A 72089-nucleotide genomic window follows, 5' to 3' on the forward strand; every position below is an offset into this window, starting at 1 on the left:
GGGCTAGATATTTCCTTTTCCTTATGTGTTTCAGTTATAACTATAGGGGATGGGTCAGGCAAAGTTGTCCCAAATCTAAGGTGAATATCACTTATAGAAAGAGAATAAGTTGGGTATTGATTAGGATCAGCTAAATAAACTTGATGTTGTTGTTGAGGCTTTCTATTTGGATTTGGCATGGGTTGAGTGGATAGCTAAGTCAGTTTAGGTGGAATGACCTTAGTAGTAGGAGGGGGCATTATAGCAGGTTGTTGAGACTATTGAGGCCGCTACTGACGTTGTTGATAACCAGAAGACTGATTCATCCATTGTTGACCTCCTCTCCATTGAGGAGTAGGTTGTCAATTCCCTTGGAATGGTTGTCATGGTCCCTAAGATTGAGATCAATTTTCTTGTGGTTGTTGCCACTGTGGTGTTTGATTGGCAAAATTTTGCCCTTGGCTTTGACGATTATACCAATTTTGATAATTTTCAAAATTTTGAGCATATGGAGGTTGTCATTGATTATTTTGTGCATAGGAATTTCCACCATAACTAGAAAAAGAAAGTGGATCAGGAGGCATACCTTGTCTTGGAAAATTTTGCCTTCTTTGAGCAACATAGAAGATTTGTTCATCTTCTCCTTGTACTGTCTTAAAATTAGGAACTTCAAGATTTGCAACCATCTTACATCTAAAGTCTCTTTTCTTTTGTCTACAATGTGGACAGAATTCTGTGAGCATTATATCAGCTTCCTCATGCTTCTTCTTAGCTTGAAGTGTGTCTAACTGGGTAGCCATATTGTTTATGATATCCTCTTTAAAATCCTTCAAAAGGTGATTGATCTCCATTCGTGAAACTCCATTACTGGACGTTGATGAAGACATTCTCGGCTTGAAACACCTACTCTTCTTAGAAGAAGATCTGGAATACTTCTAAAAAATTTGACCAATGTCATTCCATGTTGCTTGACTTATATCACCACCTCCCATAAGGTCTAAAGTATCCATGCATTCCTCACTGATTCCCCTCAAAAATATCAACTTAAGAGAATCTTCATTTAAAGTACTATGCTTGGACTTCTTGACATTGAATAGAAACTTCTTCAAATAATTTTCTAGACTCCCATCCTGCTTTTGTGTCATTTTAAAGATATCATCCCCATGGTGGTCAGTCCCTCTACAATAATTTGTATATTTCACAAGAAACAACCATTTCATCTCATCCCATGTAGTGATTGTACTACTTCGTAGACTCATAAACCATCTCAAAGTTGATTCTTTTAAAGTGGTAAGAAATATTTTGAGTCTATGGGAATATGTAGTGTAATCATAACTCCTACAGAGGACATCAAATTCAAACAAGAAAGTATCAGGGTCCTCTGTCACTAGTCCATAAAATTTAGGAAGATAAGAAGCTAGAATGTTCTTGAGATTAGCAATATAATGCAAATTAGAAATAGGGAATTCAAATATTGGGTTCACAGGAGGAAGTGGGTTATTCCCACCGGGGGGTGGATTTCCTTGCATTGGTCTTTGAGGAGGAGTTACTGGACAAGGGTCCTCTTCAGGTGGTCCAAAGAGGAAATGAAGGTTGTTGTCTAAAAATTCAAATTCAAGTGGGTTGAAATTATCTGGGGCTTAGTAAAGTGAAACAAAAGGGTTTACATTTGGTGCTTCATATGGATTGAGTTTTGTATGATGAGGACAGTTAGGAAGGAATCTACCTTGAGAATCTCTTTTTTATCTATGCATGCAGATTCATGAGAATTAATTAAAACAAAATGAGCTATTAAAACCAACTATATTGAAAACTTAAAAATTCATAACTGTGACAAGTTCACAGTTTGACACCATCCCTGACAACGGTGCCAAAAATGTTTGCCTAGCCAACAGGAACAATAACTAGAGCTAAAGTCTTAACCCAAAGATTGATCATCCATTTTGAGTAGCTATCATCTCCATGACTGAAGTTCATTTACTTGTCAACCCAGGGACATATTACTTGAAATGGGTTTGCATTGTATATGCACTAAGTTCCTGTGATAGTCATTATGCACTACTACAGCAACTAAGTCTATCTAAAATAAACAAGAAAAAAAATGACAATTGAATGGCTACAGTAAATCTTAACATTAACAGAAGATTATAACTAAATAATTGTTAACTAAGTTCAGAGCTAACAAACTTGAATTACTCTGTCTGCTTTGGCTACAGGAACAGTTACAGGATCTGGTTCCAGTGGCTACACGAACAATCAGTTGCCAGAACATCTACTGCAGCAAAAAGGAAACTTAATCTAACAAAAACATAGGAATACTCACCAAGTGGATGAGTGTATCCAGACTTCAAAGATGATTCTATATACTTAGAATAACATAGCTTTTATTCATTATTTCCAAAATTTGATACAATACATGACATAAGAGGAATGCTTCTAATTCTGGAAAACAGTGTCTAACCTCTGAGAAGAGGTACAGGTCTTTATTTATAAGGAAGTTATAACAAACTTCATACTACTTAGATCATGCCCATGAAATTAGGCAGAAACATTTATGACTGCAAGGAGAAGAAGTTAATCCATAAAAAATGTGGAATTTACCTAAACTGCAACCAAGAATATAGCATGGCAATGGTTACTAGATTGATGTTTGCTGGAGACAACCATAAATAAATCTGGTATCACCTCACTATTCCTTTTCCTATTCTCTTGCACACCATCTTCTCTATTATTTTAAATGTTCAACCACCCATAAATCTCTCCAACTATTTTCATGACGTGATTCTCCATCTGGCTTAAAACAACTGCTTTTGCAGCAACTTATTTACTCCTGCTTTAAAGGTTAGAACATACAAGCATACATATATATCTATTTCCATTAATCATCACATTTATACATCCACCCATGATATTACCTATAATAATCTGCATGGCTACAGGACTATTAAGTCAAAACAATACAGGGTTCAACAGTTTTAGCTATCATTCGGAATGCACATAGTCAAACTTTAATACATCACATGACTCAAACATTGTCCCAATATGAAACTTAAAACATAGGAAAAACTTATCAGTCATAGAAATAAAAGAGCTATTATTTTAGCTCATCAAAGCTGATGTGGATGATGAAGGTAATCTGATGCAATTTGAAGCACTATTGGCTAAAAGACTTCCTAGAGGCATTGGTAAGTACAAAGGTAAGTTGCCTCTCAAATGTTTCTCTTGTAATAATATAGGACATATTATTGCACACTGTCCTAATAATGATCAAAAGGAAAAGTTTAGAAAATATAAGGCAAAAGGAAAGAAACAGTGTTATGTTGCAGTTGATGAAGGTGCCACTGATGAGGAATCTGAGGATGAAGACAATGAGGAGATTGTTTTTGTTGTTGTTAAGGAATATTTGTCTGATAAGAAGGATTTAGTATCTCGCATTGACAATAGTGATGAATGGATTATTGACAGTGGTTGCTCACACCACATGACTGGTGATAAGAACAAGTTTATTTCTCTTAAAGAATTTGATGGCGGTGTAGTAATATTTGGAAACAATTCACCTTATATGGTTAAAGGTAAAGGTTCTATCTCTTTGAATGGTACAAGTAATGTTGATGATGTATTCTGGGTTGAAGGTTTAAAACATAACTTGTTGAGTGTTGGTCAATTTAATGACAAAGGTTATCATCTTGAGTTTAAGAGTGGAGTTTGCAGGATCCTAGGATGCAAAGGAGAATTTATTTCTACTGGTAAGCAAACCAAAGGCAACTTATTCCATCTGAATGCTAATGTGAATAGTTGTTTAGTTGCTAAGGTTGAAGATAGATAGTTATGGCATAGAAGGTTTTGGCATGTACTTTGATAATGTGATTAAGGGCAATAAATCTAGTATGGTGAGAGGTATGCCACCGCTTGTTAAACCAAACAATGTGTTGTGTAAAGAATGTCAGTTGGGTAAGATGACTACATCTTCTTTTAAGAGAAAATATTTTTCTTCTGAGCATATTCTAGATTTGGTGCACACTGACTTATGTGGTCCTATTAGGACTAGCAGTTTTATGGTGACAAGTATTTTATGATATTTACTGATGATTTTTCCAGAATGATGTGGGTTACTTTTCTGAAGGAAAAGTCAAATGCTTTCAGCAAGTTCAAGGCATTCAAGGCCTTAGTAGAAAAGGAAACTGGTAAGAATCTTAAGTGCCTGAGATCTTATCGAGGTGGAGAGTTTGCATTAGATGAGTTTGTGAGATATTGTGATGTAAATGGAATAAAGATGCAGTTATCTACTCCAAGGACACCACAGTAGAATGGAATTGCAGAAAGAAGAAACGGAACCAGTGTTGAAGAAGCAAGGACTATGTTGATATAGGGAGATGTACCAAAGATGTTTTGGAGAGAAGTAGTCAATATTGTTGTTTACACATTGAACCGAGTACTGGTGAAGAGAGGTAATGATAAAACACCCTATGAGTTATGGTACAGTAGAAATCCTAATGTTAGTTACTTCAAAGCTTTTGGCAGTAGATATTTTATTAAAAAGAGATGATTATACTAGTAAATTGGATGCTAAGAGTGATGAAGGAACATTTCTTGGCTACTCCACTAAGAGAAAAGCTTTCAAGTGTTACAACAAAAGGAGAAAGAAGATTGTGGAGAGTGTGAATGTAAAATTTGATGAGTACTCTAATGATACCAGCAAATCTGATCCAGAAGATGATGAACAAAAACTTGTGTTTATTGAACCGAATGTATGGAAAGATGTTGAGTAGAACAGTGTAGATGAAGAAGATGAAGAACAAGAAAAGTTTATTGCACCATAACAGGTTATTCTTAGGTATGTAAGGTTAAATCACTATGAAGACCAGATAATAGGTGACAAGAATGTTGGAGTGCAAACTAGAAGGAAAATCAGAGAAAGCTCTTGTCTAATTCCTATAGTTGAACCGAAGACAATTAAAGAAGCTCTTAAGGATGATGACTGGTTAAATGCAATGAATGAAGAACTTGATCAGATTGAGAAAAACAACACTTGGTCACTTTTCCTACACCTAATGATAAAATGTGATTGGTACAAAATGGGTATTTAGAAACAAGTTGAATGAAGATGGAGAAGTTGTTAGAAACAAGGCAAGACTAGTATGTAAAGGGTATGCACAAGAAGAAGGTGAAGAATATGGAGAGACCTTTGCACCGGTTTCTAGGCTTGAAGGAGTTAGAATGACACTTGCATTTGTAGCATTTAAAGGCTTTAAAGTCTATCAAATGGATTTAAAGAACATTTCTAAATGGTATTCTTGAAGAAGAGGTGTATATTGAACAACCAGATGGGTTTGTATTGTCAGAAGATAAGGATATGGTATGCAAACTGCATAAGACATTATATGGATTGAAGCAACCACCAAGGGCATGGTTTGAAACACTTCATGCACATCTGATAAAGATAGGATTTTAGAGAACCAGTGAGGACAACAATATTTCTTTGAAGACTGAAGAAGACAAGATGTTGATTACAGAAGTATTTGTTGATGACATCATATTTGGAGGAAATGATGATATGAGTATGACTTTTGTAGATGAGATGAAGAAAGAATTTGAGATGTCTCTTATAGGTGAGATAAAAAAATTCATTGGATTGCAAGTCCAACAACTGAAAGGTGGAATTTTTATCTGTCAATCCAAGTATGTGAAGGAAGTGTTAAATACCTTTGGAATGGAAGACTGTAAACCGGTTGGCACACCTATGGTTACCAGTTGCAGATTTTTAAAAGAATATGTTTCACCCTCTGTGGATGAGAAGGACTGCAGGTCTATGATTGGGAAATTGCATTATGTTGTTCATAGTAGACTGGATATTTCCCATGCAGTTGGTTTAGTACCAAGATTTGAGAAGAGCCCTAAGGAGACACATATGATAGCAATGAAGAGGATATTTAGATATCTTAGAGGGGCAGTTAACTATAGATTATGGTATCCATATAGAGGAATTTTTTCTTTCTAGGTATTCACTGATGCTAATTTGGCAAGAAACGCGGATGATCGGAAGAGCACAATCGGTGGTTCATTCTTTCTAGGTGGTAGATTGGTAGCTTGGACCAGTAAGAAACAGACTTGTATTTCTCAGTCTATAGCAGAAGCAGAGTATGTAGCTGCATCCATGAATTGTACACAAGATATATGGATGAGACATGTCTTGGAAGGATTCAAGCAAGATATGACAGAATCGGTGATCATACATTGTGATAACACTAGTGCTATAAACATATCCAAGAACTCGGTACTGCATGCAAGGACTAAACATATTGAATTCAAGTATCACTTTTTGAGAGAAAGAGTGCAGGGAAAGAAAGTGAGATTGGAGCATGTATCAAGTAAAGAGCAATTGGCAGATATATTCACTAAGCCATTTCCTAAGGCTACCTTTGAATATCTCAAAGGTAAGCTAGGGGTTATACCCCTACCCAAGATCAACTAGGATGCTGGTGAAGCATCAATCCAGTGAACTCATTGAATATCTTTCACTGTGGATTGACGAGAAGTGGGCTACTCCTCAAGGGGAGCAGTTGAGATGATGACAAAAGATGCCTTTGCACCTTTGGCATTGTTGTCAAAGGGGGAGAAGAAATATGATAGGGAGAGAAGAGAAATAAAGAGAAAAGGAGAAGAACTGATGACCAGACAATGATATATAACAGAAATAACAAGTTTCATGATGAGATTTTGGTGTTGCAATTTTTGGTGTTGCCATCAATGCCAAAGGGGGAGATTGTTGGCATGTTGCCATAACTGATGGAGATGATGATGTACCATTAAACGACTATTGGTGATGATATATTGATAGACTGTTGGTGATAATATAATTATGGTATGATTCTTGATGATCAGTTATTTCTGTTTTCATTGATGGCAACCATATTTGTCCATATTTGAGAAGGTTGAGTGTGTCAGTGATCAGAGAAGTGTGTGTGTGTGTGTGTGTGTGTGTGTGTTGAACTAGATTGAGATGTCTGCATGAGAGAACTAGATTGGGTCTGACAAGGATTTGTAATAGCAAGCTATGAAGTGTTGAGTCCAGATCACTTATATGGTTTTTCCTAACAGTTGCAGCAGCATTAAAATCCCTTAATCGGGTAGGTCCTAACAGGCCTAATCTTATAAATCCCTTCACTGGGTGGCTCATTAATTTGGTTTTAAATCCTCCAGCATGGTTACTCTTAATAGGGTAAAGCTCTTAATAGAGCTAAGTTGTAAAATACCTTGACTAGGTGACTCCTAACAGGGTCTTCTCTTAACCGGGCATTGTTGTAAAGCTCCTAATCGGGCTAGGCTCCTAACAGAGCGCATTTTGAAAGAGTGCATATTTTGTGGGTACTAATTCCCACCGTGGTTTTTCCCATTTGGGTTTCCATGTGAAAAAACCTTGTTTTCATGTTGTGGATGGATTGTTGAGTTATGCATTTGATGTATTTACTATATTTGCTTAATGATGAACAACTGAGTTGCTACCGGTAATATTTTGGTAAATCTGCATTAACTGATTGTTTGATCAGCTACTGATACTAGTTATGAATTGTTTTGTGAAGTATTTTGTAGATTGAGGAAAATTTTCTGTTTATTGTATATTATTGATTCACCCCCCCTCTCAGTAATAACTAGATCCTCACAATAATAGTTATAATATGTAGGAAAGAGTATTTAATGTCCTCATGGAAGATGTTCTTCATTCCTCCGATTCTTGATTTTCATGTTTTGTAGTTCTAGATACAATGTCTATGTTTTTTGGGTGATGCACTATCATGTTTTCAAGTTCTTAGTTTCTTAGATGATGTAGTTGGTAGTGGCGGTTTGTTGATAGTGAGGTTGTTTGTTAGGACTGGTCTAAAGAATTCTTTGCATTGTTTTTCTTTGCTAATTCAAGTGTTGCGGCTTGGTGTACATGTTCATATAGTTTTTGCAGTGTTCTAATTCATATTTGTAGTGTTGTTTTGATTGGAAAGTGAAGTTATGTTTTTGTGTGTTCAATGTTATTAGTTATGTTGGTCTCTAACTAACTTAGGTGGTTTATCTTATTTGGATCATATCTTTTTGGTCTAAATATGAATTTAAGGTTGAGTTATAATGTTGATATAGGTCTCTTTGTGGCGTGTGTATATCTATATTGAGTATTTTACATTGGGTGATGCTTTTGGGTTGACTAGTTAGCATTCTTCATTGTTTATCTACACGTTGTGTTTGATGCCAATTTTGAAGGATGTTATAGAATGTGTGGTTCATTTAAACTATCTTAGAAAGATGTGTTGTGATGTATATGGGTCCCCTTTATCTCTTAGGGTGGATTGCATTGAGTTCTTTTGGTCCAGGTGGCTAACGTTATGTAATTCATGTATACTTTGTCTATGACTGACCTAGTTAAGGGTTTCAATGTATAACCTTATATAAATGGAAGTGTGGATGTGTGATTTTGTGTGTGAATCATTTTTAATTGGCTTTGGATGATATGCAATTAGTATAAGTGCAAATTTGTATTTGTGATGAGCTTTGATATCATATCTTCAGTACAGTAATGTGTTGAGAAAGTGAACGAAATCAAAGATGTTTGTCATGATATTGTTTCCTTGACATAGTGGTTCAAGGATAGTTTCATGATCATGAGATCTTGTTCATTACAATTAATTTTCTCAATACCTACCAGAAGATAGTGAGTCCTTTGGTAGCTTGTGTAGTTCTCTATATATTGCCCTGAGATTGTGCATCTTAGTATTGCAAGTCTCTTATATCTTGCCCTAAGGTTGTGTGCCTTAGTTTTGCTAGTCCAATCAAGTGTAGTCATCTCCTTGACCTTAATCCTAAAACATTTTAATTAATTATTAATATTGTGAGTGTGATTCTTATCATGTTTTTTCTCTTCTTGGGTTTTCCACATAAATTTGATGTTATTGTGTTTGTTATGCTTTGTGGTTTCATGTTTCATAATTGAAAAGATAATTTAATTGTGGTTTGAAGTTTAAGGGATTGTAAGTAAGTTCCTTTATGATCCATGCTAATTCATCCCCCTTATCAGTCATGTGGTGTGTTCAACATATGCTTCCACAAGGTTTACATGGGGAATCCTTTCAAGAGAAAAAATGACCACCAAAATAATTTAATAGCTATATAATTCATAATAAGAAAATACTCAATGCATTAAGGTCTTTGAAACCTTATATACTATTGACGAATATCCTTTTGTCTTACACAATTAAATGATTAAACTCGACACATTCTTAAGAAAATATATATAGACATATTTGCTAGTATATCAATGTTTTAACCATTCAAACAACCCATAGAATACCAAGAGTCATGCAACAATATTCTAACCATGCATAATGTTAGCATATGATATAAAACATCAAGTGTGATGCCTCCACATGGATGGCCACCTAATGAGATCTATCATTACTGCACATAATGAATCAATAGTTGCAACCTTAATACCATCAATATATGTGTGTGTTGATGATGACAACTCTAACACTCTTAAAACACATGTTCTCTTACACCATATGAGGGTTACTCTGCCCAACATTCATGCATAGCATAACAAAGAGAATTAATCAAAAAATTGCAAGAAATAAGTTTCCTTCTATTTCTTAATGAAATGAAAATTCACACATGCTCTTCTCTTTAAATAAATTAAAATACACAATATTCAACTAAAAAATATTAGCCAATTAGACTTTACAACTTTTCAACATAGAGTTGCAAGTTATTCTTCTACACCCCTTACTACTCCTCTTTATGAAGAAAAGAACTCAACTCTGAATGCCTAAACCTCTATCCCAAGCCCCTATTTATAGTTCTCTTGTGCTTCTTTAAATCTTCACACCCCCTCTAAGGTATAAAAGAATGAAAATAAATAAATGGAACACATAGCAAATAGATGACCTTTCAACTTCCTTGGGATACCACCTAAAGAGACATCTTTTCAATTTTCTCAAGTGGGTGCCTTTTTCCTCTTTGTATATAACCATTCAATAAATATGAGTGCATGACTCTTCCCCATTTCTTGTCCCTATATAAAGAATTGTATTTTTATGATTTTAGCATTATAAATGATAGAAAAAGGGTTCCCTTAAAAATTAAAATTTCCATTGAACATATGCCACAAATATTTAATAGTTTTAACCTCCTATATTTTCTTAGACACAAGCTTAGGTATATGGAGACCCATATATGTTTACATTTATTTTTAGCCTCCTAACCATAATAAAAAATAAAATCAATAATATTTTTGAGAGATGTAGGATTTCCCTACACCCCTAGATGCTCTTGCACTAGACACCTAGGGTAGGAAAATTTTGTGAGCTTTCTCTCACAAAATAGACTTGGATGGTAGAGCCACTCTTTTAGGTTGACAACAATCTTTAGTTAACTCCATAAATATAGCAGGTACCTCCAACTAGTTCTTATTTCTCCTCTTTCAACACCTATTTGAAACAATCATCACTTTTCTCTCATAACTCTACTTACTATTCTTCTCTCCTTTCATGGGTTTTGTATCCACCATTTTCTATCCTCCACCAAATTTCACCTTCAAGTTCCTTTGTTGTGATTATCAAGTCACTACAATCTATCCTCCTTTACTTGGAATATCTTCATGCCCAGTACTCCACACACAAGTTGATATGAATGACCTTATTGAAATTACAAATTTCCCTATATTCTTCTTCACACTCTTCAACCTGTATCATATCAAATGAATCAAACTCAAAACTCTCAAGCTTTACATTATTTTCCTTCACTACTCCAACCTCCTTTCCTTTATTTTTTGTTGCACCATTCAATTCCTTAGGTTCATCTGTCCAATTTACTCTAACAATTTGTCGATGATCTTCATCTCTTCTTTCCACTAAAGTTTATTATCCTCTTCACCCACTTTCTTGTCAAATCTAGGGCCTTCTAACTCTATCATCTCAGGTTCTCTATTTGTTGCAACCTCTTCAACTATCACAATTTCATTCTTCCCTTCTTTTTTGGTCGTTGTTGCACTCATCTCCTCATCTTCATCCTTCTCTTCCATTCCTTCCAAAGACATGTCTCTACTAAAAACTCATTTTCTTCTACTTCTTTTTTGTTTCTTTCAATCACAACATTATTAGGAAAATAAAAATTTTCCAAGGAATCTATTCTAATTTCAATATTTTCTCAATTCTTAATGGAGCTTCATGTTCTCCACTTCTTCCTAATACTATTCCCAAAATGGGATTATCACAAGTCTCCTCATGATCCATCTCATCCTCCTTTTTGAAATCATTTTCACCTTTAGAGACTCTCATGTCCCTTTGTAAACAATTTTTTTTTCATAATCTCATTCAAAGCTTTTATGCCTCCTTCTCCACCCTATGTAGTCACAGGTCCAATCTACAACAAATTCCTCTAGGACTCTAGCTATTTGTAGTTACAAGTCTCCTCACTTGCAACAAAATCTTCTATAACTCAAATCCTATGTAGTTACAAAATCCTCTTCTACAACAAACTATTTCTAGAGTTTTCTTGGGACACCTTCAAGCTTCTTCTATCCACAAGTCTTGTTGTTCATCTCCACTCTAAGAATCTTGTGGCTCTAATAACAAATGATGATAGAGACTTCCCCTGATACTCTAAAAACACATGCTCTCTTTCACCATATGAGGCTTACTCAACCCAACATTCATACATAGCATAACAAAGAGAATAAATCAAAAAAAAAAAACTTTTCATTCATTTTTTAATGAAATTAAAATTTACACATGATCTTTTATTTCAATAAAATAAAATACGCATTATTTAACTACAAAATATTAGCCGCTTAGGCTTTACAACTTTCCAAGATGGAGCTACAAGCTATTCTTCTACACCCCTTACTACTCCTCTTTATCTATAAAAAGAAGAATTCAACTTTGAATGCCTAAAACTCTATCCCAAGACACTATTTATAGTTCTCTTATGCCTCTTGCATTTCTCACACCCCCTCTAATAGAGAAACACATGGAAATAAAGAAATGCAACACATATCCAATAGATGACCTTTCAACTTCCGTAGAAGGCTACCTAAAGAGGTGTCTTTTCAATTTTACCAAGTGGGTGCCTAAAAAGGTGTATTTTCTCATTTTTATGTAGCTGTAGACACCTAAAATTAATATTTAAATAATTTAAGCCTATCAACATAATTAATTGACTTAATTATGTTATCCTCATTCCTCACATAGTCAATTAAATCTAATATAATTAATCCTATCACTATTGTCCAATAATTAATCTATCAAATAAATTAATTATTCCCCTATTCTTCTAAAGTTCCCTCCAATAATTATTTCCTCTAAACCCACTCAGTTAATTAGTTCTAATTAATTAACCTAGTCATGTGATTCCTACAAATCACTTTTCCTAATCCCACTCAACCTAATTAATCCTTATAGAATCTCTCAAAATCATGCTTATCATTATCCCTCTATTTTTAATTCCCACTCATGTCACATCAACATTTAGCCTCTCAAAGAAATTCAAATTTCTTTGAATCCCTCAATGCATCCTTATTTTGGAATTTTTAACTCCTCATATTTGAAATTCAAATTTCTCCCCCCTTTTTCCCAAGGAATTTTATATTCTTGTTTATTTTCCCAAGGTATCCTTGATCCATGCCTTCTATCTGAAACCAATCTCAACCCTTCATGATCAAATCAATCTTGGGCCTCCATTGGCCTTCTCCAATCTATAAATTGGAGCTTATTCTACTCACAAATCATCCACTTCTCATGCATTGTCATGGTGCTCTTTTCTCCTCTCTCTTCTTCCTTCAATCTTTCAATTCAAATCCATCCAATAATCCTATCAAATCCAATCTATCTTGTTGAGCACTTGGAGAGCATTCCACATCACAATCAAGGAGCTAATCCAAACAAGGTAAGGAGGGGCGCATCCTTGGCTTCACCAATAGCTCAATCCGAAGAAGGTATAAGCTTCCAAGGTATAAACAATTTGTTTATGTTTTCATATTGTTTGTTGATGTTTCATGTTTTTGATGTGTTTGAATGCTTTGTTTGCATACCAACCGTTTGATCTCACCTTGCTAAATTGTATCCTCTTCAATAACCATTTAATAAATATGAGTGCATGAATCTTCCCCTTCCTTTTTCTCCCATCAAGAAGGGTATTTTTATGATTTATTATTATAAATGATGGAAAAAGGTATCCCTTCTTGAAAATTACAGTTACCATTGAGCATAGGCCACAAATATCAAATAATTTTAACCTCTTATCTTCTTTTGGACACTTTCCTAGGTGCATGGAGACCCATAGATGCTTACATTTATTTTTAACCACCTAAACATAATAGGAAATAAAAATGACAATATTTTTTGGGAGACGTAGGACTTCTCTAAACCCCTAGATGCTCTCCCATCAATGTTACTAGTAAAACCACCTCTACTAGATTGACACTTTTGGTAACTCATATCAACATAACATTTCTATTAACTATGTTGTTACTTATTGTCATTTTCCAAGACATTATATTGATCTTAGTTTGTGTTGCATAAATGCTAGTTATGTTGCATGTACTCTTGTATCACTATTCATTCTCTAGGAAATTCTAATTACGTATGTAATTATGAGTTCTTCAAATGTTTATGTTATTACTATATTACTAACACATGTGAAAAACTTATGTGATTTACTAAATAAATTGCAACATATAATTTACAAATGATTATTCTTGTTCTAATATAATATTTTTACCTTCATCACATATCAACACAATCAAGTATATATAAAAGTTAACCCTAAAAGGAATCTCTACAGTGAAGATTCTAAGCATTAAAATCATCAACTTGATATTTATTATAGGAGAGAGTGTGGTATTCAACCCAAGATATTAACATCATGCTCAAGAATGGGATAATCACATCTTATCCCTACACCACATGAACTTTATAGTACTAACAAGTTTTGTCAAAGAATTTATATTCTTTAGTTGAGTATCAATTTTCTCATCTATAATTTCATCATGCTTGAAAATGGGATAATCAAATCTTATCCCTACACCACATGAACTTCATAGTACTAACAAGTTTTGTCAAATAATTATAGTATGTAGTTGAGTATCAATTTTCTCATCTATTTATTTCTACTCTCAATCATCTTCCTCAAAAATTGATGCTACAAATATATATGCTTGGTTTTATTATGATAAATAGGATTCTTAGATAGAAAAATTATACCCTTTGAATCACACTTCACAACTAAATGATTCTCAAAATCAGTATAGCTTCTTAATCTCTTCAAGCACATGGTTTCCTTGCAAACATGTATTGAATCTATATATTTGGATTTAGTAGCTAATAAGGCAATGATTTGTTTCATCTTTTTCATCCAACTCATTACTTCAAATATAATAAACACATAAACACTTGTAGGCCTCTAATTATAAAAATATCCAACCCAATATGAATAAAAAAATCAATATACACTCAATGCTTTGTACACGTCATCAGTATAGTGATAAGTCAAGAAATAATTAAGGGTTTTTTTTAATTATTTGAATACCCTCTTCACATGTGTAAAATGTTCTTTACCTAGCTTCACCATAAATGAACTTATAATATTAGAGTGAAAAAGGTAATCATATAATAAATTTTTATTAGATCCCTATTTAAACTAGCATAATTAAGCTCACTTAGGTCATTTTTTGTCTAAAGTCTTAAGATTAAATCACATTTCATGATCTAATTATATCCTCACCTAGGATTTCATCAAGTGATTCACCTTTATCCTTATCAAGGATTTATACTTGTATATTGTAATACTAATTATTTTGCATCTAATAAATTTTAGGATTCATATCAAATCAATTATTTTTCTCGTGTGATAGGTTATTTTTTATTGCAAGAGACCCTTGAGGTTTTGTGGGAGTTCAATCATCAAATCTAACATAAAACTCTCACAATTTGGCAAATTTTTGGTCTAGTACACATCATAGCATAAATGAGAATTCATATGGTACTCTCTAAGAAACCTTCCTTGTTTCATCCAAATATTCTATAAATTTAGGATCGTGTTCCTTGTAAGGAAGCTAAGGTAGTAGAACAAATTCCTACAGTAATATTGAGAGGAAATTTATGCAAAAAAAACTTTGCAACAATTATGGAAATAAACACAAATTTCATTTATACTACAAAACAATGATTTATGTTGTGAAAACTATTTTGGGAGGAAAATGCCACACTCTAAAAGTTTCTCAATATACTATTCTAAAATAAACTAGATTACAATATACTTATAAAACAAGCTTCTCAAAGGAGTATCACCAACTAAAGATTTAAAGGTAACTCATTAGCTATTAAAAAATCACACAATACAAAACTGTATAGTTAAATACAATGTCCTGGTAAAATAAGGTTGCCCTCTAGGACAATAAAATCGAACATAATCTCTATTGTCAAATATGAGACCTAATGATGAACAATCTAGATTAATAATAAAAATATGTAAAATGTGGCTCTAAAGGGCACTCCCCCAAACCCCCACCAAGGCATGTGGTCCTTGGAACTTGCAAGAGATTAGAGTGTACCCTTCTTGAAACCCTCAAACTAAAATATATTCTTATTACAATTTCAAGGTTGAGAAACCATTTTCCTAACATTCCTTACCCAACCTTGTGCTAGCTAGTAGGAGTAAGCTTACGAATTTATTTTCTTGCATTCAAAACTTGTACAAAACTATCTCAAGATACTTGCTTTGATTTAGCCATAATTTTCCTTTTAGTCATATGTCCAATATTTGTATAAAAATAATTTGTATGGCACTCCTAATTATTTGATGTCAAACTTACTAGACATCTAAGTTTTAAGTTTCTAGGTCAATCCTTTACTGTCTCCAATGATAATCATAATATTAATTTCTTAAAAAAAAAATTAAGAACATGACCATTTTGTAATATGCACATGGTCAACATCACTTCTTTAAAATCCTAATTCTATCACATGTATTGAAAAAAATTGGTTCCACATCTAAGGGGTTGTCTTAACCTTTATAAAGACCTACAAATCTTATAAACTAGTTTCACCTTGTTTCCTTTCAAAATTTTCATGTAAATTTCCTCCTCTAATTCTTCATGCAAGAACATTTCCTTGACATTTGTCTACTCAATATCCAAATCAAGAGTTGTAATAATATATAACAGCATCCAAATGGAACTTAACAACCAAGTAAAATATTTCACAAAAATATGAATTCTCGGTCTAGGAATATGTTGTTGTTATCAACCATGCCTTATACTACTTAAGTCACCCATATTCTCTAAATTTATTCTTGAACATCCACTTGCATCTAATTATCCTCAAGAAAATTAACCAAATTTCAATTCTTAGATTACTTTAATTCCTTCATCTCCTCATCCATGGCATTCTTACATGAATTTATTTTTAAAAAAGTTAGCCTCTTCCACAAAACTTGGTTAACTATAAATACAAGTAAAAGAAAAAACACATTGAAAATTTGGCGGCGTATAGCTATCAAGTGATCTTTTCTACCTTGTATAACTTTAACAATGATTGATTAAGAACTCCCTACCACATGCTCACCTTGTTCTTCTTCAAAGTTACCACCATATGCATTTGCATATTATTTTCCTAGATTATTTTGTTTACTAATCTATTTAATTTTAGAATCACTTTGTTGCTTCAATTTTTTTTCACAAATTAACATTTTATTTTCAATTTTATTTGGATTTTATTCATCAATTGAGACTCTAAGTTTCATTAATCTATATCTCTTGAGTAGATAAATTTCAAGATTTCTAGATTCCAAAGCTTTTAAATTTTCACATTTTCACTATAGATAATGAAAATATATCATTTAGCCTTGAAATTCAACTTAGACCACCTCTCCTTAGGCACCTAAACAAATATTTCATAGCCAAAAACCCACAAATGTGTCACCGTTAGTTTTCTTCCTATCCAAATATCATATAGTGTCTTGTTTTATAAGGCAAAAGTAGGATACCTATTTTTCAAGTAGCATGTGATGTATATTGCCTCAACTGAGAAATCGTGTACTAGATATACACTACTTAAGATGCTCGTAGCTTGATCCAAGATTTTTATATTTATCCTCTCAATCATTACATTTTGACACAGTGTCTATGATGTGATCCTTTGCTTCATAATTCTGCCATTCTTAGAAAATACATCAAAATATTTAGAGCATAGTTGACCACCATTATAAATCCTTAGTTATTTGATATTCGTACCAATCTAATTCTCAATGAAATTTTTTAACTCCTTAAACTTAAGATATATTTCAAACTTCCTCCTAAGAAAATACACCCAATAATACCAAAAATAATCATTAGTGAATGATAAATAGTACAACTACGAGATGGGATAATTGCAAGACTAAACACATAATTGTGTATCACCTCCAAAATCTCCTTTGCTTCAATGCTTCCAAAATTGAACTACAATCTATTATGTTTTCAAAGGAAACAATGCCCACAAAAGTCAATACCAACAAAACAATCAATAATCCTTCTACCATATCTACATTCACTAAGGTTTTCAAACCTTTTTTTCATTCTATTTACCCAACCATAGATGTCACAATAACCCTAATTCAAATGTATTAACATTATCACAACTAGGTAAAGTGGATGCATCCAACCTCTATATAGCACCATGTTGGACCTCCTCTACAAGCATCATATTACATCTAAAACACATATATCAAATGTGACATGAATTATTAAGTTAATAAGTAAATATAAGAGTGACCTTACTCTACTATCTATGAAGGCAACCTTGACCTTTCCCTAATCAATTATACTCAAATAATTGTTATTGCTAAGGAATATGTTGGCATTATAACAGACAAGGGAGATTGTTGGCATTTCAATAAGGATATTGAGAAGGTTGTTATGTATATAACTGATTAAGGATGTTTACTGTCTTAATATTATTATTTTGTCATTGATGTCAACAAATTGATTTTCTAATTCAGTATGATGTTGCCATATCTTGAGAAGTATGAATTGGTGAGTATAAAGATGTTGGTAAAAGACACAGAAAGAATGTGATGAATAAGGGGAGGAATAAGTTATTCAAATGGGTAGCTATTACCGAGTTGGACAATGATGAGATCATGATGTTTAGATTGTTTTGATATCCTACATATGTTATTGATTGTAAGGTTAATACTATATTATATTACCGAGTAAAGAACCTAGTCGGTAAAACCTAAGGAACCTAGTCGGTAAACCCTAAGGTTATCGCTATCGGTTAATGAAGGCGGTATGTCTACCGAGTGAAGTTTAGTATTTACCGAGTTACAACTGAGTAATAACATAATGCATTGAATGAATAAAATCATTATTTAATGAAGGGAGTTGATGAGCTGGTTATGATTAAATGATTGGTATGTCATGCATGAATTTTATTAAAGAATCTATGGCAAAGGAAAATAGGCAAGAAGATCTACAACTCATATTGAACCACAATACCCTATCACAAGTTCCAAGAAATGTATGAAAGTTCCAAGGTGGGGTAAAACATTTTCAAATCAAAGGATACATTGAACCTGGTCAAGTTTGAAGATCCGATGGCTATGATTGATCATGGGATATGTGATCAAGGAGGTTAAGCGGTTGGCAAATTGTTTATAAATAAGGAACTGTTGATAAACAATGTATGCGAGCAACTGTATGCACAGGGATGCTACATAATGATTACCGAACATAGAAGCTTAAAGACCTATTTGAATAACAGAGTATAGAGCCCAGCAGATGGACAAGATTAGTTTTATGTCTAGATTGTATTGAGAAAATAAGAATCTACTTTAGCATTTTTAGATGTGAAGTTGCAAATAGATTTTTATTACTGTTATTTTGTAAAGTGACAGAAAATCTCTTAACCGAGTGGACTTAACAGTCTTATTTGTAAAACCCTCTAGCAAGGTGACATTCTAATTGAGTGTTTGAAATCCTTTAACAAGGTCACTTCTAACAAGGTGAAGATCCTAACAGATCTGAGGGAAATCCCTTAACCAGGTCACATCTAGCAATGTGTTTGTAATCTTTAATAGGATTTGCTTTTAACCAAGCATACTCTAAAAGAGTATACTTCTTAGTGGGTCTGAAATCCCATAGTGGTCTTTCCCTATTTGGGTTTCCATGTTAAATCTGGTGTTATGATTTTTATATGCTTATGAGTTTGCATGTTTAGTAGTTTTGGTTATATTGCTGAAGTATATGTTACCGAGGTTGAATTTGTTGTTGTTATGGAAGATTAAGTTTGTATGATTCACTCCCCCCCTCTCATCTTATTAGCTTGGCAATTGTACTTAACATTAAGTATTAGAACTATCAATTGGTATCAGAGCTTCTAGACTCCGGAAGAAAAGTTTAAAGGTACTTGAGGCAAAGATCCAAAGATGTATAAGAGAGATGCACCGAAGCTGAACAATTCAAATTTCTCTACATGGCAGAAAAGGATGAAGCTGCACCTATCAGGAGTTGGAGAATATGTTGTATATTATCTAGAGAATGATTTTATTACACCGAGCACCTATCCATTGACAATGGAAGGGATAAAGGCAAAGCAAGAACATATTCAAGCAATGATTGAAATAAAATCTGCATTGACCGACTCAGAGTTTAATGATCTAGAAGGCTGCAATGATGCAAAGGCAATGTGGGACAAGCTCATATCTTTGTATGGTGGAGATGAACATGTTCAAAGAGCAAAAGTGGATAGTCTAAAAGAACAACTTGAATCTATGAGGATGAATGAAGGTGAGAACATAACCCAGTACAGTACAAGACTAAAGGAGATTGTCAATCAAATCAAAGGAGCGGGTGGAACTATTGAAGAAAAGCATATAACAAGTAAGTTGTTAAGAACCCTTCTACCAGCTTACACAATTCGAGTCTCTGCAATCAATGAATTGAGGTCTGTATCCAATATGCCAATTTCTTTAGATGCTACTATTGGTAAGCTACATGCATTTGAGTTAAGTAATTTTGATAACAGTGGGTCATCGGTAAATAAAGTTGATTCTGCATTTAGTTCTTTTCATATTGGTGAATCTGATTATTACAATGATAAAATGAGTAAGTACACTAAAGGGGATCACAGTGGAGAAAGTGAAAGATTTCACAAGAACATGGAAGAAGTACACAAACTGTATGAGGAAATCAGAAAGCAAGAAGAGTTTGAAGCACTATTAGCCAGAAGGTTACCGAGAGGCAAAGGTAAGTATAAAGGAAAACTACCTTTGAAATGTTTTAATTGTGATAAGATATGACATATGGCTTCTAACTGTCCTAACAAAGATTCTACTGAAAAGAGAGATTACCGAGATGACAGACAGAAAGATAATCATTACAGAGGCCACTAAGACTTCAGAAGAAGAGATAGAAAGTCATGCCTAATAGCTGATGAGGAATCCAATGATGATAAATCAGATGAAACTGATACAGAGGAAGTACTTTATGTGGCTATAAAAGATGGATCAAATGAAGAAAGGTATGAACAAAAATCCCTAATATCTCACATAAATACTAATGATTCTTGGATCATAGATAGTGGATGCTCACATCACATGACAGGTGATAAACACAAATTTGTTACATTAGAAGATTATGATGGAGGCTATGTAAGATTTGGTAATGATGCACCATGTCGGGTAAAAGGTAAAGGATCTATAACACTTCTTGACAATGCAAGATGCAATGATGTTTATTGGGTTGAAGGTTTGAAATACAATTTGTTGACTGTAGCACAGCTAAACAATACAGGTTACCGAATAGAATTTCAGAAAGGAATTGTCAAAGTTCATGACAAGAATGGAAAGTTAGTTGTCACCGGGACACAAACAAAAGGTAACACATTTCACCTTGACTCAACTCGGAACAAGTGTCTGTATGCAAAGATAGATGATACCTGGTTATGGCATAAAAGGTTTTGTCATGTAAATTTTGATAATCTGATTAAAATAAGCAAGAAGCATTGAGTAAGAGGTCTACCGAGTCTTGAAAAACCTGAGAATGCTAGATGGGTAAAATGACAAGTTCAAGCTTTACAAGTAAGTCCTACACTTCTAAGGGAATTTTAGATCTTGTGCACACTGATCTTTTGGTCCTATGAAAGTTCAAAGCTATTATGGTGATAAATATTTCATATTATTTGTGGATGATTACTCAAGGATGATGTCAGTAATGTTTTTAAAAGAAAAATCATAAGCTTTTCAAATGTTTAAATGGTTCAAGGCAAGAGTTGAAAATGAAACAGGCAGACAACTGAAATGTCTTAGATGAGACAGAGGAGGAGAGTTCACATCTGACAAGTTCAACCTATTCTGCAATGATCATGGTATAAAAAGATAAGTCTCTTCACCGAGAACTCCACAGCAAAATGAGATAGCTGAGAGAAGAAATAGATCTATTGTGGATTATGTCAGAACCCTAATGATTGAAAAGAAAGTGCCACAAACATTTTGGAGAGAAGCAATAAGCATAGCAGTTTACACCCTGAACCGAGTACAACTAAAGAAAGGAACTTTGAAGACACCATATGAGATCTGGTATGACAAGAAACCTAATGTAAGTTACTTCAAAATCTTTGGAAGTAGATGCTATGTACACAAAGATGATAGAAATGGCAAGTTTAATCAGAAAAGTGAAGAAGGAACATTTTTTAGTTATTCTTCTAGAAGTAAAGCATTTAAATGTCTGATCAAATCATCTAACAAAATAGTAGAAAGTGCAAATGTGAAAATTGATGAATTTGCAGAAAGAAATGATGAAGGAAACTGCAAAGAACCAGAAGATTATGATGAATTTGTCTATGTTCAACTGACAGGTCCTACCGAAAAAACTGTAGAAGATAATGAAGAGAATATCTAGTTACCGACTGATGAAGAAGATCATACAGAGCCTACCGAGCCTGTATTAGCCAAGTATGTTAGAAGACATCATGCATCAAGTCAGATTATAGGAGATAAGGATGATCCAGTGATGACAAGGAACAAACTGAGATAGAACACATGTCTGATATCTAAATTTGAATAGAGGATAGTGAAAGAGGCATTTAACAGTGAAGATTGGATAAATGCTATGACAAAAGAGATTGATCAAATCAAGAAGAATGACACACAGACACTGGTCCCAAGACCGAAGGACAAAAATGTAATTGGTACAAAGTGGATTTTCATAAACAAGCTAAATGAAAAAGGTGAGGTCATTCAAAATAAAGCAAGACTAGTGTACAAAGATTATGCCCAAGAAGAAGGAATTGATTATGGTGAGACTTTTGCACCTGTGGCAAGACTTGAAGGAGTAAGAACATTGTTTCCATATGCTTCTTATAAGAATTTCAAGGTATATCAAATGGATGTCAAATCTGCATTTCTGAATGGTATATTAGAAGAAGAAGTTTTGATTGAACAACCTGAAGGATTTGTTGAAGACAAGAATAAAGATCAGGTATGTAAATTGAATAAAGTTTTATATGGTCTGAAACAAGCACCTAGAGCATGGTATGAAAGATTGCACTCTTATTTAATCAAGATTGGTTTTATAAGAACAAGTGTAGTAACATGTACATGAAGAATGATGAAAATGGAATACTGATCTCAGCCATATTTGTTGATGATATTATCTTTTGTGGAAATGACTCTCTATGCAAGAACTTCGGAAATGAAATGAGCAAAGAATTTGAGATGTCATTAATCGGTGAGATAAAGTATTTTATAGGTTAACAGCTACTACAAATGAAAGATGAGATTTTCATTACTCAATCCAAGTAGATTAAGGAAAACTTGAAGAAATTTGGAATGGAGGATTCAAAACCAGTAAGTACTCCTATGACTACCAACTATAAATTATCAAAGAATGATGAATCTGCATCTGTTGATGACACACTTTACTGATCCATGATTGGAAAGCTACAATATGTTGTTCACAGTAGGCCAGACATAGCACATGCAGGAGGTATAGTTGCAATATTTTCTACAGATCCTAAGGAAACACACATCACAGCAATCAAGAGAATTTTCAGATACTTGAAATGCACTGAGGATTATGGCTTAGTATATCAGAAAGGAAATATTTTTGATTTAAAAGTTTATACTGATGTTGATTGGGCAGGCAACATTGATGACAGAAAAAGCACAAGTGGAGGAGCTTTCTTTTTAGGAGAAAGACTAGTGAGTTGGCTTAGCAAGAAACAAGGATGTGTTTCACAGTCAATAGCAAAAGCTGAATATGTTGCTGCAGCATTGAATTGTACCAACATACCATGGATCAAACAACTGTTGGAAGGTATAAATGAGCAATTTACCAAGCCAGTAACTATATTCTGTGACAATACTAGTGCCATTAACATTTCAAAGAATCTTGTTATGCGCTCTAAGACAAAGTACATCTCTATCAAATATCATTATCTTAGAGAAGAAGCTCAAGAGAAGAAAGTGGTGTTGGAGTATTTTAGCACAAAGGAACAAATACCAGATATCTTCACCAAGCCACTACCAAGGGACACTTTTGAGTGTCTCAGAAGTAAGTTACGGGTCCTACCCCTATCTTCCATTCACTGACTGAGTTCGGTGAAAGCATCAATTCGATGACTCTACAAAATATCTTTTAAGAGTTGATGTTGATTTACACACTTTAGCATGTTTTCTAAAGGTGTGCAGGAAACAAATATAGGGAACAGGAATTGAAGACAAAAGGCTCTAACTGAGACTAAGTTGACACATAACAGCAGGAAATCACTTCATACAGGAAGAAATTATGTTTTAGTTCTTTACTTTTTGGCATTGTTGTCAAAGGGGGAGAAGATTAAAGAAAAGGGGAGAAGACTAATGTATGGGGGAGAAGACTGATGATAGGAGGAGAGCATTTCAGCATTTTAGAATCTCACAGCAATCTAAGTCAATTAGGTCATATCAATTGGTTTTGCCATCAATGCCAAAGGGGGAGATTGTTGGCATTATAACAAACAAGGGAGATTGTTGGCATTTCAATAAGGATATTGAGAAGGTTGTTATGGATATAACTGATTAAGGATGTTTACTTTCTTAATATTATTATTTTATCATTGATGTCAACAAATTGATTTTCTAATTCAGTATGATGTTGCCATATCTTGAGAAGTATGAATTGGTGAGTATAAAGATGTCGATAAAAGACACAGAAAGAATGTGATGAATAAGGGGAGGAATAAGTTATTCAAATGGGCAACTATTACCGAGCTGGACAATGATGAGATCATGATGTTTAGATTGTTTTGATATCCTACATATGTTATTGATTGTAAGGTTAATACTATACTATGTTACCGAGCAAAGAACCTAGTCGATAAACCCTAAGGAACCTAGTTGGTAAACCCTAAGGTTATTGCTATTGGTTAATGAAGGCGGTATGTCTACCGAGTGAAGTTCAGTATTTACCGAGTTGCAACCGAGTAATAACAGAAAGCATTGAATGAATAAAAGCATTATTTAATGAAGGGAGCTGATCAGCTGGTTATGATTAAATGATTGGTATGTCGTGCATGAAGTTTGTTAAAGAATCTATGGCAAAGGAAAATTGGTAGGAAGATCTACAACTCATATTGAACCGCAATACCCTAGCACAAGTTCCAAGAAATGTATGCAAGTTCCAAGGCGGGGTAAAACATTTTCAAATCAAAGTATACATTGAACCTGGTCAAGTTTGAAGATCTTATGGCTATGATTGATCATGGGATATGTGATCAAGGAGATTAAGCGGTTGGCAAATTGTTTATAAATAAGGAACTATTGATAAACAATGTATGTGGGCAAGTGTATGCATGGGGATGCTACATAATGATTACCAAGCATAGAAGCTTGAAGACCTGTTTGAATAACAGAGTATAGAGCCCAGTAGATGGACAAGATTAGTTCTATGTCTAGATTGTATTGAGAAAATAAGAATCTTCTTTAGCATTTTTAGATGTGAATTTGCAGATACATTTTTATTACTGTTATTTTGTAAAGTGACAGAAAATCTCTTAACTGAGTGAACTTAACAGTCTTATTTGTAAAACCCTCTAGCAAGGTGACATTCTGATTGAGTGTTTGAAATCCTTTAACAAGGTCACTTCTAACAAGGTGAAGATCCTAATAGATCTGAGGGAAATCCCTTAACCAGGTCACATCTAGCAATGTGTTTGTAATCTTTAATAGGATTTGCTTTTAACCGAGCATACTCTAGAAGAGTATATTTCTTAGTGGGTCTGAAATCCTACAGTGGTTTTTCCCTATTTGGGTTTCCACGTTAAATCTAGTGTTATGAGTGTTATGATGTTTATATGCTTATGAGTTTGCATGTTTAGCAGTTTTGGTTATATTGTTGAAGTATATGTTACCGAGGTTGAATCTGTTGTTTTTATGGAAGATTAAGTTCGTATGATTCACCCCCCCCCTCTCATCTTATTAGCTTGGCATCTATACTTAACATTAAGTATCAGAACTATCAGAATATGCTCCCTTCTTTATTCTTTATATACTCTAACTACCACACCATATGAGGTGTTCTGTAAAAATTATCTCTTGAGTTAATCAACCAAGAATCATAACCAATGACCTTAACAAAATAAATGCATCACTATTAAACTCACCATTATCAAAGGATTGATATAATTTATTTTCCTTCTTGGACCTACAATTCTTCTTATGTGACCCTTCTTACGACAATGTTAATATTTTCATTTAGACTTAGGAAGAGATTCAAACATGTCCTTACCTAAAGTATTCGCATCTCCAATATTTGTATCTCTCTCCTCCTTAGACCTTTAACCACTACGGAATTAGAAGAATTGCCATCCATGGACCTTTTCCTAATTCCCTCGCTTAACAAAATTTCAATAGCATTTTCTAATGTAAGTGATGTGTCATTACTTCTTATAGACACAATAAGTTTTTCCCATGAATCTGGTAGAGAAAAAGCACAATATAATTTTTTATTTTCATCCATTTTTCTTTCTATTGATGCAAGTTGACTTGAAACCATATTAAAGATATTCAAATTATCATTAGTTAATTTTTCTTCCCTTGTTTTTTAGGAGTATAATCTAAAAAAAACTTATCAACTAAACTCTTTTCTTGATATAATGTACCTATCTTGTTTCATATTATTTGCAGTATTTTCCTTGAACATATTCATCAACACAAAATTTGATAAACACAACCAAATCGCAACTCTAGTTTTCTTATCTCTTTTACCCAATCTTCATCGGACACACATGAGAGTTTGGTTAAAATAGTTACTACAACCCATTGATCTATTTCCACTATTTCAACTTTTACAGTTTATGTAGTGTCATAAATTGTAAACCCTTACAATTTCACTCCTTTTGTGCCCTTGCTTTAGTTTTCCCTTCCCTATGTCATTTCAAGCTTATTCGGGGTTCTATCCTATTTTAATTTTCAAGGCACTTAAATGTCATCAATCCAAATTTAAATTCAAAATGCCATATTAGGGCCTTATTACCTTGCTTATTACAAAAGTGGGGTCTATTTTATCGGTTCACTATTCAAAGGTGAACAGTGACTGACTCCTTTTTACCAAAATTTTGGGAGATTAACATATTTCCCTTAACATTGTAGAATCTAGTCTCAAAATTTGGATATGACCCTTGGAAGTTAGCTTAAATGTAAAAATACCTTGAAAAACCTATATAAAACATCATTCCTAATTCATTTTGATTATATATACATCTTTAATATCCACAAGTTTCATTCAAACACTCAATTCCTTCATTCAAGAGAAGATTAAAGTACAAGGAGAATCAAGCTACAAATTACCATCACGTGTGTTTTCATGATGGATTTTGTTATGATTTGCCATGTCATTGCATCAACACTTGGAGAACTTATCTAAAGAGCATTTAATCATCAATGAAAGGCATAATTAATTCATTTCAACACTTCAATTTAGTGTTCCTTTTAGATTTAGTCTCTAACCTACTAGGGGTAAGCTCTCTTTCTAATCATCATTTTTTTAGCAGAGGTTAACACCTACCTAGGGTTTGACTTAGACAAGCCCCTATACAACCCAAGACCACTTTTCTCTTCTTTTATGCATTTCTAGGCTCAAGAAGAAGTTCTAGACTTAGTTTGTGAGTATAGGAGCACAATGCACAAAGGCTACCAAACCAAATTCAATAGAAAAGGCATGGTCTAGGGTTCCTAATGCCCTAATCCACCTAGTATATGGTACCTAGCACTATAGTCTTGGTGATTTGACCTAAAAGTTGATAGGAATATAGTTTGGAGGTTCTTGAGATCAATTTTGATACTTGTTATCACTAGGACACCTATATAGAATTTGGTGCCTAGCTACAATGACAAACTATTTTGAGCCCTAATTTTAGACACGGGTTCCTCTTTGTATCTCAATTCAAATTATGTACATCTTAGTTGAATTTCAATTTTGTATCAGTTTGTTTATGTTTATTATTATCAATTTGGCATCATTTAACCTAGTTCTTGTATTTTCACATCTAAATCGTTATCTAATCATCAACAATCAAAGGGGAAGAAATCATTTACCAAGCACCCAACTCTCCTAAGGGACTAAAGTTGGGCCTAATTGGTTTTTCTCCAATGAAATTGGTGGGATTGGTTTTGTTTCTTAGTTTTCATGTTTAGACTAGCAAACACTCATTTTCCCTACATTTAGTTTAAAAAATCTTTGACTTTATCAATTTATATGAAACTATACATTTATGTTTGCTCTTATTACACCCTTAATCATATAATGTGCATAGGGTTTGGAGTAGTCAATTCATGGCTACTTTAACTCTTAATTAGGTTTTATCATAATTGATATAAACTTATTTATGTAGTTAAGTTAGCTTGGATGAATTCAAAGGCATAAGTAGGGTATTCTTAGGAGTTAGTGGTTAGTATAAGATCATCATTTTGTGAATTATGTTCTCATTGGAAATATTTGGAATTTCTCCCCTTAGAAGTGGCTTATCGTTCCCAAGTATTATCAAGTATTTGTATTATTTTATTCTTCTCTTATGTAATTTATTTCATTGTAATCTATTATATTATTCTCTTATCTAATTTTTTTCATTACAAGTGGTAATAGAACATGATATTGACACTCTTAGGGAAAGAATCAAAGTGATTTTCTTTTCCTCAAGGGGTTGAATTATGAAGAGTACATCTCTCTAAAATTTGTGAATTTTTTCTTGGTTTTTGGAAGGTTTTTCAAGGCTATCTTTAAGCTACTAAAGTATATATTTGAGGTCATTTGAAGTATATTTGAAGAGGTTGTTTTGAGACTAAAATTTCCACCATATTCACTCACTAGGTTGCAAATCAACATTTAAATTTTTTTGGAGATCTTAAAGGAAATATTGAGATTGTTATGGTCCATGTTTGATATCATTTAGAGAAACCTTGTCGAAGCTATTGTGAAATTATATTTTTCATAAAATTCATTCTCAAGGTTTAAAAACAATATTTTTTTTGAATATTTTTCTAAAGACAAGTTCTGGGAAAAAGTAAGTGATGAAGAGCTACTCCATCGAACACTCAAACATAACACAACAACAGATAATAACATAAAAAAACAAATAAGGGAAACAACCCTCTTTCCATTTCTTCAATAAAATGGAACTACAAATTCATAAATTACAATGCTACAACCACATGGGCTTAACTCATTACAAAGAAAATAAAATCCCTAAGAAAAAATCTATAATCCAAAGCCATGATCAACATTGATTGTGCTATCCTCTATTACCTCCATTCCCATCTTTATTCAGCACCAATAACTGCCTTAGAATGTTTTAAAAAGTGTGACTATTTATTTTCCCACCCAAGATGAATTTTCAATTGAAAGAAAAATCTTGGTAACACAAATTTCAAGAGCCATAGCTTTTGACTCAGGAATCCAATTTGTTGTTGTAATATATCATTGGAAAGCTTGAAAATATATTTACAATGTTGAAATTATCCAAAAGATCAATGAACCATTTTTTATCTTTTTTTTAAGGCTTCTAAGGTCTTCAAATTTGAGTTTGAAACTTTATAGAATAAATTTCTCAAGATGGAAACTTTAATATCTCCTAAATAGTATAAGATATTGAGATGATTCTTTTAACATTCACTAAAAAAATTAATCTCTACTTGGAATTAGTTTCATGTCCTTGCATGGGGTTCTTCTCATAGTGTGTTAGTTAAGTGATGGTGTTGTTTTTGTGACCACCAAGGTTCAAACCCCCATTAGGCCATTGTGATCATAGGCTTGTGCCTTTGCTAATCCAATGTGCTTGTGGGTTTGAGTCTGAGTTTTATTGTATGGGGATGAAGTCCCTTGTTTGTGACCTCATCAGTTCATAACTCTAGGTCAAAAGTGTTTCATGTGGTACCAGAGGGTGTGTCATGTCAGCATCGTCGATCATGAAAAAATTATTATTCGACACAAAAAAAATTTCATGTCTTTACATGCCTATATAGGCCAACTTAATAAAAATAGAAGGTAATTATTTTTAGCATTTTCAAACTTTTGAATGCCCTACACCTCATAAGTGTCATGATGGGGTTCAAAAAAACTAAAGTAATCTACAAAACATAAGGACGATATTTTTTTTTTGGTGGTGCAAGATTACCCTTACAATATTGGATGCTCTGGTATCAAGCACCCAAGATAATTTGAGAAGTGACCTTGTCACATCTCTTATCCTAGAGGAAAAATAAGATGGTCAAACTTTGCCTTAAACAGCCAAGATGAATCTTCAACATGTATTCATTTCCACTTAACTAGATATTCTTCAAACTACCTATTTCTTGTACTTCTACCCACACAACTATCTAAGATTTATTTTATCTATTCCTTCATAGGATTAGATGTTGGGATGCTCTATTTTTCTTTTGTTGGTCCCTCTTCAATTCCTCCTTCATGATACTCTATCAAATCAACAATGTTGAACATAGGTGATATGTTAGTTTCACTAGGTAACTCCACATCATATACATTCCTTGAATCATGTTTATTTATAATCTTGCATGGTCCAAACATCTTCATTTTTAACTTATATATTTTCACAGGGAACATTTCTTTCCTATGATGAACCATAACTTCAGCACCAATATTAAATTCTTTGAACTTTCCCTTCCAATTTTCTTTTTTATTGTACTTAAAAAATCATCTTACTAATATGCTTTCTTACTTCTTCATGAAAGTTCTTTATGTGTTCTACAAAGTCCTTAGCATTTGCACTACTCATACCTCATTTCTCTATCTTTATCAACTCAAAAAAATTCCTCAAAATACTCTCATATACAATCTGGAATAGGGACTTACTAGTACTCCTATTGACATAATTGTTGTGATAAATTCTTGCCTATGGTAAAATAAAATCCCATTCCTTGGGCTTATCTCCTATTGAGCATATTAACAAGTTTCATAAACTTTTATTCACTACCTCTATTTTTATGTCAATCAACAGATGGTATGTTGAATCAAACTTCAAATTTGTCATCAACTTCTTCCATAAGGTCTTCCAAAAGTACCCAACAAATTTGATATCTTTGTTTGAAACTATACTCTTCAATAGACAATGTAGTCTTACCACCTCTCTAAAAAATAATTTTGCAATGTGAATATCATTATTCTTTTGACACAAAATAAAATTTTCCATCTTTGAAAGTTTATCAACCAATACAAATATTGAGTCGTTTCATCTCTATGTCCTCAGTAGACCGAGAAAAAAAATATTGCTAATATCTTCCCATGGTTTATCTAGTATAGGTAATGGCCGATATAGCCTAATATTAAGACTTGCCCCTTTGGTCATATGATATTCTTTGCAACTCTATATAAACTTCTTCACATCTTGATGTAATTTTGTCTAGTAATAATTTTTTTAGAAATTAGGATATTAGGATACTAATCATTATAAACAAGATATAAAATGAATTAAATAAGAATCGTACATGCATAAATATAGATATTACACAAGATATACATGGGGAAAACCCTTTCGGATAAAAAAACCCCATAAAGCTTCATTTTATTAAAACACTTACAAATATAGTCTATCATAAAATAGACTTGAACTTGGGGATACTCCTCCAATACTTCCACATGGCCAATAATACCTCTTGTGCATAGTGATACAACTCGCCATAAAGCTCCAAATTCACACACCTCTCAAATAAGAGAGAACCTCCTTAAATATAGGAGGAAGGGTGGCTTCACTAGTCACACCTTTTCAATAACCCCCACTCATAAATAATCAATAATATAATAGCTATTAGATTATAATTATTTCAAATGGGATATGCTTGTAAATCATATAATAAATAAAGTTTTATAACTTATATTAGAAAATTATATAAATGTTATAAGGATGTGATCCCTAATAAAATTATGTTCTAACACTCCCCCTTAATGTTAATAGGGGATCACATGTCAATTTCCATAAAAGAAAAAATGAAGCACCCCAATAACGTAGGTCTTCTTTGACAGTGATAAACAAGGACACAAATATATGCCAACATGAAGATCATGCATTCCAGACTACATGAAAGTCATCTTGTCATAATTTATAATCCCAGTATTTTAAAAATGATGTTATGAGGTCTTAAAAATTATATTGGAGCCACGGTATCCTCAAATTAGCCTCTCCCCGGGTTCATTACATAGTGTCTGTAGGGCTTAATACAATTCTTTTACAAGTGGAAGATTTACAAGGAGAAGAATTTACAATATGCCCGTAGGACTTAAGCATAAATGTGCCTATAGGACTTACTAATGCCTACCTGCAGTAATTAAAACAAAAAAGGACTTTCATATGCCTATCTGCAGGCTTAAAGGACTTACTAATGCCTATACAGGTCTTATTTCATACCTATTAGGACATATGCCTACCCGTAGGATTTAAAAACTAGGATTTAGCCACTAGGTGGTGTCATTGACATGCACACTACCCCTCAATGGCATCACATAAGGCCAAGCATTATTTAAATTTGGACCATATAATGCCTAAAGGTCTTATGCCTATTAGGTCTTACATCTAGGATTTAGCCACTGGGTGGTGTCATGTACACTCCCCCTTAATGGCATCACTAAAACCAATCACTACACAGAGGATTTAAAAGTGATGGCTAAAATTTCAATATATAGCATGTGCCCATGATCTTCAAGGTGTCTTTATTATAGAATAATTTCACTTGAGTGAGGTGTCCATGATCTTCAAGGTGCCTTTATTATAGAATGCTTTCACTTGAGTGAGGTGCCCATGATCTTCAAGGTTCATTTTGATCTTTAGAAATCATATTTTCTAGGAGTAAAGTGACTTCAAGTAAGATGGTACTTTTACATGTATCCAAATGGAACTCTTCTATTAATCTTCTTGGCCATATTGATTCTTCAGGAGCTACTTTCATATTTTGTCCATTTGATTCAAAGACACATAGAAGATAGTCTTCTTCTCAAAGTATTGCACCATCCATTTTGAAGGCATAACCTCGCCATAGAAGAAACAATATAGTTAGTATCATAGTAATAATTAAACTTGATTTTTGGTGAAAAGAAATAACATAATACTGTGCATTTGTCATTTGCCAAAGATCATATAATAGTCCTCATAAATATAAAATATAGTCCAATGATTGGTAGCAAGGAGATCAACGTGTATTTTCATGAGAATAGGAATGAATAATTAGTTGTCTTTTTTAAAATAAAAAATAGACATGCTACTACATATAGTAATGATCCATAAAAAATTAGGCAACGGGTGAGCTATCCTTTCTAGGTTTGCTCCCCAGACAGTTTATAAGGGTGATAGCCACCCATTATAAATAGTATGATTGGAAAAAAAAAAAGATAAAAAACAATAGATATCTTTGATCTCCAAAAAAATTTCTAATGATAAATTTTGAATTTACATATGAAACTTTAATAGCCTTTATATTTCATAGATAAATATTTTATGCTCTATCTATGGATAAATAGATTATCATTATGATAGTTTGATAGCAAAGCATTTGTTCATCAAATATACTACAAGTAGGAATATTATCAATGTAATCCTCTAAAATATTATTTGGAGATAAATTATGATGTTCCTTCCCTTTGTCTCACTTAGTGCACTTATGAGTATTTTGTAATGCAACTTAGAGCACTATTATACGAATTAATTTGGGAGGACAACTTGAAAATAGTAATTGGGACTAGATGCACCAAACATATTATAACATTATATGGAAGGATCAACACCATCATTAGTTATGAGGTGCTTTCTTCTTTGTTAAATCTCATCAACAAGTTATTTACAAGAAGATAGCATAAAAAAGTGGGGGGGGAAGAGATATGGCTATATCCGCCCATATTAAATGACTACAAAAAATATATTATAAAGCACCTTTATAAAGAAAATATGAAATGTCAACACTTATAATGGGTGATCTAAGGAAGTACAAATCTACACCATCTCTTATAACATTGTGGAAGCAACCCTCTTAAAGATAATCTTTTTAGATACATGTATGTTCAATAATGTGTTTGACAAAAAAAAATCTTACATTAATCATAGACAATGATGTTAGCCGCATTATTGTATACGGGAATAAGACTAGTTAATTAAGTCATAATTGAGTTTGTTAGTTGGCAGCCGAGGGGTGGTAGTTGCGGTGCAACAATTGGCACTCGCACCCCCTCGGTATCTTTATATACTTCAGAATGTAACTTGCAACACACGAATTATGAATGGAATAACATATCTGATACTTCTCTGATATCTATGGCATTGTTCTGCATTACGTATTGTAGACACTCAAAATTGTCATGTCTAATTAAATAAATATTTTATTTATTTAATTATCTAAGCCAAATTCTTCTATTAATTAAATAAATCTTTATTTATTTAATTAATTCATTTATCCTCTTCTAGCCTTATTTCTCATTTAAATAAATACATTTATTTATTTAAAATATCCCTTTCCTAAATTAAATAAATATTTTATTTATTTAATTATCCTACTTCTTCTATTAATTAAATAGATCTTTATTTATTTAATTAATTCATTATCTTTTTCTACACATGACACGTCATTCATCTCTTATTTCCTACACTACCTACCCCTTTCATTATTTTGGTATTTCTTATACCTACCCCCTAATCCTAGCCGACCTCTCTTTTTACACCTCTCAATCTTAACCCTCCATTTCCTATTGTGTCTTCTATTTAAGGAGATGCTTTCTTCATTGTCAAACCCTAATGACTAATGACACATGCTAATGACTGATTTTGGAGTACTTGGCTACACTACAATTCCACTTGCAACCACATTCCGTTCTTTATTGAGCTCTTGTGCATACAAAAATCTGAGAGCAAGCATATCAAACAAGATCAATGGAGATAGGAAGAATGGAGATCAAAACCCTATTGGACATGTGAGGGTATAATCTTTGTGATTTTGAGTTATTTTGCATTATCTTAGGTTATCTTCATATGTTATGGTGGATCTTTGTTCATTGTTAGGCTAGGGTTTGGTGGTTGAATTCATTTAGCCTTTCAATATTGTTCTCATTGTTATCCATTTTCACCATATACATTTTGGCACGCCCGATGGGACTGTTGTCCCTTTGCATTTAACATTTTTGTTGCAGATTTTGCATTTTTGAAGTTGTAGATCGGACAAATTTCGACGACATTTTAGGTTTTTTTTCCGCGTCTGCGAGTGTTCGGATCGCGTTTTTGTGTTTCAGAAGAGTCTGTGAAATCGTGAATCGCGCCTATGTTTTTGCCAGATTTTTATTTTTGCAGGTTTCTGGAATCGCATCTGAGAATTTTAATCGCATCTGTGACTGCTCTTATCGCGTCTGTGTTCGGGAATCGCATCTGTGACCTTTGATCGCGTCTGTGAACTATAGAACCGCGTCTGTGTAGTTCAGACGCGTTTGTGTCTGGTATAAAGGCGTCTGTGCTTTCTGTTTTGCAAATTTTTCAAGTTTCTTTGATTCAGGTTTTCGGATTTTGTACTTAGGGTTTCAGATCTGGTTTATTTTTGGCTAACCTTTGCAGATCTAGCTAACCTGGTTTGTGCAGCTTGCTTTGGAGGCAAATACGTTTTTGTTGAAGGCCCCTTTTCACAAAGTCTTTTTGGGTTTTCTAAAATTTACCTAACTTGTGTGCTTGCAGGAAGGGGTTATCATTTGAAACAACCCAAACTACTAACAATTTTGTTGCAGGGCCTTAGCTAGGGTTTTGTAATTTTTATTGTGTGCCTTGTTTTCATAGCTTAGCAAACACTTCAATTGGTGCACTAAAATTGAATCATTGTCTTTTGTGTCTTGAGCAATAGGCTCTTTTTGTTTACTCTTTAGAGGGCCTGTCTTCCCGTGTGGTCATTAGGACTACTAGTGAGAAGAGAACGACCCAAGTGGTAGCGAGGAAAACCCACCTCATCCAAACCACTATAATCAAATGTATTCATGGTGAAAACTATGAATAACGTGTGCTGATTAGTTCATACCGACACTATGTCTCCCCATAAACCCGTTTGATCAAATTTATTTGATCATTTGTAGGGCGTAACCCCTATCGGCTGGGAGCCTTCTGTATTTACAGAGCTGAAAGTGCCGCATGTATGGCCACACGAGCGGATGCCCTTACTAGCACCTCTTTGTTTTAGATGCCCAAATCCTTCTAGTTGTTGAGGCAGGAGGTCGGACCTCTGGTAGCGGCCCACACACATACGGTTCTTAGTAGAGATACAAAGTTCGCCATGGGGAGTTTTCATGGGGACTGATGCTTGGCTGACCCGAGAAGTGAGTGTCGAGGGTGGAGCCAGTGAGGTCAAGCATCTAAGTATCCGCTCTGAATAGCGTAGCCTCGGGGGTAAAACCCTATGTGGGATCAACAACTATTGTCTTGGCCAGCCCTAAGATTTGTGCTTGTCTTATGCTAAACATTCAAACACTCAAAAACAAAACAGCAAAACATTGTGTCTTTTGTGTCTTCAAGTGTATGCAAAAACTTTTTACATCAAACAACACACTTTTTGGAGTCTAAACAGTCTGCAAACATTGAGTCATCAACATTATGTCCTCTTGTCACGAAAAACAGTCGAACAATCAGATTTGGTCACAGCAAAACAAATTCACAGATAGGAAAGATTGCACTAAGGTTACAGAAATGCGTCTGTGTCTGTTCAAACCGCGTCTGTGTCGGATAAACGCGTCTGTGAAGTACAGAATAGCGTCTGTGTTTTTATCAGCGTCTGTGTCGAACAGAGACACGTCTGTGTCTGGGAATCGCGTCTGTGAATTATACAAGCGCGTCTATGTCCACAATTGCAAAAAAAAAAAAAAAAACTGTTACAGTCTCGGCAAACATCAACAGGAAAATCTCAGAATCACGTCTGCGTCAAACAGAGTAGCGACTGTGTCTTAAAACCGCGTCTGTGAAGTATACAGAGGCATCTGTGTCAGGATTTGAAAAATTTTAACAGTCAAGCAAACAAAGAAAATCAGTTTTGGCATACTTGAGCTTCCTAGGTTGTCTCTTCAGGTTTAATCTAACATTCAGCCTGTTCTAAGGTCTTACATAGTCCATCATTGCTTCACATCTCATTTTACATTCATACTTGTCTAAACTTGAGTCAAAAGGTCACTTGCTTGTCCTCATCATACTTTGTCAACACACTACATACAACTACACTTTGCTAAGTGGTCCCTCATCAAGGTTTCTTACCTTTGGGTCTCATTTGGTCTTACTTAGAGTCAAGGTCAGCTTACCTCATCAAGAGAAACTATCCTCTCTTTGGAAGTCACACCTACTCTACTACTTACATACTTGGTCTTACACTTTGGACATTGCAAGTACACCTCAAGATTCATTTACACTCTATACAACTCTTGGTCTTCCATACTCTTGTCATTTTCATCTAGTCTCTCACATATTGGTCTAACACCTAGTTCATGGTTGAAACCCACCTTCAAAAATCTAAGAGAATAGCTAAAGAAGCTCAAGAATCCGTAAACATGAGTTCTTATGAGTATGACAATGATCTATTCTACAATCCTGAGCACACTACATTACCAGACATGAATGTTTATAGAAACAATCCAAATGTGGAAAGCGCAAATGCTATAAACAACAATACTACACACAATGACAATGTTGACAACTCTTCAATACTATCAGCAGACATACAAGAATCCATAATGGATCCTCAATTCAATAGATTGGTTGAAGAGATAATGAAGAGAGATCGTCAATACTTTTTAAACATGATGGCACAAAGTGGAGCTAAAATACCGCATGATTTTGACTTATCTCAACTTATGGAAAGTCGACCTTCACAACAAGCTCAACCCAACATGGATCAAAGGAGACCAAATAGTGGAGGACCAAATAATATGATGCCGGAGTCACCATCAGTTTTGCTTCAAAAACCAGCAATCCCACATACACAAGCTCAAACATATGATACTTACATTCAAAGACCATCATGGAGGCCTTATGCTCAAACACATGCTCAAGGTATGGATCAATCAAGACAAGTGGATACTCAAGGACATCCTCAAAATTTTGACACAAGGAGACCTCATGTCAAAATTGGGGGCAACACAATGGAAAATGAAAGACCTATTGAATATGGTTTATACACACAAAACAGATATGGGGTTCCTCAACAAGAAGTTATGCCAAGTGCTCCATATATGTCGCAACAATATAGACCTCCATATGGACATGTTTACGATCAGTATCATCCATACATGCAACAAGCTCCTCCTCAAATGGGTGTTTCAAACATGGGGTATGCTACAAGAAATTAGTCTCCTCCCAAGAATAATTTGGAACAACAAATTAGAGATCTACAAAAGAAAGTGGAGGACATGAGTACATCAAAACCTACATATACTATGAGAGATATATGCCCTTATCCCTTCAATAAGAGCATTCCAATGCCTCCATTTCCTCCACATTTTGTGACACCAAAATTCGACAAATATAGAGGGAGAGGAGACCCCAAGGCACACATAAGACAATTCTTCACAGCTTGCATTGAGGTAGCGGCAGAAGAAACATACTTAATGAGGTTATTCCCACAGAGCTTAGGAGATCAAGCTATGGAATGGTTTTCTCAATTACCTCCCGGTATTAAGTCATGGGGCGACTTGGCAGAAGCATTCATTCAGCATTTTTCTTACAACATTGAAACAGATGTCTCAGTTACTACCTTGTGCAATACTAAACAAAAAGAAGGAGAATCTTTCGCAACATTTTTACAGAGATGGAGAAACCTAGCTAGCAGATGCTCTTGCGAAATCCCGCAAAAACAAATGGTGGAGATGTTCACACAAAATGTTAACAAGGCTATTGGCTATGATCTCAGAAAATCTTGTTTGTCTACATTCAAGGATGTCATTGAAAAGGGCCTAGCAATAGAAAGAGTCTTAATTGAACAAGGAGTTATCAAACTATTCAAAGAAAACAAAGAGGACTTCAAAGGAAAGGACAAACCAAAATTTTGGAACAAGAACAAGAACACAGTTAATGATGGTGTTGTTGATGCCAACACAATGAGACCCAAGGTCATCTTTTCTGGATCAAGTTCTACCAACAATCAAGTGAACAATCAAACAACTTCAAAACCACGAAGGAAGTACACTCCATTGGGAGAACCACTTGAATCAGTATTCAAAAAGCTTATAGCAAACAAAGTGATCACGGTCCCAGATTTTCCTCCATATGAACCAAAGGTAAAACCGAATTGGTGGAATGATGATGAGTTTTGTGAGTTTCAGAAGAGCAAGGGTCACAAGACAAGTAATTGCCATCGATTGAAAAACATTGTGCAAGATCTCATTGACAGAGGAGATATAGAGATTGAGGGACATTCATCTAACCAAGAGCATGAGGTGTTTAAGGAACCATTCCCAAAACATGACAAAGGAAAAGGCAAAGTCACAGATGATCAAGCCAATTACACTAGAGCATCTTACAATTATGATTCTACCATCAATCACATCTCAATGGACAATCATATCTCTACCATTACTATCAAAAATAAAAATCCTGAGAATCCTCCTCAGCGACCTAAAATTGTCCTAAAGGGTGTGGGATCTTCATCCGAAGCTACCTCCGAATGTCATGTTACAACCCGTCAAGGTAAGATTACATTGCCAGGATGCTCCACTAAGAATACCAATCCTTTATCTACCAAGCCTGAGTACGATCTTGTAGAACAACTAGGGAAGACACCCGCGCTCATCTCCATTCTTGAGCTCTTACGTATATCTCCTGCACATAAAGCCATCCTTGACAAAATCTTGAGAGACACTGCTGTCCCTACTGATCTGAACGTGGACCAGTTTCAAGCCATGGTGGGATACCTATCCGTTCCACACTCCCTCACATTCACAGAAGCCGATGACACCTCCATAAGTCAGCCTCATAATGCACCTTTACACGTTGAAGCCTTCATACATAAACACCGAATAAAGCAAGTCCTGATAGATGGAGGAGCAGGTCTTAACATTTGTACCTTGAGTACCATAAGACAATTGGGATATTCTGACAAAGCTGTGAATTCTACAAACCAAATCACTATTAAGGCTTATGATGATGAAGAGCGTTCGTCCAAGGGCACGGTCATCTTACCACTAAGAATAGGGCCAGTCACAAAGGACGTGGTTTGTCAAGTCCTGGATCTAGACCTCACGTATAACATATTGCTAGGATGTCTGTGGATTCATGAAATGAGGGCAGTCCCATCAACATACCACCAATGCATTAAGTTTCCTCATAATGAAGTCGAGGTAACGGTCAATGGTGATCCAAATCCATTCATATATTGCAATAACTTGAGATCACATACTGAGACTATCATTCCTAGCAATCGTGAGGCTACTCCTTCTTCAGCATATATTGATCCTGAGTCATTAAAGCCCTCGACATCCAAACAAGGTGAACTTAGAGCCAAGTTTCAAGACAAAGGCATGGGAGAATACACTCTAAATCAAACAATGTTCTTACGACAAGTCATGAACTCCCCCAAGGAATATGGGAAGCCACATCCTAATAAGCAAATCTCCATCATGCTACTCAAATGGGATCCTACCGTCTTTCAAAAATGGGGTGAACTAGAGGAAGAAAATTTATATAAAATGCTATATAAGGACGCTGAAGAGGATACACATGATCAAATTATAATACCCTGTGAGAACTATGGCAAAGGTTTCAAAATTCTGCAAAGATTCGGGTATGATGGAAAAAGTCCTCTTGGACTACGCAAAGAAGGTGTCATGGAGCCTTTACAACCTGAGCTAACTACAAGAAGGGAACGCTCCAAGGGGCTTGGTTTTCTAAATCCCAAGATTCAAAATAAAAGAACAAAACAGATATGGCGAGTCAAAGTGGCTGAAGTTCAACAAGAAGATGACTATTCTACAGATTCCAATGAATGGGAATGGGGTTCAGACAAATCCTCCAGCGACTATGAGCTCAACGAGACATTTAGAGAGCTAGAGGAACCTACAGAGGAGGAGGAATTTTACAAAAAATTCAGAGTTGGCCAAGAACTGACCCATAAGGATCCCGCACAGTCGTCGTTTCAAGGCCCTAGGTCAAGATCACATAGGATGAGGACACCTGTCCCTGAGGGTGCTACTAGTGATGATAATTTGGACTCACTCACGATCAAAACTGATGAGGAGAGTGCCATTGACGACCTCGATGACTATCTGGACATACCTGAATATAACCACATCTTCACTATTAGCCTTGCGGACTCTAAAAACACTAAAGACCTTCCCCTCGTTCACCCCCAACTCATTGATTGGGATCAGGATGGACCAGCACAGCTTAATACATTTCAAAATGATGAAGCTATTGTCAATTATCTTGGCATTCACGATGATCTTCCTCTTGGAGACCATAAAGCAGGATACGCCATAGAGCTTAATAACATGGCATACTTTGGTGAGGGTGTCGGGCCTTCTAGTCGCAAAAATGTGAAAATAAAAACAAAACAAGGGTCTTATGGCGAAAACCACACTGTGGCGCTATCTGACTCTAAAAAAGTAAAAAGAAAGGACATATCTGAGGGTGAAAACCTCTCTGAGGCACCCGAAGATGGAAGGCTTGACATTCTCCCAGCATCATACGAGGAAAAATCATCCATGTTGGTAGAGGAGACTATAAAGACAAACATTGGTACAACAGAGGTTCCACATAACATATTTTTGGCTCAATCATTGACAGAGGCCGAGAAAGCAAGATTCATAAGCTTCTTTAAGGAACGACAAGTCAACTTCGCATGGTCTTATGCTGATATGCCTGGACTAGACCCGGATTTAGTAATGCATCATTTAACAGTCAAACCGGGGGCAAAACCAGTAAAGCAGAAATTGAGGAAAATGCATCCACAAGTGGCATTATTAGTCAAGGCAGAGCTGGAGAAATTACTGGATGTCGGATTCATACGTCCAATTGATTATCCCGAATGGATTTCCAACTTAGTACCTATTAGCAAACCAGATCGCAGCATCCGAATATGTACAGACTTCAGGGATATCAACAAGGCTTGTCCAAAGGACGATTTCCCATTACCAAACATTGATTTAATTGTTGATCTCACAGCAGGCCATGAGATGTTATCCTTAATGGACGGATTTTCTGGATATAATCAAATCAGGATAGCACCCGAAGATCAACATAAAACATCATTCACTTGTCCACGGGGAACCTTCTGCTGGAATGTCATGCCCTTTGGGCTGAAAAATGCAGGTGCCACGTATCAACGAGCTATGACTACTATCTTCCATGATCTCATGCACATAACCGTGGAAGATTATGTCGACGATCTTTTGGTTAAATCAATAGACAGAAATACACACTTGGACATACTTTCAGTTGCTTTTGATCGGTTGGAAAAGTACAAGGTAAGGCTAAATCCTAAGAAATGTGTCTTTGGAGTAACCTCCGGGAAGCTCCTAGGATTCATTGTGTTTAAAAGAGGAATAGAAGCTGATCCAGCAAAAGTTAAGGCTATCTTGGACATGCCGCCACCCAAGAATATCAGTCAACTTTGGTCTTTACAAGGGAGACTCCAGTCCATACGAAGATTCATAGCACAACTTGCAGATAAGTGTAATCCTTTCCAGCACCTGCTACACAAAAACATCAAGTTCAAATGGGATGAGAACTGTCAACAAGCTTTTCAGACGCTCAAAGATTATCTGTTGAACCCGCCAGTTTTGATACCACCAATTCTAGATCAACCATTGCTACTTTACATATCAGCTACTCCGACAGCACTGGGGGCACTCCTAGCACAACAAATACCTGACGGCAAGGAAAAAGCAGTCTACTATATCAGTCGCACATTGGTAGGATATGAGCTGAACTATACACCAATTGAGCGTGCATGTCTCGCTGTGGTCTTCACTTCACAAAAATTACGACATTATATGCTCACTCACAAGACTAAGTTGATTGCCAGAATTGATCCACTAAAATATCTTCTCAACAAAGCTACACTTACTGGGCAGTTAGCCAAGTGGGTAATGATCTTGAGTGAATTCGACATTGAATACCTGGACAGAAAAGCTATAAAAGGACAAGCAATTGCAGATCAATTGGCAGATGCTCCCATGATAGATGATGTTCCTCTACAGTCAGAATTTTCAGATGAGTCCATTCTAACAATATCACCTGCAAAGCCATGGCAACTATACTTTGACGGCTCATACACACAGCATGGGGCAGGAGCAGGTATACTCTTTATAACTCCCCAAGGTGATTCTATACCAAAGTCATACCGCTTATCATTTCCTTGCACCAACAATATAGCAGAATACGAGGCATTAACAACTGGGCTAGGAATTGCAGTTCAGTGGAAGATCCAAGAGCTTCGTGTTTTTGGCGATTCTCAACTTGTCATCCGTCCAGTAACTGATGATTATCAAACAAAAGATGAAAATATAATGCCTTATAAACAACTGGTAGATGATCTGAAACAGCACTTTGCAAAGATAGAGTTTGAGCAGATACCAAGAGAACAGAATCGCGCTGCTGATGCCATGGCTACAATTGCTTCGCTCATTGATCTACCGCAAAATGAGACTCGCTATGAGTTCCTGGTTGACAACCTGCTGATTCCGTCATATGAGATCACTCCTACTGAAATGATATGTGTTGTTGGTCCTGAATCCCAGTTATATGGTTCCATATTCACATACCTTCGCGACAATATCTTACCTCCCGATCTATCGAACAACCAATGCCGCACTTTCATTCGCCAATTCTCTCGATACGTCATTTTAGCTGATATCCTATACCGACGAGGTCTAGATGGCACCCTCCTTAGATGTTTAGAGAGTGACGAAGCTCAGATTGCATTACGAGAAGTGCACGAAGGAATATGTGGTCCGCATACTAGTGGTCCTACCTTGGCCAAAAAACTCATCAGGACTGGATACTACTGGCCTACTATGGAAAAAGATGCATATCAGTTTGTCAAAAAGTGTAAGCAGTGTCAAATTCATGGAGACCTTATACATGCACCAGCACAAGAACTACAACCACTTGCATCTCCTTGGCCCTTTTGTCAGTGGGGACTCGATCTCATAGGCAAGATTCACCCTCCTTCTTCCAATGGACATAAATTCATTATCACAGCCACAGAGTATTTCACAAAGTGGATTGAAGCCATGCCTCTCACACAAGTTACTGGGAAACAAATTGCTACTTTCATTCTGAACTACATCATTTGCCAATACGGGATCCCTACTTCCATTATTACCGATAACGGGCGTCCTTTCAAGAATCAGGATGTTCGTGAACTCTGTGAGCGCTTCCATATCTCTCATCGTTTCTCCACACCATACTACCCCCAAGGTAATGGCCAAGCTGAGGCGTCTAACAAAACAATTCTTAAAATCCTTAAAAAGACAGTCGACGACGCTGGCCGTAACTGGCATGTCCAACTCAATCCTGCACTTTGGGTCTACCACACAAGTGTCCGCACACCTACAGGAGCTACACCCTACTCACTTGTTTACGGCTCTGAAGCCATCTTGCCTATTGAGGTCGAGTTACCTTCTTTACGGGTCTCCTTGAGAAACGTAATCAACGATGAAGACTACAGGGTCTCTCGCTTACAAGAACTAGAACTGCTGGAGGAACGACGACACACTGCTTTTAATCATCTCAAGGCTTACCAACAACGAATGAGTCGCAGTTACAATCCCAAGGTCAAGCCTCGCACATTTGAGGTAGGTGACTTAGTCCTCAGAGAGAACCCCAAGAATCAGCAAGACAGAGATAAGAAGGGCAAATTTGAACCCAACTGGCTTGGTCCTTACATCATCACAGCAGTATATGGATCTGGGGCATATCAGCTCTCAACTACAGAAGGTGAACCCTTGGAGGATCCTATCAACAGCATGCACCTTCGCAGGTTCTACACATAGCTCTTTGGAATATCCTAATTCAAAAATACAAAAAAAATAAAAAAATTTCAAAAAAAAAATACAAAAAAATTATAAAACAAAAAAATCGTTACTTGGTGAAAACCTGGCAAACAGGCGCCTTGTGACAACAAAAAAATTGAAAAATCGAGAAAAGTAAAGAGAAATAATTTCGTCCAACGGTGAAAACCACTTCGGTGGCGCCCTGGACAAGTACCATGGTGAAAACTGGGTCACCAGCGCCATGCGTAGAGAGACTTTGCTCCTCCCTCCTTCAGGATTCACTTTCATCCTTTCACTTTGCACACACTCACAACCTATTCACTCACAATAAATTTACCCATTCCCATCATGTCTTGTTATTGATCTACCCAAGATTGGTTAGCCATTTATAATAAACCCTCCCTTTTCACTCCCTTTCCATCCATAATAAATCAGCTCCTATCTGTGACTAAGGCAATTCCTACGTCTAGTGATGGGTGTGGAACTAAGAACATCACATGTTTCGAGGAGTATAGTTTTTGCCAGCTTCCTTCAGTCTATCTACGCATAATCCACAATAAAGCAACATCTGCATCGAAGATCTACAATAAAGTTTCGTCTTCTCTGCAATAAAGTATCAGTTTCATGGATTCAATCAGTTTCAAATGAAATGCAGCAGCAACAATGAGCTTCAACAAAATCAAATCTTTCAACAAACTCGGACAACATATGGTTCAGTGCTATCTATCCTTTTTGTGAAAGTGAACATTGTGACCACAATCGAATAAGACTTAAACAAGTGACAAGAGACACTAAACTTGAGGACTATAGTGGATGTTGGTGTCGAGTCTTGGTTTTCTTTTGATTTCATCTTTTTTGGTGACATGTCTTTTAGCTTTTCCAAGATGTCTTTGACTAGAGATTCTATCTCCAGGATGTCTTTGACTAGAAAGGCGAGGATGGGGTATCGTCACCTATTTTGCATTTGCTGTCTGTGGATTGTCTCTTAGTAATGCTATGACTTGTCTAAGGATATGAGGACACTGTGAGTCTAGTATGAACTGGGGCATTCCTTGTTTGTGACTGTCTTATCTCCATGCAAACAGGTACAATGACTTTCTGGGCCGAACAAATGCCTCGATTTTCATAACCTACCTGCCATAATAAGTTCAATGATGATAACGCACAAGAAGCTCTTTCACGTTCATATCTTCTGTCTTCCATCCCCCTTTCTTGATTGACTTCCATCGTCCTTCTCGAGTCCGCGTAGCCCGCTATCACATGACTGAGTATAATGACACACCAAAAATATTTGCATTTCATATAGTTACACCTACATCACCACATATAAGCATTTCATACATACATATAGATATCACAATTGCATCACATCCTGCATACAACACATCTCACATTTTCATTATGTAAATAATCATTTGCATTATCATATTCATTTGCATTACATACATTCACATTTGCATCATGCATCTCATATACAACATAAAAGAACAAAAATATATTGCATTGCATCATATAAGCATCTATATCATAAAACATATACATCATAGAAGCATCTCATCACATAGGGTACACATGCATATAGCTACCGCAAAAATGAATCATCTCTCATATATAATCACAATGTGTCATGATACAATGATGTCAAAAGAATCATATGGCTACAAAGAATCACCCGCAGGTGTCTACAATACAAGAAGTGATACATATACTGATACAAGGGGAGCCCTCTATGGCTATGATGAACTCCCTCCCTCGGAGCCGCCTGGCCTCGATGGAGTCTGAGCTCTAGATGGTCCCGCTCCAGGATCCCCCTGTCTCTCTGATGGTGGTGGAGGCCCCATGACCCCACCGCTGGATGCCTGTCTCCTGCGACTCCCTCCCATAGCCGTCACTGTGTGCGACGATCTATGGAAGCTCCTAGCCCGCTGATCTGCTGGCACAGCTACATAGTATAGATCCCTCCAGTAGGCGATCTCCTCTCCGGCTCGCAAGACATATGCGTAGCCTGCCCCTGCATCCTCTGCTACCCGCCTCCCTGCCCTCAGAGCTGTCTCGGCCTCAGTATATCTCTGGATGGCCTGATCCCTCTCCCGCTCTGTGTCTCTGACCCTGATCCTGAGGTGATCTCTCTCCCGCACCAAATCCTCAATCTCATCTGCCTGGCCCTGGCAGATCTCTCGCAGCCTCAGCAGCTCATCCTCCTTAGGATCTCCGCCCTCAGCCTCTGCCTGTGGCTCCTCCTCTACAAGTGCCTGTCCCTGTGCCTCTGCCTGCACCTGTCTAGGTTCCTGAATAGGTCCTTGTGCCTATACCTGTCCCTGTCCCTGCACCTGTCTCGGTCCCTGTCTAGGACCCTGTGCTGCTGGTACCTGAAGGGGCAGTCCACCCCGTCCTCTCACCACCGAAGCTGCTCTCTCCTGTCCTCCCTCCCTCCGAGGTGCTACTCGCCTCTCTCCCACCACTCCCCTTCGCCTCCGCTGGCCCCTACCTCCATCCCCTCCACCATCATCATCATCTCCTCCACCCTCTCCCTCCAGTGGCTCTGCCGGATCTGTCAACCTAGGAAACGGATGCTCTGCCCAATACGCAGAGTACTCTGCGTCCATCCCTGCATCATCTACCTCTGGCCACATGTCCCATGTCATCGGCATCATCTCTGCTAGCTGTGTCACCGCCTGATCATATGATAATAGCGGCCCAAACTGCACCTAATCTCTGACCGTACGGGCATACATGCCCGAGCCCCGTGGCATCCGCTGGATCCGCCCAAACTGCCTGCACACCCTATCAACAAGCTGCCTCTCCAAAATATAGGGCGTCCGCCCCATCAGATACCTGCTCCTGAAAACATATGGTAGCTCCAATGCATCGTCCTCCCACTCCTCGCACCCCAGGTACGGCCTCCAGATGACCATGTCTATGTCATCTATGACGCGCCTCCAATGCTCCAATCTACCAATCCGAGGCTGGGAAGTAATCATGTCGTACAAGTGCACGAAGCTCCGTCCCTGTCCTCTACCTCTGAAATGAATGGGTCATGTGATGGGAAGGTGCTCATAAGCCCACACCTGCAAGAGAGTCACGCTGCAGCCCAAACCCACTGATCCGTGGTACACAAACTGATGCAGCTCATAATACAAATGTGTCAGGACACATGGCCCCCATGCATACCTGGTGTGCTCTGTCATCAGCGTCTCCAATGCCCCTCCCCAGCCCACTGCCAATCCTCGTGTGGCCCTGTCTGGACACAAATACCCACTGATGGCTCCCCCAATAACTGTCGGCAATGCTAAACCTGTGGCAGTCATGGTATCCCAGGCTACATGACCTGCTCGCATCTCCAACCCGGGATCCTGGAAAACCTATCTCAATGCCTCCTTGTCACCATCACGGTCATAGGGAATCAACTCTCCATCAATAGGGATATGCAGAATCCTGTAGACATCCTCTAATGTAACTGTCATCTCACCCATCGGCAGGTGAAACGTGCACGTCTCCGAGTGCCATCTCTCAGCTAACGCAGTCAGCAAACCCATGTTTGCCCGAAACTCAGGCACAAATAGCACATGTGTCAGACCCATCTCCTCAATGGATATCCTGTCCTGGATCGACAACTCTGGTCACAACCTCTGAGTCGACGGGAATCTCTCCCGTGACTCTAACATCGGCAAATACTCCTGCAGTCACACAATCAATTTTGTCAGTTATCGTGCCATTCACTGTTTATCACAAAATGCTACTTGCTACCTAAATGCATCTGGTTATCTCTCCTAGTGACACTCACTGTTCATCACAAAGTGTTGCTATCTACCCTAGTAGTGCTCCCTGTTCATCACAAAGTACTATGTGTGTGACATTCCCTGTTCATCACAAAGTGTCACTCACATTCGCATTCCCTGTTCATCACAAAGTGCTGCCTATCTTGGTGCTCCCTGTTCATCACAAAGTGCCTTGATCTATTCTACTCTTCCTAGAGGACCTGCTTGAGTGTATCCTCTCAGCAGCTTATCCAATCGACAACGTATGTTCATCACAAAACTGCTGGTTTGACCTAAAAGACTAAAACCATGCATTTTGACACACAAACGCACTTTTAACACACAAACGCGCTTTTAACACCTAAACGCGCTTATAGACTGCACAAACGCGCTTCTGCAACACAGACGCGTTTTTTGAACACAAACGTGCCTATGCCATGCACAAACGCGACCAGGGAACACAGACGTCCCTACATGACATAAACGCTCCTACAAAGCACAGACGCTTCTACATTTCACAAACGCGTCCGCATTCAGCACAAACACGGTTCCAGGCACAGACGCGCCTGGACCCGACATAGATGCGCCTGCCCGACACAGACGCGCCTGGCACTGACACAGACGCGGTTGCGCATTTTTGCATATTTAAACTATCCTATTCCTAGCGCATTTATTGCTACTAAACATGCATTTATGACAAAACTCGAAATGCGTGAAAGTACGAGGAGGTTTTCGGGTACTTACCGGCTCTCCTGCATCGGCTGGTCGCTGGAATCGGCGAACACGGTTGAATCTATGAATGGATGCCATCGCTGCTGACTGCTGCTGCTCTTTTCTCATTCTATACTATGATCTTCTAAGGGTGTGGATGACAATGAGGATGTCTTTTGCCCGTGGCCTATCTTATAGCCTACCCTAGCCCTCGCCTTCATTTCCTGAGTCAGTCTTCTTCATCCCGTGACTTTGTCACTTTATTCGCTCAACCCGTTCTATCCCATCTTTCTTATCGAGAGATTGTCTGCAATCTTTTCAGACATTTTCATCCAATCTCTCGAGGGGGCATATAATTCCCATACTAGGGCAACTTTGTATCAGTTCATCTTATCTTCTTTGAAACAACGCGACAAGCCGCATTGTCTCAAAGAGGGGCAAAATGTAGACACTCAAAATTGTCATGTCTAATTAAATAAATATTTTATTTATTTAATTATCTAAGCCAAATTCTTCTATTAATTAAATAAATCTTTATTTATTTAATTAATTCATTTATCCTCTTCTAGCCTTATTTCTCATTTAAATAAATACATTTATTTATTTAAATTATCCCTTTCCTAAATTAAATAAATATTTTATTTATTTAATTGTCCTACTTCTCCTATTAATTAAATAGATCTTTATTTATTTAATTAATTCATTATCTTTTTCTACACATGACACATGTCATTCATCTCTTATTTCCTACACTACCTACCCCTTTCATTATTTTGGTATTTCTTATACCTACCCCCTAATCCTAGCCGACCTCTCTTTTTACACCTCTCAATCTTAACCCTCCATTTCCTATTGTGTCTTCTATTTAAGGAGATGCTTTCTTCATTGTCAAACCCTAATGACTAATGACACATGCTAATGACTGATTTTGGAGTACTTGGCTACACTACAATTCCACTTGCAACCACATTCTGTTCTTTATTGAGCTCTTGTGCATACAAAAATCTGAGAGCAAGCATATCAAACAAGATCAATGGAGATAGGAAGAATGGAGATCAAAACCCTATTGGACATGTGAGGGTATAATCTTTGTGATTTTGAGTTATTTTGCATTGTCTTAGGTTATCTTCATATGTTATGGTGGATCTTTGTTCATTGTTAGGCTAGGGTTTGGTGGTTGAATTCATTTAGCCTTTCAATATTGTTATCATTGTTATCCATTTTCACCATATACACGTACTTTATGCTTTAAGTATTCACCCAAGAGGGCAAACATTTGGCGTCATTGCCTAGACGTACTCGGGAACGGAAGACACGGATGGCGCACGGACATGATGGGCCTACCTGTTGGTGAAATAAACCCAGAGGTTGATGACGCACAAACCGAACAATCATCATGGGACGCAGAGCGTGATGGCAAGAGGCGAAGGGGAAGTTGAACCCTATAATAATCCCGGCACAATATAGAGAAAAGTTGTGGCCGAAAGGAAAAATAATTTAAAAAAAATTTGTGTACATGGTGTGCGCTTGCTATGTACGGAAGTGATTTATGCCCATTGAATTAAATAAAGATAGAAATTTAAAAAAAAAAAGAAACGGACGAGCGGGAGGTCGTGCAGAGGGCCTTGATTCTGGAGCAGCAAGTAGAACGTAGATGGAGGCTGAGGCAACTTGCCGAAGGATGACCTATCGAAGGGTGGCCCAAGGGGAACCAAGAAGGTGTCACGGAGGGTGCAGAAGCCGACGGAAATTTCTATGCATCACCAAAACACCGTAGGGTGCAAAGCCATGAAGAGTTTCTGGAGGAAACAAGGTTAAGGAGAGATCTAGTCGAAGAGACCCGAGATCGATTCAAAAACTTATCCCTTACACCACAAAGTGAGAATCATCAAAGGGAGCTAGGAGTGGGCGCAGGTGACAATGAAGGGGAGGATAACGGTACGATAGGTGCCACACTCGGCAAGCAAAACATCGTACCTCCAGTTACCGGCATCGGAGGGAGCGGCGCAGAGGCACAGACACAGCCACAGCCACAACCACCTCCAAGAAGACGACCCCCATCGATGTGGAGTAAACAGAAACTGCTGAAGTTCAATGGCGATGGGAAGGAAGATCCCATCCGCCATTGTTGAACGTGCAAAACCATATGGTCAGTGAATGGTGTTACTAACCAAAATGAATGGGTAACACAGTTCCCAACAACTTTAAGGGGAGTGGCCATAAACTGGTACTCAATCATGGATAAGGCCAAAGTCGGCACATGGCCTGACCTGAAGAAGGAGTTTGGGATAGAGTTCCGCCTCCTGAGAGATGACAACGAAATAGTCACTGAGATCTATGGAATGAAGTAGAACAAGAATGAGACTGTCCAAGCCTATAGTCGGCGGCTGAAGGAACTATTGGGAAAAATGGAGAATCAACCAGCAGATGGGTTGAAAAAGTGATGGTTCATGGAGGGACAAAAGCATTCCCTCCGAAAGAAGATGAAAATTGTTCCACCTACATCGTACGAAGATGCATACAATAAAGGGATGGATCTCGAGAGTGAGACCAAGACATCGAAGAAAAACAAGAAGAAGGATAGCTCGTCTGAGGAGGATGACTCGTCACAGGAAAGCAGCAGCAACAGCGAGGCTAGCAAACGGGTGCAAGTGCTCCAAAAAGACATGGAGCGAATGAGGAGGGAATTCAAAACAATAAAAAGCACTGGTCGAACCAAAGGGGACATTGGTGCACTGAGTGCAAAGAGGAGGGGCATACAAAGGGTACTTGCCCAAAGAAAGCATTCTGCGAGATTTGCCAAGTGATGGGACACTTCATCAAGGAATGCCCATACAACATGAAAACCCAAAGTATGCAAATGAGCCAAGTGTTGTTCACAGAGTAGGTCACAACATCCACACCAACAGGTACAGCCCAGCAAACCAACACAAAGGCATCATCTGGAGGTTACCGAGACAACAGACGTGGTGGCAGAAGGAATAGCAACAATAACAATAACAGAAGCCGTATCTAGTATGACGCCAAGGGCCGGCCTATTATCCAATGTAGGGCCTATAATCAGTGGGGGCACTTCACTCGTGGTTGCATGATGGAAGCCACCCCTCAGCACCTCTGCTGATGGTGTGGGCCAGGCGACCATGAGGACGTAAATTGCCCACAGGCAGGGGTTAATCTCCTCAACATTGAGAAGGCTGAGAAGACTGGTGAGAAAGAAGTACTGGCGATCACCCATGCCCAGACGAAAAAAGCCACTTATCCCAACCCCCGTATGGAGAAGGAGAGATTATGGGAGGCAAAGGCCAATATTGAACGAAAGATGACGGCCGAATGACGAAACAACGAGGTGGCAAGTACATCATCCTATACGGAAGCAAAAAATAACATCATTGGGCAAGTACTACAGATGGAATACCTATAAGGGTAAAGGACCTTCTAGAAACAATGCCACAGTTAAGAACCACCATTTTTAGTTCCATACAAACCACTATGCAGGAACCTTTGCGTGCCACACAAGCGGAAGTTCCGATGAGCCCCTCGGCTGACCCAATGTTGTTGGCCTCAAATAGTGGTCAGCATCCTATTGTAGTAGAGATGGGAATTCTCGGGGCTATCCTCAAAGACACCAATGTGGACGGAGGTTTGGGGGTGAATGTACTGCCAGAGGATACGTGGAAGAAGTTGGGGAAGCCAACACTATGGCCACCCACATTCAACTTGGTAGGTGCAGACCAACACGGCATCAAGCCACTCGGCACCCTGATGGCCCAGCTGGTCACCATCGGCATGCAACCTTTCATACTAGATTTTGTGGTAATCCCACTCAAGAAGAAGGGGTATGACGCCATCTTAGGCAGAGGGTGACTGGTTACAACAAAGGTGAACCACGACTGGAAAAAGAACACCCTTTCTATGGAGAAAGGGGGGCGGAAGTACACCATTGATCTGAGGACCCAGGTTGTTGACGAGGAACTGACATCATCTTCGAAATCAAAGGGTGAAGGAAAAGGCTACCCGAGGGACAAAGGATGGGGCTACAGGGAGCCCAACGATGAAGGGATTCTCAAACTAGGAGAGTGCTCCGAGGATGAGACAGGGTCATTGAACGGGCTCTTCCATTGGTAGATGGAGGATTAGGAAATGTTCTGGAGCTACAGGCTCAAAGTAGAGGAACCAAAACAAGTAACAGAGGAGGTGTACCTACCAGAATACATAGAATATTGGAAGGGAGACGCCCTAAACCTCGGTCACGTAGATAATCCCAAGATCAATTGTGTCGGCAATGATTGGAACCCTGTGTGGAAGGCCGCAGCCTTCAAAATATTTATTATTCTTCTTCTTATGTACAAGGAGGAGACCGTGGTCTCTGTATAATTTGTGGTTCCATGTCTTGGGATGGCCACTATAAAATAGACTTGCCACCAACGGGTCCAAATTGAAACCCTACCACACGAAGCGCACAGGGGACCTGAGAGGCCGGAAGGGCACCCGAGAGCCTGGAGGGGGACTCGAGAGGATGGAAGGGGACTTGAGAGGCCGGGTAGGTGACTTGAGAGGCATAGGACCACAGCAGGAGACCCTTGGGAGAGGCAAACCGAGAAAAGGCAATCCTGGAGGCACGAAACCCGAGCCGAATCTAGACAATTAAAAAAAAAAACTCGTATGCCAGGTAATCGTACGGCTTGCAAAAAAAATAAAATAAAAGAGACAGGAAAAGTGCACAATACAGTGGGGCCACGCATCCACCATGCGGTGGGGCCACAGGTCCACTATGCGGTGGCACCGCGTGGTCACCGTACGGTGGCACCGCACGTGGTCACCGTGTGATGGCACCATGGGTCCACCACGCGGTGGCACCATGGGGTCACCATGCGATGGCACCGCAGGTGCACCATGCAGTGGTACCGTGTGCCCACCGTACGATGGCACCGTGTGTCCACCGCGCGGTGGCACCGCAGGGTCACTGTGTGGTGGCTATTTTAACCCACACAATCGAAGAGGCGAATAGAGGAAAATAAATAAAGAAGGGAAACAATGCGAAGGAAGGATATTGCACACACTCGCACACCAAGTTCACCGCACAAACATACACAGTCATACGGTGGAGGGATATTGACCGCACAGGAAGTTGTCTATATGGTAAGGAGGTTGTTGACCATACGGGGAGGTTGTATGGCCAGGGTGCCATCGGGGACATCGCAGTGGACACAAAAAAAAAAATGACGACGACGACTAGATTGAAACCCCGGACCCCGCAAGGGGCGCTGCCCCTCGACCCCTCTGGGGGCGTTGCCCCCAGAACCCCAGTTTATTTTTGAGCTATAATACATTTGTTGGAGTTGGGTGAAGGGCATTAGAGATGTCACGATAAGTGTTGTGGTTGTCCGTACTGTGAGAAGGAAGCCTGAAGCTAAGCATTGGTGAGGGAAGGCATTGCGGGTCTGCGCAATTGTATGATAGCAGAGAGTTATTCAATTCAGTTAGCAGCCTTTGGGGAGTGTGATGGAACATTTGAGGTGTCTCCTAGCCTTTGTTCCAAATGGTTGTGGCCACCTCCAGGTAGGAATGGTATGCTTTGAGAAACTTGGAGTATGTCTCGGCTAGACGTGAGGTTGCCTTGGTGGATGCAGAGAGGGCTCGGGAGGAGCTAACCACCAAGTTGGAGGCAATACTAGCGTGAGACTTAGCTCAGTGTAACCAGGAGTTGGATGCCGAGAGGGAAACATCGGTGGCTATCGAGGACAAATTGGCTAGGGAGATAGTGTCATTTGAGTAGCAGTTGGTGGAGGCTAAGACTGAAAAGCATGTTTTGCAGACAAGTTTGGTTTAGGCACAGGAGGACTTGGATGTCAAAAGAAGCAATAATGGTGAAATCCGCACTTGAGCATCGAATGGTAGCAGAAAAGGGTTTTCAGGTGAGGACATAGCAGGTGTATAAGTTTCGGGCTCGACTGGCGTTAGTAGTTTTGTTTAATGTCATCTCTATTTTGTGTTAAGTTGTCCGGAAACAACTTCTTTTCTTTGGGGGGGGATGATGTTGGCGGCAATATTGTACACGAAAATAAAACTAGTTAATTAAGTTGTAATTGTCTTGGTTATTTGGCAACCAAGGGGTGGCAGTTGTGGTGCGATGGTTGGCGCTCGCACCCCCTCGGTATCTTTATATACTTCTGAATGTAACTTGTGAAGGAAGACACTTATGAATGGAATAACATCTGATATCTATGGCATTATTATTCTGCATTATGTGTTTTATCTGTGTGCTTTAAGTTATTCACCCGAGCAAGGATGAATCAGTCGATGGCTACTATTGCTGCAAGAATTTACATTTAACATTATCGCAAGACCTAGGAAAAGCCATGTGATAGTTGACCAGCTGTCGAGAATCCAGTCAGGAGAACCAACCAAAGGAGTAAATGAAGATTTTCCAAACGCTCACTTATTTCGCATCGCGGTTCTCCCCACCTGGTACGCAAACGTGGGGGAATACTTGTCGACATCATGGTTTCTGAGGGAGATGCCACCAGGAGAAAGAAGGAAACTGGTACTGAGGAGCAGGACATTCCAACTCATTAATGGCCTCTTGTATAAAATGGGACCCAACCAGATCCTACGGCGATGCGTCCTAGAAGAGGAAATTCAGGGCGTCCTAAGGGAAGCACATGAAGGGCCCGCAGGTGGACACATGGGGCCCGACACCACGGTGAGGAAAGTTCTATTGGCAAGACTGTGGTGGCCGACACTACATAATAACGTGAGAGAGTGGGTGACGAGCTGTGATACATGCCAATGGGTCGGACGGCCATTAAAGAGGGATTTTATGCCCCTCAACCCATCGAATGCCCAGGAACTGTTTGAGAGATGGGGATTGGATTTTATCAAACCATTAAAACCAAGTAGAGCCTGACGATGCAGATACATTATAGTGGCAACAGAATACTTGACCAAGTGGGTGGAGGCATGGGCCTTACCAAACAATTCGGCGGTCAATACAGCAAAATTCATCTATGAACACATCATTACATGGTATGGGATTCCAATCCAACTGACGAGTGATAGAGGAGGACATTTTGTAAATCACATAATCCAATTGCTAACAATGGAGTTCAAAATTTTCCACTCCTTATCAAGCCCCTACTATCCATGGGTGAATGGGTAGGCCGAGGCGACCAATAAAATAATCATGTCAGTGATTTATAAGTCTTGCGAAGTGGAGAAGGATGACTGGGAGGAGCGCCTACCGTCAGTACTTTGGGCATACCGAACAACTTACAAGGTAACTACTAGACAGACTCCCTTCCAGCTAATGTATGGACAAGAAGTCGTGGTGCCAGTTGAATTCATGGTGCCGAGTCTCTGGATCGCCATCGATAATCGACTTGGCGACATGGAGAACCTGAGAGAGAGACTATATGCTTTGAACAAATTGGATGAATGAAGGATGATGGCTCAGTGGGTGATAGAGATAGCCCAGCAAAGACGGAAGGTTTGGCACGACAAGCATCTCCGGCGAATGAAGTTTACTCCTGGGTAGTTGGTGTTGAAATTCAATGGAAGGAATGAAATCAAACCTAGGAAATTCAAAGTGTGTTGGCTAGGGCCCTTCAAGGTACGCGAGGTCAATACCAACGGGGAAATTAAGTTGTGGATGTTAGATAGGGAAGAGATACCAGATGTCGTCAACGGGTCGAAATTAAAAGTTTACCACAAACGGAGGGAGCCTGGACCATCCAGTCAGGATGCTTGATAGACTAAATCTAAAATAAAAAAAAAGGGGTCGTACGATGACCATACCGTATGAATATATTTAAAAAAAATTAAAAATTGTATGTTGATCATACCGTACGGAATTTTTTTTTTTTTTAAATGTGGGGCCACCATATGGTGGAACCACTGATGGTGGGATCACCATGCGGTGGTCACACCGACGGTGGGACCACCGGCGGTGGATGCCACCGTGCGGTGGTCACCGCACACCGCACAAAAAGAAAACCCCCGTGCAACAAAAAAATAAAAACCGATGCGCAGCCGCACATGCCCGCAGCCCGCACAAGTCCGTAGCAGCTGCACAAAGCCGCACAAGTCTGCAACAACCGCACAAGGGAGCACCGTACACTAGGGAAGGTTATTTGAAAAGTGGCATATGGGTTTTTGTTTTTAAAAAAAGGTTATAAAAGCAGAATTGAAGAAGTAATCTAGGACTAATGGACATAAACAAGAACAAGGCAGATTGGCGGAAATGGTTGCAACTGTTAGAAGACAAGTTGTAGGGAGGGCAAAAAGAAACCAGTGTAGACATAGGGAAATGGATTTTTCCATCTAGGGTGCGTATTGCAGGTAGCCTCAGTTTGAGCACTAGTCAAAAAAGCAAGAAGCATCATCCCAAACCCCTGGCGACAAAGGACAAAGATGAAATAATAGTAGATAATATTGTGTTCGAGGGTTTGAATGGAATAGACTGTCGAAACTAGTGGGCAAAGGTGCCTCGGGATGATCTGATAAAGAAAAGCCTTCGCCAGGCACAGGTACACTGGGTCGTCCAAATGCCAGTTTTTTCGATAAAGGACTTTGAGGTGGTTTTGCATGCCATGATTGGCAGCTATGACAGACATCACCACCAGTCGGTATTTGATTATCAACACCAGAGGATAACAGTATCATTCACAGCAGGTGAGTTCACTAGGGTATTTGGCATACCAGGGATGAAAGGGAAAAAATAGACACTTCATAGAAAATAGAAAATATCCCCAGAAAATCGGGCCACACTGCTGCAGTTGATGTTGCGCAATAACCTTGCCCAAGGAGAAAAAGATAGCCTCAAGAGTGCAGGCAAGAGTTGGGGGGTGAAGAAACAATTTTTCGCCAAGGGATTATGGTGATGCCTAATGTCGGTGGTGAGCGTCGCCTCACAACTGCCAGTCGCGCGTCGGACATAGCCATTGCACAGATAGTGTTGATGAATAGGCTGCACAATGGAGTGGTATACGATTGGGCATCACTATTGGCGAATAGGATGGACGAGTTCATGACACTGCAATACAAAAAGTTCTACATGCCGCATCACGCCATCAAATTATTCCTCAATGCATTCTGCACGCAAATCACATCGGGCTCACAGCCATTGGAGCCGCAGGGGCGTGTTGCACCAGACTAGCCGCCCATATTCTATTGGTCACACTTGGATGTCTTGGCACATGGAACGGAGGAACGTTTGGGCACAAAAAGAAAGAAGGCCACCATGTCCGATATGCAGTCTGACATAGAAGAGTCCGAGGCTGAGGATGCAGAAAGTGGCAGGGAGGAATCCGTAGACACCTCCTAGGTAAGTGGAGGAAGCTTCCGACTGACAGGGAGAAGAGGTGACCAGTTGCCTGAGGAGGGGGTGTCTGTGGGAAGTCAACAGGGTGCAGAGTTGGAGCAGTTTATTACCGAGATGACTCTGGGAGCACAGCGGCTTGTGTCATCTGCCACACTCCAGGTCGATGCGACCATGGTTGGGTGGATGGAGGGGTTGTTGACCTTTGCCAGCACCGGATGCCGAGTTGAGTTTGAGAGGTGTTTTGAGTGTGTTGGGTGGCCGACCATGGAGAGCCTGGCAATGCTGGAGGCTTGGCGCCTCACTGAGGGGGTTGGCGAGACTCGGATAGAGTCGTTGGTGAGAGAGGTAGAGCAGGCCTTCCGTGAAGGTTATCTGGAGCTTCGAAGGTCACAACAGATGGCAACCACAGTTGAGGCTTTGAGGGTGGCAGTAGTAACAGCTCGGGAGGAGCTGGCTACCAAGCTTCAAGAGCTAGAGACTACCATGGCACAGAACCAAATAGCGATGGACACTTTAGTAGCAGAGAAGTCTGCCTTGCTAATACAATTGGAAGAGGAGAGGGCCTCGAGGGAGCTATTGGAGACTCGGTTGGTTAGTGCCCTGGAAAGTGTGGACAAGAAGGATAAGGAGGTGCTCGAGGCAGTCTATATGGTAAAGACTGCTATGGAGTGGCAGATGGTCACGGAATGGGATCTCAAGAGGAGGACGGAGTAGGTGTATGAGCTCCATGGGCGCTAGGCATCCACTACTACACCACCATCGGCGCCTTCTTCATCAAGAACACCTTCTCCACTTCCTTAGTTTTTTTTTCTTCTGGATTTTTACGAGCTCCATGTATTCTCCATTTTGTTGTAAGTCACCTGGAGATGACTTTTCTTTTTGGGGGGGATGATGTTAGTTGCATTATTGTATATGGAAATAAGACTAGTTAATTAAGTCGTAATTGAGTTTGTTAGTTGGCAGCCGAGGGGTGGTAGTTGTGATGCGACGATTGGCACTCGCACCCCCTTGGTATCTTTATATACTTTAGAATGTAACTTGCAACACACGAATTATGAATGGAATAACATATCTGATACTTGTCTGATATCTATGGCATTGTTCTGCATTATGTACTTTATGCTTTAAGTATTCACCCAAGAGGGCAAACAAATGAGATTTTCTTACATTGACCATTTTTAATGATAAGATTATTTGCATGTATAGGAGTGTGCAAGTTTGTGTGCAATGTTTCTATAGGGGGAGATTGCTTACATACACATGGATCTATGAAATTAATGACACTCTTGTGCCAATAGTAGAAAGGTCGTGATTAACTTCTTTGAAAATCAACATGACACAACCCTTGATATTATTAAATTAAAATTGATACTAAATGGATGAATGTGCCCATGGAATGGTATAGTTTCCAAAATATCTTATAGTAATGTGTGGAAGAAGAAACTCACATATTAAGTACTCCAATAAGATGATCTATGTTTCATTTTGACCTAGCATCATGGTTTAAAATAAAATAAAAATGAAGATATATATTTTAAAAGAAGAGCTACGAATATTTTGTGAAATAACTCTAGTATATAATGAGATGAAATTAGTGCAAGTACATGATAGAATTATAGAAGATTTTGAATCACTTTGTAATTATTATATGAAACAATGAATATGGCTATTAGAATGTATTTTTCTTAATCAATCATAAAAGGAGTCGATTCATAGTACAAGTTATTTGAGAATCTAAACATAGTTAAGCAAATAATGCATAGTCTAGTGAGTAGTAAAAAATAAATACAAATACTAATTTTAAACAAGGAAAATGATCAAGGAAGTTTGTATATATTGTAAGGACCCGCTTGTCCTAACCCTAGTTAAACCATACTTAAACTCACAATTACAATTAGAACTAAATTAACCATTATTACACATGCAAAAGCAATGCAAATAATAGATAAGTACTCTGAACAACCATGCATCTCATAATTGACAAGTGAAAACAAAATATACATGTGAAACAATGACATAAGTAAAGTATGCTTGAAGTTTTTAAATGACATGCAAATCCATAATTAGTTACGATTTCGAGTTAAGCGCGTGCATGTATAATGCAAACCGTGTGCATGAAATTATTACGAATTAAATTAAACATGCAAAAAATCATAATTAAATAATCTACCAGATAATTAAATATGACCATGCATGCATGTGTAAATGAAAACTAATCTAAGAAAGTAAATCAAGCATGTTAGTGGTTTAGTATGTTAGTAGCTTTTTCTCTTCTTTTCTTTATTAGTTACATTGCATGGCGACTTCTTGTCGCTTTACATGATGTGACCTTCTAGGTCTTTTACATAACTTTTCATGTGACCATCCTGGTCTTTTCACTAAGATAAAATATACATCATATGATTATTACATAAAATTTTATCTAAAATCTCTGACTTTCTTTGTCTCCGGATGTGTCGCCTCTGTTTGACCTGGATAACCTCCTCTCACAAACTGGATGATAGACATATGACCCAGGTGTTTTATCCACCCAACCAAATGAAGCATAAGCTTCCTGGTGCTCTTGATAAGCTCTCGTCCCTCATGACGGAGTATCCTAGCAAGCCGGTACCAACTAGTAGTAAAGGAATCTTGTGCAATCATGTAGAACTAACAACCCATCCTGGTTGAACTAACTACATGTGTTATGGCAGGGAGATAAATAAATAAATAAATATGATGGCCATCATTACCCTATTGGGGAGGTGAAGAAAATCACCCTTCCCTGGTTAACCCATAAACAAGCACTCTCATTCCATAATCATCCCTCATAGATAGAAAAATAATTAACCCTTCGCAGATTGATGTCAAAATAATATCATTATATGTTTTCTTTATAATTTTTTATAAATTTTCCCTTTATAATATAATTTCCTCAAATCAAAATTAAATTTTAATATTTTCAATAATTCTAAATTAAGAATCTCTATTTAAGTTAATATAATATTTAAAATCAATTCCTAATATATATATATATTAAATATTTTATTGCTTTTATTCTTTTCTTAAAAATTCTTAAATCAATCTTGAAATTAGAATTTACCACTATCAAGACTTTCCAAATACAGCCGTAATGTTTCAATCGTTTCTTAAAAACCCAGATCCCAATTTCTCTGAAATTTTCACAGTAGTTAGAAATATTTGAAGCACAAAAACCCAGTAAATTTCCTTCAAACTCAATTTCTACTTTTTAAGATACATCAAGAAGAAGGCGTTGATAACACAACTGACACATCAAACAAACTAGCATTAAATCCAGACAATATCCAATTACTCTCAGCAACAAAACAATACCAGTCAATCGATTTCATAGATAGAAGTCTTGTGGTAAAGAAGAGATTAAAAACCTACCTCTAACAAATTTATTCCCTGTACTTAAATTTTTAATCAGAAATTATGACAAAAGGGACAATTTTTAAAGGAAAAGATCAAATTAAGACTCAAATAAAATATATAAAATAAATGAACCTGGCTGTGAGAAAGAAGAATCCTAGGGGTTTCCCAAATTTCAGATAATCTCTTCAATCTACCTTGTCGACTTCATAGCAATCACACGAATCAAGAAGCTCAAAAAGAATTGGAATCATCAAATAACAGGTTTATTCCTATATTTATAAACATTGAATTCTCTAAATATAAAATTTAATTGTTTGCATGATTAAATTCTTAAAATAAAACTAATTATTAAAATTAGAACTCACAAAATAATTAATTGATTTAATTAAATTACAATTTGTTAAAGATTTAGTTTTTAAGAAAATAATTAATTATTAGGCTCTCGCATGTCGTCTATATTTTTAGTACATAAGTTTACTCCAACATTGTATTTTTGCATGCCCTAATCATTTATTTAAATTTATTAATTAATATTTTAATCAATTTCTTGAATTAATCTCATTATTTATTTTAATTAGTCCTCTAATTTTAGTATTTATAAGATATTATATCTTAAATATCTTTTATATTTTATAATTTAATTATCAAATAATTTTATTTTTAATTACTCAACTAATTAATTTATTTACTCACTTTGAAATAATTATATTATAATTATTTCTAGCTTGATTGTAATATTAAATACTTGTATATTTAATAATTTATCCTTATTATTATTTTATTTTTATTTTAATAATATTATTTTATCATTTTATATTAAACTCCCTAATTTAATTTACTAATTGCTTATCTAATTGGGTACTTTGCACAAGGTTCCAATACTTAGGTTGCTCCTGGCGAGCTAGAAAAACCCCTCATCGGTCATATGTCTGCCTTCGGTGATTAACCTGCAACTTACTCCAACTCAACAAAAGGTCATCAGATCATGATAATAAAATGCATTATCCATATTATCAGGTTTAAAATCTAACTAAAGCATTAATATCATTAATGATCATAATTTAAAGTAATAATTCATCATCATTAAATAACGATATTATAAAATAATTGACCTCATTAATGTCATTAAACCACAAAATACCATCTAACATCATTAAAAAGCTAATCAAATAATTGTGTGAAAAATATCAACAGTATAAGTATCTGGCATAGTAAAGTAAATCTAACTAGGGTCTAAGTCGGTCATGACATATATATATAAGATTACTTAATTATTTTCCATATGCAAATGGAGGGTCCCAAAGGAATAATGCTTCTCACCTAGCATTTGAACTGGACAACTAGGCTTCATAGCAAATCTGTGGCATAACAATGCAAGGGTGACACCTACCTGTCACATGATGAAGGCGTAATGCATGACACAAGATCAACATGGCAAGTATAAGACATACTCATAAAGAGATGAATAAGTACAATATAGGTTGACACGATCTCATGTTCACATGGCAATTTGGAATGCTTTTGTCTCACTGTTCGATTCACCTAAATTTTGCACACTCAGTGAACCCATTGATTTGTTCAATGGAATATATATGAAACAACTAAATGTAATTCTTTCACAATATGCATATCTATTAAACAACATCATATGGAGCAACCTCTACTCCTATAGGTTCCTTAATACTCAATTACAATGTATCAATATATGTATAATTCCGCTAGCTCATTCTTAAAATGCCCTTAGTTTAAATATTGTGTCCACAAAATCAATGCGATCAATGTCACAAACTTCAGTAGTTCACAAGGCACCATGTACATTAAAAATATCATGATCACACAAGAGAGGATGACATAAGTGAAAGTCTCATTGATGATGAATGGGGAAGATGGTCAATTAAAAAAATGGTAACACATTGTTCTGGTCTTTTGCAATTGGGTTTGGTGGTAGACGGTCACTAACATTTCCCTTTTTTGTTGTCATGGTCTTGAGGCTTCATTTTCACCTCTTACAAATTTGGATTGATGGACAGAAAGGCTACATTTTTATTTTTGTATTCTGGTTGATTGGGCATTTGTGTTTAGGCAGTGAATCAATACCATATCACATTTTGAGTTCCTGAGTTTGCAGTTTGCAATCATTCACATATTACAGGCAACGACAATCAATTACTAATCTTTTATAGTTTGGATGTGTGGAAAGAGAATGAGATGCTTGATAAGGAGGAGAAAGGCAATGAAATATTGATCTATATTTGTTTGCCTACAATTGTGATACGAGTCATTTTATTTTCAAAAGTCATATATTTTGACAAAGAGTTATGTTCCTTTATGCAACATAGGCAAGTAAGTATGCAAAAAGAGATAAATGAATGTGACTTCCTTTATTTCAAGGTTACCCATTGAGATAAGAAGAAACATAATAATGAAGAAGTGTATATATATATATATATATATATATATATATATATGTTCTAGTTCACATTTGTTCTCTAGTTTAAATTAAGGAGAACATGTGAATGAAATATTTTTAAGCTGGTATGTATATAAATATAGGGATGGATCATGTAAATAAATAATATGAAAAGGGATCTAAGAATAGGTCATAAAAAAAATTATAAAGGATTTCAAATCTTAATTTCTTATAGCATAAATTGATATCTTTGTTTAAAGTTTTGATAATATAATTCAATTATAATTTAAATGGATTGTGAAATGTAATACTAAAATAAAAATAATCTATCACTTAACCATCAATTAGTTAGCAATGACAACTATATGCTATATTAGTTGTGGGGGGGGGGAATGGTATGAAAAAACTCTTAGATATTACCTTAAAAAATTGCTTGGAATTTCCTAACTTGACTTTAAATGAATTAATTATAAAAAAGATTAGAAACTGCACACCAAAATTATTGTGCATAGGACCTTGCACATGTTGATTGAGTGTAAAAAAGATCCCATCAAGTTCTACATAACTTCTTATATAACCTGTAAAAATGATTACTATAACCTAATATGCTCTGATACCATGTTAGAAAGTAGGATATTAGGATACTAATCATTATAAACAAGATATAAAATAAATTAAATAATAATCATACATGCATAAATATAGACATTACACAAGATATACAAGGGGAAAACCCTTTCAGGTAAAAAAACCCATAAAGCATCATTTTATTAAAACACTTAAAAATATAGTCTATCATAAAATAGACTTGAACCTGGGGATACTCCTCCAATAGTTTCACATGGCCAATAATACCTCTTGTGCATGGTGATAAAACTCACCATAAAGCTCCAAATTCACACACCTCTCAAATAAGAGAGAACCTCCTTAAATATAGAAGGAATGGTGGCTTCACTAGTTACACCTTTTCAATAACCCCCACTCATAAATAATCAATAATCTAATAGTTATTAGATTATAATTATTTCAAATGGGATATACTTATAAAGCATATAATATATAAGGTTTTATAACCTTATATTAGAAAATTATATATAAATGTTTTAAGATGTGATACCTAATAACATTATGTTCTAAAAAATTCTCACTAACAAAAGTAATGGTCTTATCTTGACTAAAGTGTCCATCCAATCCTCCACTATGCTTCTCCTTGACAAATATCTACCCCATAGAACTCTGCAAAATGCATATCTAACTTCCTCTAAACAACATCCCATCTTAAATTAAGAAATCCGACTATTTTATCTTGTCTAAAGTAATAGGTTCCAAGCAAGATCTCAAAGTCTAGGTCTTTAGGATACAAACTCTTGAGTTCATCAGAACTAACAACCTCTATCTTCATATCTATCAACAAATTTTCCCTTCTGCATAAGGCATCTACACCTCTATTTGACCTTCCACTCATGTGTTTCAAAATAAAAAATATAACTCAACAAAAAATCAATTCATTTTAAGTGCCTTTAGTTTAACTTTCCTTCACTATTAAGATACTACAAATTTGGATGATGAGTATATAAAACAAACTTTTTTGGCAACAAATAGTGTCACCATTTCTTCAAACCATGAACTATATCATAAAAGATTTAATTTTTGGCATCATTAAGCTTCTCACAAAAATAGGCAACAGACTTACCTACCTAACAAAAAACAACTCCTATATACCACTAGCATCACAATCTACTTGAAATACCTGTTAGATACTTGATCAGTCCCAAAGACACTATGAGGGGGGGTGAATCAGTGTCTAACCGGTAAACAAAAGATTTAAACATGTTTGCAACTTTATAACCCAAATTAATATACCGGTAAACAAGTAATAATGCAATAAAGAGAAACAAAAGTATAACCATCAATGCACACCATAACACAGATATTTTTGGCAAGGAAACCCAGTAGGGACAAAACCTCGGTGGGATTTGTGACCCACAATATTTACTCACTGACCAATAGGAATAAATATTACTTATACAATAGGGGCTTGCACATTCAGGAAGGCCAACAGCCTAGAGCTCAATGCTCAATACAAAAATGGAGTCCCACTTACTACAATTGGATGGTTAAATCCAATGATAATGTACTGCTCAAAATAGCATCTACAATGTTGGATTCAGTACTGGTTTAAGCTTTATCAGATACCTTTGCCATAAACCTTGCTTCGCTCTACTCTGCTCTTATTCGCTCATAAAATAATTACATCATAATGCATATGATAGTTCTGATACTTAATGTAAGTACAGATCCAATAGCTAACAAGATGAGGGGGGGAGGGGTCAATCATACAAACTTAATCTTCCATAAAAACAACAGATTCAACCTCAGTAACATATACTTCAGTAATATAACCAAAACTGCTAAACATGCAAGCTCAAAAGCATATAAACATCATAACACTCATAACACCAAATTTAACGTGGAAACCCAAATAGGAAAAAACCACTATGGAATTTCGGACCCACTAAGAAATATACTCTTCTAGAGTATGCTCGGTTAAAAGAAAATCCTGTTAAAGATTACAAACACATTGCTAGATGTCACCCAGTTAAGGGATTTCCCTCAGATCTGTTAGGATCTTCACCTTGTTAGAAGTGACCTTGTTAAAGGATTTCAAACACTCAATCAGAACGTCACCTTGCTAGAGGGTTTTACAAATAAGACTGTTAAGTCCACTCAGTTAAGAGATTTTTTGTCACTTTACAAAATAACAGTAATAATAATCTATCTGCAACTTCACATCTAAAATGCTAAAGCAGATTCTTATTTGCTCAATATAATAGGACTTATCTTGTCCATCTGTTGGGCTCTATACTCTGTTATTCAAACAGGTCTTCAAGCTTTTGTGCTCGGTAATCACTATGTAGCATCCCTGTGCATACATTTGCTCGCATACATTATTTATCAACAATTCCTTATTTATAAACAATTCGCCAACCGCTTAATCTCCTTGATCACATTTCCCATGATCAATCATAGCCATCAGATCTTCAAACTTTGACCAAGTTCAATGTAACCTTCGATCTAAAAAATGTTTTACCCCGCCTTGGAACTTGCATACATTTCTTGGAACTTGTGCTAGGGTATTGCGGTTCAATATGAGTTGTAGATCTTCCTATCGATTTTCCTTTGCCATAGATTCTTAACAAACTTCATGCACAGCATACCATTCATTAAATCATAGCCAGCTCATCAGCTTCCTTCATTAAATAATGCTTTTATTCATTCAATGCATTCTGTTACTACTCGGTTGCAACTTAGTAAATACTAAACTTCACTCGGTAGACATTCTGCCTTCATTAACCGATAGCGATAACCTTAGGGTTTACCGACTAGGTTCTTTGCTCGGTAACATAGTATAGTATTAACCTTACAATCAATAACATATGTAGGATATCAAAACAATTTGAACATCATGATCTCATCATTGTCTAACTCAGTAAGAGTTGCCCATTGAATAACTTATTCCTCCCCTTATTCATCACATTCTTTCTGTGTTTTTTACCAACATCTTTATACTCATCAAATCATACTTTTTAAGATATGGCAAAATCATACTGAATTAGAAAATCAATTTCTTGACATCAATGACAAAATAATAATATTAAGACAGTAAACATCCTTAATCAGTTATATCCATAATCATCAACAACCTTCTCAATATCCTCATTGAAATGCCAACAATCTCTCCTTGTCTGTTATAATGCCAACAATCTCCCCCTTTGGCATTGATGGCAAAACCAATTGATTTGACCTAATTGATTCGGATTGTTGTGAGATTCTTGAAATGTTGAAATGCTCTCCCCCTCTCATCATTCTTCTCCCCCATACATTAGTATCCATTCCTTTTCTCCAGTCTTCTCCAGTCTTCTCCCCCTTTGACAACAATGCCAAAAAGTAAAGAACTAAAACATAATTTCTTCTTGTATGAAGTGATTTCCTACTGTTATGTCAACTTAGTCTCGGTCAAAGCATTTTGTCTTCAATTCATGTTCCATGTATTGTTTCTTGTATTGTTTCCTGTACACCTTTAGAAAACATCCTAAAGTGTGTAAATCAACATCAACTCCTAAAAGATATTCTATAGAGTCATCGAATTGATGCTTTCACTGAACTCGGTCAATGAATGAAATATAGGGGTAGGACCCCTAACTTACTTCTGAGATACTCAAAAGTGTCCCTTGGTAGTGGCTTAGTGAAGATATCTGCTATTTGTTCCTTTGTGCTAACATACTCCAACACCACTTTCTTCTCTTGAGCTTCTTCTCTAAGATAATGATATTTGATAGAGATGTGCTTTGTCTTAGAGTGCATAACTAGATTCTTTGAAATGTTAATGGCACTAGTATTATCATAGAATATAGTTACTGGCTCAGTAACTTTCTCATTTATACCTTCCAACTGTTGTTTGATCCATGCTATGTTGGTACAATTCAATGCTGCAGCAACGTATTCAGCTTCTATTGTTGACTGTGAAATACATCCTTGTTTCTTGCTAAGCCAACTCACTAGTCTTTCTCCTAAAAAGAAAGCTCCTCCACTTGTGCTTTTCCTATCATCAATGTTGCCTGCCCAATCAGCATCAGTATTAACTTTTAAATCAAAATCATTTCTTTTCTGATATACTAAGCCATAATCTTTAGTGCCTTTCAAGTATCTAAAAATTCTCTTGATTGATGTCATGTGTGTTTCCTTAGGATCTACAGAGAATCTTGCAACTATACCTACTGCATGTTCTATATCTGACTTGCTGTGAACAACATATTGTAGCTTTCCAATCATGGAGCAGTAAAGTGTCTCATCAACAGATGCAGATTCATCATTCTTTGATAGTTTACAGTTGGTAGTCATAGGAGTACTTACTGGTTTTGAATCCTCCATTCCAAATTTCTTCAAGATTTTCTTTATGTACTTGGATTGAGTAATGAAAATCTCATCTTTCATTTGCAGTATCTGTAAACCTATAAAATACTTTATCTCACCGATTAATGAGATCTCAAATTATTTGCTCATTTCATTTCCAAAGTTCTTGCATAAAGAGTCATTTCCACAAAAGATAATATCATCCACAAATATGGCTGAGATCAATATTCCATTTTCATCATTCTTCATGTACATATTTTTGTTTTCACTTGTTCCTATAAAACCAATCTTGATTAAATAAGAGTGCAATCTTTCATACCATGCTCTAGGTGTTTGTTTCAGACCATATAACACTTTGTTCAATTTACATACCTGATCTTTATTATTGTCTTCAATAAATCCTTCAGGTTGTTCAATAAAAACTACTTCTTCTAATATACCATTTAGAAATGCATATTTGACATCCATTTGATATACCTTGAAATTCTTGTAAGCAAGATATGCCAACAATGTTCTTACTCCTTCAAGTCTTTCCATAGGTGCAAAAGTCTCACCATAATCAATTCCTTCTTCTTGGGCATAACCTTTGCAAACTAGTCTTGCTTTACTTCGAATGACCTCACCTTTTTCATTCAGCTTGTTTCTAAAAATCCACTTTTTACCGATTACATTTTTGTCCTTCCGTCTTGGGATTAGTGTCCATGTGTCATTCTTCTTGATTTGATCAATCTCTTTTGTCATAGCATTTATCCAATCTTCACTGTTAAATGTCTCTTTCAATATCCTCGGTTCAAATTTAGATATCAGACATGTGTTCTGTCTCAGGTTCCTTGTCATCACTGGATCATCCTTATCTCCTATAATCTGACTTGATGCATGATGTCTTCTGACATACTTGGCTAATACAGGCTTGGTAGGCTCTGATGATCTTCTTCATTACTCGGTAACTGGATATTCTCTTCATTTCCTTCTGCAGTTTTCTTGGTAGGACTTGTCGGTTGAACATAGACAAATTCATCATAGTCTTCTGGTTCCTTGGAATTTCCTTCATCATTTCTTTCTGCAAATTCATCAATTTTCACATTTGCACTTTCTACTATTTTGTTAGATGATTTGATTAGACATTTAAATGCTTTACTTCTAGAAGAATTACCAAGAAATGTTCCTTCTTCACTTTTCTGATCAAATTTGCCATTTCTATCATCCTTGTGTACATAGCATCTACTTCCAAAGATTTTCAAATAACTTACATTAGGTTTCTTGTCATACCAGATCTCATATGGTGTCTTCAAAGTTCTTTTCTTCAGTTGTACTCGGTTCAAGGTGTAAACTGTTGTGCTTATTGCTTCTCTGCAAAATGTTTGTGGCACTTTCTTTTCAATCATCAGGGTTCTGGCACAATCCACAATAGATCTATTTCTTCTCTTAGCTATTCCATTTTGTTGTGGAGTTCTCAGTGCAGAGACTTGTCTTTTAATACCATGATCATTGCAGAATTAGTTGAACTCTTCAGATGTGAACTCTCCTCCTCTGTCTCATCTAAGACATTTCAGTTGTCTTCCTGTTTCATTTTCAACTCTTGCCTTGAACCATTTAAACATTTGAAAAGCTTATGATTTTTCTTTTAAAAACATTACTGACATCATCCTTAAGTAATCATCCACAAATAATATAAAATATTTATCATCGTAATAACTTTGAACTTTCATAGGACCACAAAGATTAGTGTGCACAAGATCTAAAATTCCCTTAGAAGTGTAGGACTTACTTGTAAAGCTTGATCTTGTCATTTTACCCATCTAGCATCCTCGGCACATAGCATTCTCAAGATTTTTCAAACTCGGTAGACCTCTTACTCTGTGCTTCTTGCTTATTTTGATTAGATTATCAAAATTTACATGACAAAACCTTTTATGCCATAACTAGGTATCATCTATCTTTGCATATAGACACTTGTTCCGAGTTGAGTCAAGGTGAAATGTGTTACCTTTTGTTTGTGTCCTGGTGGCAGCTAACTTTCCATGATTTTCATGAACTTTGACAATTCCTTTCTAAAATTCTATTCGGTATCATGTATTGTTTAGTTGTGCTACACTCAACAAATTGTATTTTAAACCTTCAACCCAATAAACATCATTGCATCTTGCATTGTCAAGAAGTGTTATAGATCCTTTACCTTTTACCGGACATGGTGCATCATTAGAAAATCTTACATAGCCTCCATCATAGTCTTCTAACATAAAAAACTTGTGTTTATCTCCTGTCATGTGATGTGAGCATCCACTATCTATGATCCAAGAATCATTAGTATTTATGTGAGATATTAGGGATTTTTCTTCATACCCTTCTTCATCTGATCCATCTTTGATAGCCACATAAACTACTTTCTTTGTATCAGTTTCATCTGATTTATCATCATTGAATTCCTCATTGGCTATTAAGCATGACTTTCTATCTCTTCTTCTGAAGTCTCGGTGTCCTCTGTAATGATTATATTTATGTTTGTCATCTCGGTAATCTCTCTTTTTAGTAGATTCTTTGTCAGGACAGTTAGAAGCCATATGTCATATCTTATCACAATTAAAACATTTCAAAGGTAGTTTTCCTTTATACTTACCTTTGCCTCTCGGTAATCTTCTGGCTAATAGTGCTTCAAACTCTTCTTGCTTTCTGATTTCCTCATACAGTTTGTGTACTTCTTCCATGTTCTTGCGAAATCTTTCACTTGCTCCACTGTGATCCCCTTTAGTGTACTTACTCATTCTATCATTGTAATCATCAGATTCACCAATATGAAAAGAACTAAATGCAGACTCAACTTTATTTACTGATGACCCACTGTTATCAAAGTTACTTAACTCAAATGCATGTAGCTTACCAATAGTAGCATCTAAATAAACTGGCATATTGGGTACAGACCTCAATTCATTGATTGCAGAGATTCGGATTGCATAAGCTGGTAGAAGGGTTCTTAATAACTTACTTGTTATATCCTTTTCTTCAATAGTTCCACCTGCTCCTTTGATTTGATTGACAATCTCCTTTAGTCTTGTACTATACTCGATTATGTTCTCACCTTCATTCATCCTCATAGATTCAAGTTGTCCTCTTAGACTATCCACTTTTTCTCTTTGAACATGT

The sequence above is a fragment of the Cryptomeria japonica genome, chromosome 11 (genome assembly GCF_030272615.1).
Source record: "Cryptomeria japonica chromosome 11, Sugi_1.0, whole genome shotgun sequence".
Lineage (NCBI taxonomy): Eukaryota > Viridiplantae > Streptophyta > Pinopsida > Cupressales > Cupressaceae > Cryptomeria > Cryptomeria japonica.